We start from the raw sequence: 72,089 nt of genomic DNA, 5'->3' as shown, positions 1-72,089 counted from the left end.
TAATTGATCTGTCAGGCAAAGATGCAGGACCCCATATGTACCTTCAGATGTTACCTGAAATGCGTGGGTAATATGTGTCAACTGTGAAACTGTTCCTACCGCTTAAGGCAGGAATGCAAGACAAACCCACAAGAGTACCTTGAGGTCTCACAGGGTCCAGTACACTGATGAAGATTTCAGCTGATGAAATATGAACGACTTCCATGAGCCTGGCCTTCAATGTAATGTCTCCGTTAGCAACATAGTAGATTCAGCAGACTGGCATGATGAGTCTGCCTTCTCTAGTTTCCACTTCAGAGAAGTCAATCTTGTTAGGTTAGTAGTAGCTGCACAGACAGTAACTGTTCTCCACTCATGAGAGAACAACCTTCAAGCCATACATGAATTTTCCACCTTTGCTGGATTTGTATCAGAAACTTTTGATGGCAAGACAATTATCCCACTGGGTTCTCCCTTGCACGAGTATAAACAAATTGTCTCAGGTTGTGCTAAACCTAATGTTAGGAGAAGTTGATTGTTTTGGCAGAGCTGTGATGCTTCTACTGGGTGATACAGTTAGAGAGAGGTAGGATGCTTCTACTGGGTGATACAGTTAGAGAGAGGTAGGATGCTTTTACTGTGTGATACAGATAGAGAGAGGTAGGATGCTTCTACTGGATGATACAGTTAGAGAGAGGTAGGATGCTTCTACTGGGTGATACAGTTAGAGAGAGGTAGGATGCTTCTACTGGGTGATACAGTTAGAGAGAGGTAGGATGCTTCTACTGGTTGATACAGTTAGAGAGAGGTAGGATGCTTCTACTGGGTGATACAGTTAGAGAGAGGTAGGATGCTTCTACTGGGTGATACAGTTCGAGAGGTAGGATGCTTCTACTGGATGATATGGTTAGAGAGAGGTAGGATGCTTTTACTGGGTGATACATTTAGAGAGAGGTAGGATGCTTCTACTGGGTGATACAGTTAGAGAGAGGTAGGATGCTTCTACTGGGTGATGCAGTTAGAGAGAGGTAGGATGCTTCTACTGGTTGATACAGTTAGAGAGAGGTAGGATGCTTCTACTGGTTGATACAGTTAGAGAGAGGGAGGATGCTTCTACTGGGTAATACAGTTAGAGAGAGGTACCTGCCCTATTCCCAGAGGTGTTTTTTTCTTCTTCAGATTCAAAAGTGTTTTGAGGTCCCAAGGGGGAAGGGTTAGAAAAGTAATTGCACTTGGCCATTATTGTGACAACTGAAATTTTTTTAAGTTGACATCAACATTTTCATTCAGTGCTGTGACGTGTAATACCATCTGTTCTTCAGCATGTCTTTTGATGTACACTCAGACAAATTGGGTTATTCTACTTTTGTGTACTTTTGCTATGCAAATTAGCTAAATGGACTCTCCCAGGGGAGAATTTGACACGACAGTTGACCCTAGCTGTTGTTATCCAATAAGTAATCTGTAAAAGGTGGTTGTTTATCTCTGACCACCTTAACTTTTAATTGTCTCATATCAGCTGTATGTCCTGAGGTTAGGTATAGCTGAGCTTTGAGCGTTTACTGTTTACACATGCTATAGAAGACAATGATTAAGGTATATATTGCAGTGGTCAAGAAATATAGGGTCTTCTTTGTTGTTGAAGAAACTTTGGGGCTAAGATTTATGAAAATCGTGTTTTTTCACATTACTAACGTGTGTGTGTGTGTGAGGGGGTGTAAGGTGTCATAAATCACATTACTAACGTGTGTTTGTGTGTGAGGGGGTGTAAGGTGTCATAAATCACATTACTAACGTGTGTGTGTGTGTGTGTGAGGGGGTGTAAGGTGTCATAAATCACATTACTAACGTGTGTGTGTGTGAGGGGGTGTAAGGTGTCATAAATCACATTACTAACGTGTGTGTGTGTGTGTGAGGGGGTGTAAGGTGTCATAAATCACATTACTAACGTGTGTGTGTGTGTGAGGGGGTGTAAGGTGTCACAAATCACATTACTAATGTGTGTGTGTGTGTGTGAGGGGGTGTAAGGTGTCATAAATCACATTACTAACGTGTGTGTGTGTGTGTGAGGGGTGTATGGTGTCATAAATCACATTACTAACATGTGTGTGTGTGTGAGGGGGTGTAAGGTGTCATAAATCACATTACTAACGTGTGTGTGTGTGTGTGAGGGGGTGTAAGGTGTCATAAATCACATTACTAACGTGTGTGTGTGTGTGTGAGGGGGTGTAAGGTGTCATAAATCACATTACTAACGTGTGTGTGTGTGTGTGAGGGGGTGTAAGGTGTCATAAATCACATTACTAACGTGTGTGTGTGTGTGAGGGGGTGTAAGGTGTCATAAATCACATTACTAATGTGTGTGTGTGTGTGAGGGGGTGTAAGGTGTCATAAATCACATCACTAACGTGTGTGTGTTGTGAGGGGGTGTAAGGTGTCATAAATCACATTACTAACGTGTCTGTGTGTGTGTGAGGGGGTGTAAGGTGTCATAAATCACATTACTAACGTGTGTGTGTGTGTGAGGGGGTGTAAGGTGTCATAAATCACATTACTAATGTGTGTGTGTGTGTGTGTGAGGGGGTGTAAGGTGTCATAAATCTTGTTATTTATGTGACACATTGTGTTATGGCAGATATGCAACACACTTATGCCATGCTTGTCATTTTCTCGAAGACTCCAGACTCAAAATTGTAAATTATACATTCCAACAGTATTTTGTATCAGCAGAATAATAATATCTTAGATAAATTTTGAGGTTGACGGTTTCAACATTCTGTTGGATAAAGTCAGGAGATGGGGTTTTGAGTCTGATTGAATCCGATGAATTTACGTGATTAAAATGAGCTTACAGTATAGTATTGACATTTTGTAAACAAACAAAAGTTCCCCTTTTTGTTGAGACTGCATTTAACTAGAAAGTTAAAAACTTGCACATTGACTGTGAAGAGATGGAAAAGACAATCAGACACTCGGATGATCAATATGATGAGCTTCGTCCAAGTCTTACTCGATAATACAGAATTATCAGAGTAACAGTACTCTTTTTTTATAATTGCTGACAAGCAAGATACAAGTAGATGTGAATAACAGTACTCTTTATTGAAATTACAGAAAAGCAAGGTACAAGTAGAAATGAATAACAGTACTCATTGTAATTACAGACAAGGAAGGTACAAGTAGAAATGAATAACAGTACTCTTTATTGTAATTACAGATAAGCAAGGTACAAGTAGAAATGAATAACAGTACTCTTTATTGTAATTACAGACAAGCAAGGTACAAGTAGAAGTGCAAATCCGATGCCACTGCTATTGCATAAAGACATTTTGAAAGACTATCCTGCTGATGCTACATTGCCTCGGAATATACACAGACAGAAGCAGCAGAAAAAGAAAGTCTGGTCCCTGTTTGGAGGCAAAAAGTCTAAGACATGAAATATTGCCATTTTCTTTGAGAATGCGGACAAACCCAACAGGATCACTCTGTGAATGGAAGTGCTAGTTCAGACCAGAAGGTGTGAGTGTGGTCCTATTTAAGATGATGTGTCACAAAGGGAAACAACTTGCTGTAAAGGGCAGTGATGGAATTGTGAATGAAGATTTTATTGGTTAGTCATGTGTTCTTATAGTCATATGTTGTGTATTACAGCAATGATGTCTAAGGAAGACTTGGATGGAATGCATCATTCATCTGATCATAGTTAACAGTGCACAGAGAATAATAGTCTTGCTTGGTGTGTAGTTATGACCTCCATGATTGAGACATTATCAACTTAGTTTGAAGACAAAATCACCATGTATAAGGTGCCATGCAATCAGTACCATTATTGTTGTTAGCTCCAAGTATTTAAGCATTACCTCCCTTGGATATTGATGACGGCCTAAATAAAATAGATTTAGAAGCTTATACAGTTGGCTGGTATAAGGTTTGGACAAATTTAACATGTATTAGCTTGTGAATAAATAAACAGTTAAATAAAATTATATTGTTTGCTGGCTGATCAAGTATGCTGGCATACACTATATTCAAACTATGTACATTGAGACTATAATCTTTCAAGTCAAATTATAATTATTGCGCTTACATGATTCTTAAGTGTTAATCAAATGCTAATTATATATCAAAATTTTACTTGGTTAGCATTACCAAGTTTCTTCTATACAGGTCATATAAACTGGGTCAGCAAAGTATACAGTTTAATTATAAGTACTGGACTGGGTTTCACGTTAAATGAACTGGATCATAACTTACAAGTACTACCAATTCTTGTTTAAGACATTGATGTTAGAGAGTGTTCAATAACAAAAGAAATATAAAATATTTTGGTGGGATGGATACATCAGTTGAATAATATCTGATACTGTGCAGCATCATTCATTTTGTAAAAGTACAGTCGGAAATCTTCAATTAAGGATGTGGTGTCTCTGGATATGTGTGGACTTGGGGGAAAATGGAGGAGTATGTTTTATGCAAGTGTACTTGGGGAAAGTATATAGTCTTTATGTGTTGCATATGTGTTAAATTTGTTGTGCATTTTATTTGTTCCTGTATGTGTAATTGTCAAGTCATGGTGATTATTTTTGTTGGCAAATTTTACCATTGTTTCGATGCTCATGAAGATGTATATATAAAATTTTGAGATAGCTCTTTTAAGCAAAAATAAGTATGAGTGTATAAATGGTATACTTTTATTTTGTTCAGTCATTAAACATAGATAAATGAATGTGTTTAACATTTATACCATGGAAGACAGTCAATAGTCTACCAGGTGGAATACTTTGACCTTGATTCTCAGTTTTAGAGACTTGTTAACTGTTTGACAGTGAACCAATCCGAAAATCTTGTATTACACACATGCCATCAAATATGAAGACCAGAATAATAGGCAAGTTCCATTTCTACTTTACAATTGAGGAGGGAATAATTTTTACAAATTATATTGCAGAGACCCTTCAGCTCTTTTGTGTAACATTTTTCTTTCATTTTTGTTATGCCTATCTTGGCAAGATCTTGACATAGTAATTACTTTGGTGACCTTGACTGTCCATACCTGTATGTACATTCATCCATCTGTACACATGTCCACACCTTTTTTGATGAAGGTCAGTGTTAATGTTTTCGGAGTATGTTTAACAGTTTTACTATCTAGCTAATTAAAGGTGGACTTAACAATAAATGAGGTCTCTTGTAATTAAATTTGGTTGTTGCAGTATGATTTTTGGTTTGGTATCCTTTGGAATTCTGAATAACCTGGGTTTACTGTATATTCATTGATAATCTAACTATATGAAGGAAGCTCTCGTTGACAGGTGTTAATTTATGTTGAGGTTAGATATTAAACAAAGGCAAGACACTCATCAGTGTTGGCTTTGTTAAGCACTAGTGATTTCCATGGAAGTGTCAGGCATGTCAGTTGTTGATGTAAATCAGAAATATACCATATATACCCCTGTATAAGTCAGATCCTATTGAATAGAAAATAGACCCTGATCTGTGGTCACATAATGCACTGGCAAATCAGGGTTTATTTGTTTGTTCTGCAGGCAAACTGCAAGGACACAGATCTGCAGGCACGTGTCTGCCCAGCTTATAGTGGTATTCAGCATGTCATTGTATGCATTGTTGGCTGCAGTTTATCAAAATACATTGAGAAATTGGAGGGCAAGATGGTTTATCTTAAGATCTGAGTATTCACCTTCGATAAATTCATCCAGTACTGTGGAGAACATTATGCAATCACCAACGTGACTTTGTTGGACCAAATTAAAAAAAGTAGGACCAGATATCGAACCATAGAACTTTTAACCCCTGCAAATTCCCAACAGTGTTGGCACTTAATATTTCTTGTCGAAGATGATAATCCTCAGGAATGCGACAGTTTTTTTTATGGTATAATTGTCTTGGATCAGGACTAGGGTGACCTTATTTTTCATTTAGATGACCATTTTCCCATTGTAAGATATAATCATACATATTATCATAACAGAACTTTTAAAAAAACCAACATGTTGCACAGGTCCAATTTTCAAAGAATATTTTTTGTTTGTGTATTAAAATCAAGATGTCTGATTTGAGCTCAGAAAAGTTATTTATAGGGCTTCAATCACTTACGTTGCAATTTTTATGTTGTACAATTAAGTAATTTTACTGTTTGACTTTATTACAGTATTTGTATACATTCAAGTTAATATACAGGTGATTTTTGGCTCTACCAGAGGAGCTGATATCGTGGTCTATTTTCTGTTCTGTCATCCATATATTAGTACAAGTTTGTTATCATTACTCCTTCTAAATTTCTGGGAGCATTACCAGAAATCAACACATTCATCCCAAGGTCTAGTTGGTCCTTAAGTAAAAATGGTGCTGCTTGGAGGTCCAACACTTTTTAAAGCTGCCATTAGTCATCCTGTTATCACTAATCTACTTAAATGGATAGTCATTTATACAGTGTGTCACATTTTCATTTCCACTTTGTAGCTTCAAAAAGCCATGTTGCATAGAGATCCAGAAGATTCTTGTGTTAAATCAATTTCATGATGTCCGTGAACAAAAACCCCATATTTTGTAAAATATTACAAAAAAATATTACCCTTGTTATGTCTGAATTTTTGACGATTTTTTTCAATAAACTGTTGCTGTAGCAGTACTAACAGAACTTAACTACTACTGCTGTTACTCTGACTACTACTACTACTACTGCTGTGGCTGGTGGTACATGTACCAATTGTCAGTTGCTGCAAGTAATTTTATAATGAAAAAAATTATGAAGTGATATCGTTGTTATACATTATGCAGTTTTCAACATTTTACATGTAATATTGCTATGGCCATTCTTACTTATTATGTAAGGTGTTATGGATGATATCCCATATTGTGGGCTGGACATTTATTAAATTAGTAATTTTTTATTCTCACCTGGCTCCAAGCAAACGAGTAATTATGCCTTTGTAATTCAGAAGAACTTTGTTTCAGGATATAGTAGAATAGGTAGAAAGAGCATGCTGTAAAGTTTGGAAGATAGTTTACATTGGCGAATGTAAAAAAATGTAAGGGTTGGTATGCATTTGTGTGGATTATGCTTGGTTGAATATCTGTCCCCAAGTGAGAATCACTGCGTATGACATATGGGAAAAAGAACCCTTTTACTACTTGTGCACAGAATGAAAGCTGAATGACTCTTAAAAATTTATCCAATTTATACAGGCTGAAGATGTACATTTTTTCTTATCAAATAAAGGAGTTATCCTGTTGATTGCCAATTGTGCATTTTGAGAACAGAATATTGACCTGGCAAACAAGAACTATACAGTTGGTGAAATGTTTGCATCAAAATAAATTATGAAAGATAAAATAATCTGCAGAATGATTTCAGTGCTGGCAAACAAAAATTCTAACTGGTGAGAAAATAATCATTTGGTGAAATTAGTGGCAAATTTTATAACACTGCCAGGCCTACCCCAGAAGTTCTTACAGAAAAGTGTATGTTGGCATGCAGATGTTTAAATATGGTACAGTTCTTGAGATCACTAATGTTTTTATGCAGCTGGAAACTTCCACAATCAGTTTGTGGCAGTTTGTGAATCAATGAAAATTTTCAATGTTTGGTATACTTTTTGTTAACTTTATCTTTCACATGACTCTTATTGCAGTTTCTAAAGTTCAATATACATTTTTCTTATTTGTTTTTTCAATAGAGGCAGAATTTGCAGCCATTATCATTTTACAAGGAATCTCTGTGAGAGTTCGTAGCATTTTGATATTTAGGTAAAATACGATGACATATCATTGACGTTATAATGTAACAGCCACTTAATTTTGATGCTTAGGTAAAATACGATGTCATATCGTTGACGTTATAATATAACGGCCACTTAATTTTGAGCTGAGCAGTGAATGTTAATATTTTAAACGTGAACAAATTCTTAACCAGAACAAACATAAAACAGCTTTTAGTGCCTTTACTATTTGCTCTATATATTCCTGTATAAGTCGGACTCAATTGCAAACATAGACCTTGGTCTGCTGTGGCATAATGCACTGGCATTCCAAGGTCTATTTAGTTTGTTATACTAATTAGTATTAGTAAGCTGCATAGACCCAGATCTGCAGGTGTATTATGCAGCAGCAAATCTGGGTCTACGGTCTTTGCTGTTGATTTAATTATGAGCTCAAGTTTCATTCGCCCCCAATTTACAGAAAAAATGCATCGTCATCCACAGTGATGTAGCTGCAGTTGCTCTGTTGGTACAGTGTCGCATTCATAATCCAAGGGTTGTGGGTTTGATGCTTGCCCAGATCACTTGGTTTGGATGCCTCAATGTGTCCACTGGAACAGCACTTAGCTCCCGTTTCCTTGGCATGATATAGCCAATAATGGGTTGAAAGTGCCATAAAAAAATCCATTCAGTCAGTCACTTAATTATCCACAATGGGGATATACATGTAGGAGAAATTATGCCAATGAAAATGACAATGCTGAAGAGCAAATGTCAGGTAGTCTGCTTATATGCTTATATCAGACTCAGATAGTTGGCTTATATGCTTATATCAGATGTCAGATAGTTGGCTCTTATGGTTTTATCAGATGTCAGATAGTTAGCTTATTTGCTTATATCAGATGTCATATAGTTGGCTTATATGCTTATATCAGATGTCAGATAGTTGGCTTATATGCTTATATCAGATGTCAGATAGTTGGCTTATATGCTTATATCAGATGTCAGATAGTTGGCTTATATGCTTATATCAGATGTCAGATAGTTGGCTTATATGCTTATATCAGCTGTCAGATAGTTGGCTTATATGCTTATATCAGATGTCAGATAGTTAGCTTATTTGCTTATATCAGATGTCATATAGTTGGCTTATATGCTTATATCAGATGTCAGATAGTTGGCTTATATGCTTATATCAGATGTCAGATAGTTGGCTTATATGCTTATTTCAGATGTCAGATAGTTGGCTTATATGCTTATATCAGATGTCAGATAGTTGGCTTATATGCTTATATCAGATGTCAGATAGTTGGCTTATATGCTTATATCAGATGTCAGATAGTTGGCTTATATGCTTATATCAGATGTCAGATAGTTGGCTCTTATGGTTTTATCAGATGTCAGATAGTTAGCTTATTTGCTTATATCAGATGTCATATAGTTGGCTTATATGCTTATATCAGATTCAGATAGTTGGCTTTTATGCTTATATCAGCTGTCAGATTGTTGGCTTATATGCTTATATCAGATGTCAGATAGTTGGCTTATATGCTTATATCAGATTCAGATAGTTGGCTTTTATGCTTATATCAGCGGTCAGATTGTTGGCTTATATGCTTATATCAGATGTCAGATAGTTGGCTTATATGCTTATATCAGATGTCAGATAGTTGACTCTTATGGTTTTATCAGATGTCAGATAGTTAGCTTATTTGCTTATATCAGATGTCATATAGTTGGCTTATATGCTTATATCAGATTCAGATAGTTGGCTTTTATGCTTATATCAGCTGTCAGATTGTTGGCTTATATGCTTATATCAGATGTCAGATAGTTGGCTTATATGCTTATATCAGATTCAGATAGTTGGCTTTTATGCTTATATCAGCTGTCAGATTGTTGGCTTATATGCTTATATCAGATGTCAGATAGTTGGCTCTTATGGTTTTATCAGATGTCAGATAGTTAGCTTATTTGCTTATATCAGATGTCATATAGTTGGCTTATATGCTTATATCAGATTCAGATAGTTGGCTTTTATGCTTATATCAGCTGTCAGATTGTTGGCTTATATGCTTATATCAGATGTCAGATAGTTGGCTTATATGCTTATATCAGATTCAGATAGTTGGCTTTTATGCTTATATCAGCTGTCAGATTGTTGGCTTATATGCTTATATCAGATGTCAGATAGTTGGCTTATAAACTTATATCAGATGTCAGATAGTTGGCTCTTATGGTTTTATCAGATGTCAGATAGTTGGCTTATATGCTTATATCAGATGTTAGATAGTTGGCTTTTATGCTTTTATTAGATGTCATATAGTTGGCTTATATGCTTTTATCAGATGTCAGATAGTTGGCTTATATCAGATGTCAGATAGCTGACTTTTATGCTCGTATCAAATAATACAGAATAGATCTGATGATCTCATTTTCAGTCTGCTGTGTTAAAGACAACTTGCATTTATGTCATTAATTGTGATGATGTATTGTAATAATGTGTATAGATATGTGGCATTGATTTTATATGCAATGTTTCACATTAATATTATATACACCTATGTTACATAGATTTTGTCTTTTTCCATAAGAAAGGTGTGCCAAACTCTCTAAAACTATTTATCAAGGGTATACTTGCTCAGTGAACCAATACTACCTTTACACTAGCAGACCTGGTCTCTGCATGTTATATTGGCAATTAGCAATACTGTACAGTTTTAGTTTTCATTTTACCAGTTTCTTGTATAAATGGATGCAGAAAATCAATCTTTCATAAAGAAGAAAATTAATCAGACAAATTAATTTCAGTGTCAGTCTCATTGTCCATCTTTTATACATTTTGAATAGAAAATATAAGCTGTCATATGTGGGTGACATATTAGCAGTTAAGGTACAAAATAACCAAGAGTGTTTTTTCCTTAAATGCTCTACCAAAAATAATCTTTAAAGTTCCTTTTATCAAGAAAAACGTTGTATATTTTAAGACAGTATCATAGATATAGTAAATAAAGTTACTTATTATTCAAGTCCGCCTTCAAACAACATATACCCTAATCTGCTGTTGCATACTACACTGGCACATCACGGTCTATGTTGTACATTCTGCTGATTCCTTCTAACAAACTGGGGGCCCCGAGTGGCCGAGTGGTCTAAAGCGCTCACTGTTACGGATCACTGCCATCTCACCTCTGTCTGCGTGAGTTCGAGTCTCAGGCTCGGCTAACGTGGGTACGTGAGAAGGCCTGCCAGTAGCTTCTCGTGGGTTGGTGGTTCTTCCCGGGGTTTTCCAGGGTTCTTCCTTCACCAATTATACTGGCCGCCATGTATAGCCTATCTTGTGCTGAAAAATGGCGTTAAACCATACAACAACAACAACAACAACTAACTGCATAGACTTGGATCTACTTTTTGCATTATGTGATGGCAGATCTGGGTCTGGGAAAAGGGTATGTTGAGGCCATTTCTGTTTTTTCTATGTATTACATTGTTCCATGTATGATCCTGTGCAGTATATCCACCTTGAACCGTAAAAATTCCAGTGTTAAGCCATCCAGTTTTATACTTGAAGAACCTGCAGAAAAGTTTTTCTTAGGATAACTACAATTTACATTTTGATATGTAGGGAAATTTCTGCATACCACCTTTACCCAAAGCCCATGGACACTTAGAATTTTTGCAGACCTTAGGTTTTCACTCTGAACAAATTTTCTATGCTCGTTAAATTTTTGTACAGACCTGCTTGTTAATTTTATTCTTCATCTTAAGTTGCTGTTTACATGAATACACAGAATGGTATTTTGCTTCCAAAGCAGCACCAGTATTTAAAAAAATAAAACCAAATAGATATATGCATCTTTTAAAGACTTTCAGAAGCCTCCATTTAATAATTAGCAAATATAGTTTACACTTGTCTCGCTTGGAAAAATGCCTGAACCTTGCAATCTCTTCAATTTTTATATCATCATTTCCATGTTAATACTTTTTGATAGATACGATAAAGAGAAATTTCTATGAGTTGAATAAGAAGATCCTTTTTTTTGACATACCATCCACGTTGACAAACCATAACATTTTTTGCTAAAAAGAATAAATATTTTTAAAAAGTGGTATGCATTAAATTTAATTCGCAGTATTATTTAATTAAACATGAAAAATATTTTGAATCTGTCCAGTGCAAACCATGTCATGACTATTTGATTTTGGTGGTCGGTTCCATGTAAGTTATGTTTCTGATGCTCAGTTTTATTGTAAAATGTCATATAACATGTACACATTAACCCTATTATCTAAAAGATATAATTAATCACACGAATAAAAGAATCTTAGTGCATTGCTGAATTTGTGTAACATTTAATCTTTACAGCCACCTGACAGTTATCCTGTTTGTTGTTGTTGTTGTTGTGGGGTTTAACGCCATTTTTCAGCACGATAGGCTATACATGGCGGCCAGTATTAATGGTGGAGGAAGAACCCGGAAAAACCCGGAAAGAACCACCGACCCACGAGAAGCTACTGGCAAGCTTTCTCACATGCCCACATTGGCTGAATCTTAGACTCGAACCGCCGCAGACAGAGGTGAGATGGCAGTGATCCGTAACGAAGAGCGCTTTAGACCACTCGGCCACTCGGGGCCCCTATCCTGTTGGAAATCCCACACTAATTGGTCAAGTTAATATATTTCTTTCAATTTAGGTGAATGTTAGGTTTGGCATATTTATAATTAAAAGATGTTTCATCAAAAGAAAGAGACTGGCGGACAATGATGTTTTTGTTGACCTTACTCAATGTCATCCAATCCACCGAGACGTCAGCATATTTGCATTGTAATAATAACAAGACACTGCCATGATTCACACACCTCATTTAGACATAACATACTATAATACAGACACCTTATGTTGACAACACATACCATAATACACACACCTCATGTTGACAATATGCCATAATACACACGCCTTGTGCTGACAACACTGGCCATAATACACACCTCATGTCAACTAGTCATGCTGCTTTTTATTTTTGGCTCATTACAACCCAATCACAGATTGGCAAATTTTTCAGCCTGTATAATAATGGCATATCACGTCACATCTTGTTATACTAGGGGCCATTAAAGTGGAAATTTGAATAAAGAAGTAGTAGCCCTGGGATTTTTGAAGACTAGTTTCTGTCATATGTGGATTAAGCTGTATAATCTTGTACACATTGAGATGGTAATACATGGCATACAGGACAACTGTGTAATCTTGTACACATTGAGATGGTCATACATGGCATACATGACAGCTGTGTAATCTTGTACACATTGAGATGGTCATACATGGCATACATGACAGCTGTGTAATCTTGTACACATTGAGATGGTCATACGTGGCATACATGTCAGCTGTGTAATCTTGTACACATTGCCATGTTCATACATGGCATACAGGATAGCTGTGTAATCTTGTACATGTTGAGATGGTCATACATGGCATACATGACAACTGTGTAATCTTTTACACATTGAGATGGTCATACATGGCATACATGACAACTGTGTAATCTTTTACACATTGAGATGGTCATACATGGCATACATGACAACTGTGTAATCTTTTACACATTGAGATGGTCATACATGGCATACATGACAGCTGTGTAATCTTGTACACATTGAGATGGCCATACATGGCATACATAATAGTTGAACTTGAACATAATTGATACTGACAAACAGCTGTATTAATGTAGGTATTTTCTTGCTTGGAAACACCTATATAAAAAAATGTTAACATCAATTTATATATATATGATTCTGACATATCTACGTTGGACATGTAATCATTACATGGCCAACTCTAGTAACAAAAGTAGGGGTCAATCATACCTCACTCCCATGCCAACCCTAATTTTTCAGACAGTTTTGGTTGGAATCATTTCTTTGTCCAGGTTTATGGACATTAAAAAAGGTGATTATATTTTGCCGTTTAAAGACATAGGTAATTGATGAGGACCCTAATTGATGACTTTGTTTCTGTCCTCTGGATTTCAACAACATAACTCAACTCTTGAATTTAAATCTTTTCAGATAAAATTATATCTGGCTTTTGTTGGACCAAGGAGGTGTTCTAAATCAAGACTTGATCTTTATAACATGCCTGGTTTTGAATTAAGAAAATTTTACCCTATGGAAATCATTTGCATTAAATATGTAATTGCAGAGTTGCACCCAGCTAAAAACGCTTTAAACATGTGAATTTCTTGTTCTCTGTAAATATAAAATCTTCCCATAAAGAGTATACCTCACCAATTTGAAAATAGTGTTGCTCTGGTTGCCTCACCAGTTTGAAAGTAGTGTTGCTCTGGTTGCCTCAGCCAAGGTGAACATCGTGTTACTCTATTCCAATTATGCATCCATCAGTCCATCACATGTCAGTAGTGTTTTGCATCCTGGTCATTTCAGGTAATATAGTTGGACATACGTTTTCATTGAACACATTTCTAGTCCTTTGAAGAACTGCAGAGAGCTATACAGATTTTGTTTCATTAACAACAGAATTTGTCATTGTACCTGTTTGATGCCTTTGTTTGGTCTTGAAATGTATTGGTCTGTGTTTATGATTATCCTAAAAGTTGTAGATACTGTTTAAATAATTATTTATTATTCTGTTTCAATTTGAGTTATTTCATACAATTTATGGTGCAAAGCACTGTGTTTCTTATTGGCATGGCATTTTGTAATTATGACTACATTCAAATATCATGTTTTGCTATGTAATATTAAGCAGTTAATTCACTTTTGTACTAATCTAGAATACATTTTATCACTTAAAGGTTTTATTTGAAAGACAAAGTCATGCAAAATGACCTTGAAAATTGATCTGAAAGAAAGAGTTTGTTTTGGAATAGATTTGTACAATCCTTTAGGGCTTTTTAATCATTGGCTGAAACCCTTTCTGATTCTCTACCTACTACTTTACTTGTACTCCTGCTGGAAAAATAAAGAAAACTGCACCTCAGTTTAATTTAATTAATGGAATCACTGAGGAAGGTGGGTCAAGATATAGTATGAACTGTATCCCATTTATTTGTCATGTATGAACTGAGTATGCACATTATGTCAGGATAAACTCGGATATTTTATATTTTGAAAAATTATGGAATTTGTAACTAATTGTTTGTCTTCCTGAAAGGTATGAAAGTCTGATTGGAGTAAGTGTTTTCATATTATTCCAAGATTTGACTAAATTGATTATCATATATATATATATATATATATATATATATATATATATATATATATATATATATATATATATATATATATATATATATACTTGCTCATAAGACAAGTCGAACTGCAAACTTCACAGAACCAGATATATTGTCCCATAATTCACCAGCAGATCTGGGTCTTTGCCATTTGTTTGGAGTAATCAGTAGAATAAACAAAATAGAACCTAATCTGCAGGCTCATTATGCTATGGCAGATCTGATGAATGACAACTTGTACACAACCATGAGATGTTTTAAGTATTTTCTGCATTTCTTCAAACAATTTGAACATTTTTGCAGTCTGTGTCTAATTAACATTTTCTCAGTCTTACCTCTAAACCCAGTCCCCAAATTTGGGGTCTTGATAGTTTGTCAAACTTTGAATGCCTGTTCAACAATGGTACATGACTTTTAAAATGAAAGTATACCTCCAGACTGCAGCAAATCCAGCCTTTTTATTGTCATGTTTTTGGTGTAATTTTTTGCCTGTCATGTTGTATTGCTCTTAAAAGTGGGACAGATGTATTTTAAATGCTTTTTTTGATTGCAATTCTAAAAAAAACAGTATGCAAAAATTGTAGTCTGTGTTATGTTTTCTTGTGTGCTGTTAGTTTTTCAATCTTTTTTCTGTCTTTTTTAAAAATATAAAACTTGGCCAGATTTGATGCTTATCTCATCACTGGTGTACTGGAGGGTATATTTTGTTCTGCCAGGCTTAGTGTACATGAAGGTACATTTTGTTGTCAGACTGTACATGAAGGTACATTTTGTTGTCAGACATGGTATACATGAAGGTACATTTTTTGTTAGCCTTGGTGCATGACTGCTAGTGTCAGTTACGTCACATGGTTCATATAGAAACATTGTTTTCTAAAATTAGAACAAAGTTGTTGATGCAACAATACGTCAAAGAAAGCTTACATCACATGCATATTTTTTCAACAAAGTTTTTGCCTAGTCAAAAATAATTTTCTTCCAATTATGTTGATTAATGTTTTTATATTGTAACATATTTCTGCATTACTTTTTTTTACCCATAATTTTTAATTATAAATATTTTCCAGTGATGTATTTGAAAGATTTGGTGTAAATATTTGTGTCACTCATAGCATTACATGTATCAAAATTATACATAATCTTTACATGCTTCATGTGTCATACAAAAAGTATATGCATAACATTATTTCATGCATTTGATCATAGCACTTTTTCATCTAGAAATTCAGTACAAGATTAATGAAATGCCATAGTACAATATCTATTTACTAAAATACTGCTGATGATGTGATAGAAGTAAAAATCTTCAAACATTTAGTACATTTGTGTTTTCATTCATCCCATCAACAGTTACATGTATATGTATTTAATTATATTGCTAAACATGTTGCAATATTTATAGCATTATTCTAAATCAATCTACTTGACTTTTTTCTAAAAAAAAATTACTTACACCTTTAAATACAACACCCAATCACATTAATATTAGGGATATAAGCCTACTACCTCCCAATCCAACCCGATGTAAATATTACCCTCACCCCCCCCCGTTATATAGACAAGGGCAATAACTCTTGACAATTATTTCCCTTGCCTTTGCCAGGTGTCCCCAGTTTTTAAAGCTTGTCAGTTTTGTTGCATGAATTTCCCACTTGAATATTCCAAGCCTATTTCAAAGAAAATTATCAGCAGCAACAGTCTAATTATTCAGTTATTCTGTAATTTGATCATTACTACACAGGTTGTATGTGTTTATTTTTATATTTTCTCCAAATTTTGGATGAATTTCTCAGATACAGACTTAGTCCTTTAAGAATCATTATACAAAAATGGCGACCACCATATTCTTAAACATGTGTAAATGTCAATCACAACTTAGCACGCCAGTGTGTAATAGTTTCCTTAGTAACGTTTGATAATAGCATATTATTTACATGCTGTATTGTTATTTATGCAATTGTGTGTTTATTTTTGGGTCGTTTCAATCATAATGGTGGCCAAATGTACAAGTATAAGAAGTGCAAGGCTAGAGAAGACACTCATGAGACGTTCCTAGTTTGCACTAAATGCACTTTGTCTCTGTCATATCGCTTGTGTGAGTTAATGACCCCGCCAGGGAAGCGACAGACCAAATTGCTCGGGTTGTCAATAGAGCGATACATTACTCCATGACGAATGTGTTGATCAGACGTGACGCCTGCCTGTGTTCCACGTCTTTTAAGCCGCACCCATGTCTGGCTTTCAGGACGAACTCGTTTGGGTCCCCTTAACTCTTTGGAGGAAAGATTGAAGAAGTTACGAGGCAGGCAGCACTCCAACTTGCTGCACAACCATCTCCGGCTTTTTGGAACAATCCGTCAAAGCCATAAGGGATCTTTACTGTCGAGTACTCGATATAGATTCCAACCCAATACCAGAAGACAGCCGCCTAATTATGTTAGGAGACTGAGTTACTATGGATGCAAAACATCAAGTTTCACCACCTTTAAGCCTTCAAGTGCCAAACGTTGACGTGTTTAACACACTGCCTGTGGCCATGCTAACGGTGGGTTGCCGTCTCATAGACTTCACTCTCACCTGATGACCCTCTTTCCCCAGAACGGTTGGATGATTCAGGTCGTTTTAGAAGGGTTTCGATTTTCATGTATCCAACCCTCCCCTATCCTCTTCACCCTTTCTTATGCAAGTACCGTTAGACCGGGTGAAATATACCTTTTTACAGTGGGACATACGGTCGCTCATCGCCAAACAGCCGGTGGAGATTGTGCAAAAACCACAATTTCAGGGGTCTTATTCGCTGCTTTTTCTTATCCAGAAGGCGAATGGGAAGTTGAGACCGATAATCGATCTGAGTCCCCTCAACCAATTCATTCTACCGCTAAAAATTCAAGATGGAGATGGAGAGGATTAGATTTATCTCGAATATGTCCTAAGTCTCGATCTAACCGACGTTTATTTTCATGCCCCTATCCACTTAGCGTCACAAAAATTACTTCGGTGTTCTTCTCGCGACATGGTTTATCCAAGTACTAGCCTTTGGCCTAAATATCAATCCTTGATCTTTTACCAAGATTATGGATTGAGTCGTCACCCTGTTTCAGTCGACTTTATCTACAACGACGGCAGCCTACTTGGACGACACCCTCCAAAAATATATGGGAAGTTCGATTCTGTTGCAAGGCGGAAATAATCGACTTTCAATTTTACATCACATCGGCTTTCCGATCTTGATCCATCCCAGTTGTTTGTCCAAATGAGGATTTAATTTCTCATCAATCGCGATCGGGTACGGCCAACCCGGATTGAGTACGGTTCCAATAAAATTTCAGCGAGACAATTCTTACCAGTCCTCGGATTATTCAGTGTTGCAGTGGACTTATTTACGCTCGGCCGTCCTTTTATGCGCCGCTTACAGATGGCATTGCTAGCTCTAGAGAAACCCCTAGCGGAAATGACAGTATGTGCTGATGCCATTGAATACAATTGGTATTCCCATCAGTTGCCAGACTTCGCTTCGATCGTCGACATGTGGGACTCAGCGGATCGATCTCTCCACATCAACCTTCTAGAAGTGAAGTTTGTCATCAATGTTGTCAGAACTGCAAAATGATTCTGATATCCCTCTTATATAGGACAAATCCTGTGTCACATATCTACTTGATCTAGCGAAAGATATACCCAGGGAGATTCCGGGACGGCCGAAACTTCTCAAGCAGCCACGGTCGCAAGTGTACCACTCTTCCCGGACCGTCTTTTCCTTCAGTCATGGCTCTTATCCGGAAAGCTTTGCGGAACAAACAATTTCAACTTTCTATTGTGGAGAGAATCTTGCGAGCAAAAAGGCCTTCCATTCTGAAGGCTTACAAGGAAAAATTGCTTGCGCTTAGGGAATGATGCCAGATAAATGAAATCGTCCCATTGAGTGCCTCAATTCCCTGACTGGCAAACCTTTTTCTGGTTCTTCGAGGAGACAAAGTTGGCTCCAATAATTATCAAAGGCTACTTCTCCATGATCTCTACACATTCAGATATCAGGGCAGGCACGATATCAGTCATTTTAAAAACCTCTCGGATTTATAGCTAATTTTTATTGTAGTGAGCTAAATCACTGACCCTATTTCCAAATAGAATCTGTCCTGGGTTCTTACATGACTCAATTCCAACACTTTGAGCCTTTCGCACGTACCAAACTGAAGCTACTCTCATACAAAAAATATTTCCTAATAGCCTTAGCCACAGCATGCAGGGCGAACTAATTACATGCCTTTTCAGTGGACCTGAATTATCTTCAGTTCAAATCAGATGGCCCGGTGGACCTCTTTGCGCAACACGCTTTGTAGCCAGAACTAGGTTACCGTCAGTGGGCAATCAGAGAGTTGTCAAGAGCTAGCTTTCCTCCTCATGCAAGTCGAAGCAGCCGCCATGCAAGTACTGCTTGGAACGCACCTTGGCAAGTGTCACGCGGAAACGACTCTTTCATTCCGTGAAAGCTGGAAAGCCAAGATATCATTCCAAAAGCCATATTTCGCGGCTGAGGTGGATTATACATGCGATCTCTGCGAAGCTATCGCTTAGCGTTCGAATGCAACGTTTCGATCTAATACTTTTTGGAAGTGATTGGAGGTATGCGCACTCTTCCTTCTCGAGCTATATCTCAGAGATTTAGCTTCGCTGAGACAAATTCTGGGTCAGGTGGGTCTTGTGACGGCGGCCCATATGACCACCAGACCAAGTTAAGAGTAAACACAGTCACTTAGCTTCGCTGGATTCGCAGTCTTGCTTATCAGTGATCAGAACTTTTTATCGTTCACAAGGGGAATCCAGCCATAATTCTCTAGAACGATACCCAAGGTAGATGTCGGATGCTCAGCATTCCCTTCTCGTATTAACTATTCTCCTAACGTTCATGTGATCGGGGAACGTATTTGAAGGAAAGAGCAAATTTTGTTAGTAAATTATGTTTCGCATAGAATACATACCCAGTCAAAGTAGCTAAAAATCCTCTTAACTACCCCACCATGCGAACATCCATGTTCACATATCGTTATGCTTAAAAAATAACGGTAGCAAGGGGAGGTAATAGACAAGAGTTATTGTTGTTTGTTTATTTGAAATGGGCGGAAAAGATGACTTTTCCTATTTTTGTTAGGGCTGGATTCGTGGGGTAGTAGGCTTATATCCCTAACGCAGATGTGATGGGGTAAGAATTTTCGGAGAAAAATAATTATATATTAATGGTTCTTGATAGATCTGTCCGCAGCTTTATAAACTATCATTGGTTATGTCTTCTTCAATTTATGACTGTAATCAGTAAGATAGAACTTAAGTTATTCAGGCGTTTAGTGTTTGTACGCTTGTGTGGAGAAATGTACTCTGGATGCAGGATTTAAAGTCTTAAGTTATTCAGAGATTTAGTGTTTGCACACTTGTAAGGGGAACATTTTATTGATGGAAGATTTAACAAATTGAGTTATTCAGGCAGTAGCGCTATAATGGTGATTTTGGACCGTGGTTACCGATATAGTTTACGGTCGTCTGTCTCCCTTAACTTTGTGCTTAATACTACAATAAATCACGTTTATATGAATTGATCAAGCGGTATGTAATCCGTGAAAGTTGCCAATATGCAGCAATGGAAGATGGCAAAGTCAATTGGATAGAATGTTGTGACCTTAATCATTGACCGACGCAATCACTATTATCATACTACTCATGGTACACATCTTTGATATTGTCACGTGACAAATGAAACGCTTATTTTGGTACTTAAATACTTTTTGTTTTAAATTAAATTACTTGACTCTTTCTGTCTGTTAATGCATCCCCTTACCCCTCACTCTGTATCTGTCCTCATAGTATGTGGTTTTCCATTCCCGTCAACAATAGCCACCGCGTATAGTTTGCTGATCGTACTAAGACTACTTTGTGCTGGCGCGAGATGGTCAGATTAAACACGTATTCGTGACTGTAATCATATCTCGCTTGTCAGAGTAAATTTTATCAAATCAGAGCCTCCTGTTGTAGCCACATGTTTCTTTACGCACACGGTTCGAAAGATGGAGAAACCGTTGTATCTGCCGTGACAACATCTCATCGCACAATGTGCAGCAGGTTGCCGGAAAAAGCTTATAGTTTTACTGCGGAAATTGTAACCGTACTAAAACTTTATTCCTGTACTGGTTCAGTTCCAAAACTCTACATTTGACAAAAACGTTAATATCCCGAATATTAAAAGAAGATATGATTGCTCATATAATCTAGAAAATAGTATGTACTGGTGGATGTCTTCTCAGATTTTTATTTAGGGTAATGAAATGCTGGATAAGGCGGCAAAAAATTCCCTGCAGTCACCCGCTTTCGAATAGAAGATTCCATGTACTAATTTCAAATATTTTAATCGGAAGGTTTCATATGCTTGGCATAATATGTGGAGTGAAAACTCAACAATCTTCGAAACATCTAATCTCATGTAGAACAGAAACGAGATGGTACTGAGGCGATCTAGTGTAGGACATGCCTATCCGACTTCTGCATACATTCTAAAGGGCGAAACCCAACCAGAGTGCATACCCTGCCTGTGTCTACAGACAGTGGAACCAATTATTGTCGTATGTAGGAACTTCTACGCTGTGAGGCAGAAGTTTACTTTTTATTTAAGTCAATTCATTCATGGAAGTAAATGATGTACCGCCAGAGGTAATATTGGACTTTTTAAGGGAATGCGGTTTTGATCCCACATTTTGAAACTATATTTTAAGGATGTCATATTTTTTCCCTAAGCTTTTATTTTATAAACATCTTACCGAATTTTATCATCTTTACCTTTTATCTTTTATTTTATAAACATTATATAGAATTTTATCATCTTTACCTTTTATCTTTTATTTTATAAATATTATACAGAATTTTATCATCTTTACCTATATAGAGTTGACCGATTTTTAATATATTTACCTTGTATATGTTATGTTTTATCATATAGTATTTTATGCGAACGTTTATTTAGAGGGGTTTATCGTCCTGTAGGTTTCATGCATTTCCTTTTATTTTACCTTCAACGAACTTTACTGTTCATTAGCATCATAAAGCCATTTTGTGCTGACGTACCTTTCTTCTGTAATATATTCGGAAATGCATTCACGAGAATAAGCCCCTTTGTGCTAACCTTATGAGCTTTCAGAAGTACACTGTTTGCAATAATAATTAGATTTTGAGGTTAAAAATGTAGCACTTACAAAACTAAAATTTTGGGTCAAATTTCATTCGTTAATTTTCTTAAGAACGCGATCAAATTGATTTTCAATTGAACTACATGTCATTATATACTTTGAAGTGCTAAAATGGACAAGGATTTTTTTGGAAAGAATAGCGCTTATTTTAAATTCAATAACACTCATTTAATATATAAATTGACAGACGGTACGATACATTGGTTCGACCGTACCAAGAACTGGAAGTGATTTTTTAAACAGATTATAATTTTTAACTTTTATAACTTTTCTATATTGTTTAATGTCTCAGTCATTTTGGAATATACAGGATTGTCATTTACAAATATAATGCTTCTTATGCCAGGCAATACAAATTTAAAGAATTAATGTCTATTTTTTTTTTACATATGCCGAGAAATTTTTGGGTTTATTTTTATGCAAATAATGAGTATTTCTCGTGCTTTTTCCAGACAAGTAAGGGGCCATCCATTTAGTACGTACGCATGGAAGGAGGAGGAGGAGGAGGTGGGTAACCCAAATGCATTAGCTTTCATATGGGGGGTCTACTGATAATGTACTTACGCATAGAAAACGGAGGTGGGGTTGGGTGGGGTGAAACCTCGATAATAATTTGTCTAATAAGTAACCTGTTCGACTGGGTTCAGTCGGCGTTTGAATTTTAACGGACACTTGACAAACTGTTTAAAGTTATGCAGCTTGTTTCTCTGATGCAACCAGACATTCAACGTCGGTGGACTATTTGTTTTGTTAAACACATATATATTATTAATCCTTTATGGATTAAATATAGGCCGTTCAATAGAATTCGAGGGGTGGGGGCGCGTCAAGCATACGTACGCAGGTGGGAAGTGTAAAAATGTACGCTTGTGTACAGTGAGGGGGAGGGGTCAAGCTTTGCCAGATTTATGCTTACGTACTAAATGGATGGCCCCAAAGCCTTTCAATTTAAATAATGCTGTTGCTCAATACGAACTCATCGAAACTACAGGCTAAAGTTCAGGTTTTGATACGAGTCGAATACAGGAATATAACTAGTTCTCGTTAAAAATGGTACCAAACAAAATTGAACTGAATCTTCATCAGGCAAGTCGCACAAAATGTTTTTATTTTGCCGACTACCTCTTGGGCACACATGAATCAAAGTTCTACTAAACTTCATGAGGTAAAGGGACAGGGGCTGAATTAAGACTACTAAATAAGGAACGTGTTTATGAAGTATGGGCGACTAATAACAGCGTCTCAAAACTGACCTAAATGTCAAATTCAATCGAGGTGAAAAGCACGGACGGACTCCTGAAGTTACACAAAATGATCTCAGTACAGCAACAGGCTATTGGACACAAACTGATCTCATTAGAGGAAGAGACTTTCTACACAAACGGGTCTCATTATAGCAACAGGCTATCGGACGTTATCGGACACAAGCTGGTTTCATTACAGTAGGAGGGTTTCAGACACATCACCTGATCTCATTACAGCAACTGGCTATCGAACAAAAACTTGTCTCTTTATAGCAACCGGCTATCGAACAAAAGCTTGTCTCATTACAGCATCAGGATATCAGGCTCACGAACTATCGTTATTTAGAACACTATTGCAGTTCACATAGCGGAGTGCCTCAACAAACAAACATCAGGTAACATCTGGATTCTTATAACCGCTTTTGTGGAGGCTGTACCTTTGAAGCAGTGATCGTTGTTTGGGGTTAACGGTAGAGGGGCAGTTATGAAGGGTATAGCTCAAAATCTGTAAGACGTACAACAAAAGGATACTGAGTGCACATGCCATTTTTATCTCCATTTACTCTAAAAATATCGTTAATTTTCCAAAGCTCACTAGTTGAAAATGAAAGCTTACTGCACTGTAGTGTAGTTTGGCTGGTATAGTGTCCGAGATCTCGCCAGACAATTATGTTGGGGAACAGTTCATCTGGAGAAGGTAATAATAGATTTAGTATTTCACGTGTCATTTTATGACATTGGTGCGTGGTAATAGTGTCCGCTGAAACAGATGATGACCATAGCCATGTATATTACACCTGTTCCAAGGGTAAATCATGTATGCAGTCCTAAACAAACTCTGTAGATAACCAACAGGAACTTGAGAATTAACCATGTGATATATTTATTTTCCATAATTGATACATATATACAATAACACTGAATGACGTCATGGCATGGTGTAAGACAAGAGCATACTGATGCAATCATCGGGCTATATTTTGTCATTATGCCGTTTTTTGTTGTTGTTTTATCGCATAAATGCTTTGTTTCTGGTTATGTAGTAAATATTATCTTACATTTGAACTCATTCCAAATAAAATTTATGAAACCGTCGAATAATATCAATCTCTTTCTAGACTCACTAAAGATACAAGTTATTCTAACAATTTCTTAAATTTCATTTCAAATTCTCAGTGGTTTATATTATCGTGTACAGTGCGTGCTCAGCCATTTAACAACGTCATCATCAGCAACGTGCATAGGTGCAGTCCCCCGGGGAACTTTTTAGTGGACAGTTGTTCACAATGTGTGACATGGTCTGAAGAGCTCCACAGCAACAGGAAGAGTTAGCGGCCTGGTCCGATCGGACAAGGTTGACTGCACAATTACCTTGTCCTGTCCGAAAGCGATTCAGCGAGGTCCACAGATGACGTCGAAAGTTGAAGCTATGAGGGTAGACAGATGGCTCAGCTACAAGGGAGTGGTTTACAACATCTTTTGAAGACCACTCAACCCTCCATGCTAAAATAGCTGTCATATCCTTCTGCAACGGACCTAACCAGATTGGGCATCTCGAAGTCAAACGGACTGCTGGATGTGAGGTGATGACCATGTGCATTGGAAGTTTCTCAATGGCATAGACCTTAGCCAACATTTTTGTGGTTGCTTCCTGTCGACGCAGATGTGTGCAAACCGAATTCAGGAGTGAATCCCGGTTACGTGCCACTATCAAGTGCGCACTGGTGTAAGAGTCTCTGTGGACGTAATGAGTGGATATTGTACGAGTGTAGCGTTGCAAACATAACGCTGATTTGTAAACGTCAGATCAGTTTCGTCCAATGACAGATATAATTTCCAAAATGATTTGTTTGTAAATAATTACACATGGCTTCACATTATCACATGAAGATTTAACCCATTAAAAAAATAATTAAAACATAAAAAATAAATTAAAATATAAAACCACATTTTTTTTATTGAATTTCGAACAGTTTCCCGTGTACAAATGCAAAAGCTATGTTCACACAAGGCACATATGTATTATTTTATATTGTGATCAAAACTGACAATCTACGGTGCATATTTTGGCTCCTGGAGATAAGCAAGTACGTTGCCAGACTTATCAAGCTTGAAAACCGTACTAACGGGAGATCAAACCACTCGGTGACATTTAGTACCCTTTTGGTCATGTTAGCAACCTGCACCTAAAACTTATCTGCAGACAACTATATAACCGCGGTTTCAAAAGTGGGAGCAAATTCGTGCAATAGTGACGATCACTTTCACAGGCATAGGTGAATTTCATCATGACCATGTTGTCCCTTTACGTGTTGGCGTCATTGTGCACGGCGGCATATGGAGAAAACCGTAAGTCTCGCCTCCCTTCTTTTAACTAAAGTAAAAAATTCAGAGATAATGGAATAATAATAATTATATTCCGATGTCATGCTTAAAAATATTCTGCATTGTTGCTTGTTTTTTTTTTTAAATTTTGTTTTGCTTTCTTTTTCGTTTCCAAGACTGCCAAAGGTTTTAGATGCCTGTATTACGCTAATATCTTTGCATGATTCATATCAGTAAAGGTTGTGGACATTACTATTATTTCAAACGTTATTGGCAAATTGAGAAAAAAATGGGATTGTTTATCTCGTGCAGGCTTAACATGTTTCCTCAATTTAGGTTCCATGTTTTCCTCAGTTTGAGTTCCCTTTTGCAAATAACCCAGACAGCAATGTAAATAGGTCTTCCTGAAATTTTAGAAAACTAGTGTACTATGTTTCTTCCGGACAGAGTAAAAATGTCATCTACTATTTGTTTATCTTGAACTTAGGACTTTTCATGTAATAATAATACTGTATTTGTAAGTTATGTTATCCTCCAAAATGTTGACCACCCTTAGAAACAAATTGCACGTGAGTTGGAATCTTAAAAAGTGCACAGCGAGACCTGCATAATCAAGCTACCTTTTAGACTGTCCAAACCTGGACGTAATACAAAGAAGTTCAGTATCGGCTCATAAGTGAGCAGCCACGTAACATGACATTCTTTACGCAATATTGATTTTAAAAAAAACCAAGTACCAGTACCATAGAAACTAATATGAAAATTATATTTATAATTTGTAGTATTTGGTAATTATCTATTGCTTTTATGATAGACTATAGAAGGGGCGCAAAGATGATTATTATTGGGTGTCAGGGTTGGTGGCAAACATGTAGTGGTCAGCTATTCAATTTTACGGATGTTGTTGTTAACGGCTTTAACGACATTTTTCGGCACAAGATAGGCTATACACTGCGACCAGAATAAAGGGTGGAGGAAGAACCCAGGAAAACCCCGGAAAGAACCACCGAACCACGAGAAGCTACCGGCAAGCTTTCCTTACATAACCACGTTGGCCGAACCCGAGACTCGAACCCACGTAGGGGTGAGACGGCAGTGATTCGTAACGGTGAGCATTTTAGGCCACTCGGCCACTCGGGGCCCCTTACGGATGTACGCCTAAGGATATTTGGAGGTGAAATCCGGAGTGGGTGGGGTGGAGGCAAGTACCCTCCCCCCGCCCCTCTGTGCGAGTGCCCATGGACTGTAGTCCCTTATGTATAGGATCGTATTATTGTCTTATATTAACCTGAGCCACTGTCAAACATCGTTGATCAAAGTGATCGCCTTTAGTTTTAATTTCGACCAGCCTCTTTTGTAAGTTTTGTTGTAATTGTTTTTAGTACATCTGCAGTGATGCTTATATCTGGTGACTGTGATGGCCATTGTAATCTGTGTCATTATTGTACAGTAGCTATCGTAACCAAACTGCCACGTAGACTTAGAGAGTTCTGTGTGCTGTAATGATGGATATATATTGCCACAACCATTGAATGACGCAATGTATAACCAACCTTGGTAATTGATCTATCTACATCCTTTTACTATATCTGGTATTATTAACGGTACTCTTATATGGAATGCATTATTATACTGTGTCTTGAAATGATTGTTATCTATGAAGATGATTGTCTTATAAAAGTGACTGTCTTGTAAAGGTGGCTGTCTTATAAAGGAGACTGTTATGTTAGTGGTGGTTAGAGACGGTTTGTCTGAAAGAGTCTTTCAATAGTTTCAACTGAGGATCAACACACTAATGTTTATTTCGCAATTATTTTAAAATTAGGCAAAATAGTAAAGTGTTGACTATTTTGAGACAAAGTGATATTGTAGAGGTTTTGTAACGTAACTTTTGTATTTGCTTTAGTCGCAAATCAGTGTCTGTTGCCTTTATTTTACAAAGTAAATTATTTTGCTAGAAATCTCTAACAATATTTAAAAGGTCTTAAAAAATCTTATTAAAATAAAGATTAAAGGAACTTTGTGTCTGCCTGTAAAGGGTTTCATGGGATCATTGGGAAATTGGTTTGACCTGGTGACGGGGATGGGGCACACGGACCGGGGTGGATAAAGATATTTGATTTTAAAGATACATATATGCGGCCCATTTATTCACATTTTTGACCGCTCCGGTGGCCTAGTGGTTAGAGCGTCTGCCTCGGAAGTGGGAGGTCGTGGGTTCGATCCCCGGACGAATCATACCAAAGACTTACAAAAAATGGTACTAACAGCTGCCTCACTTGGCGCTCAGCATTAAGAGGTTAGTGTTAGGACTAGTCGGCCTGGTGTCAGGATAATGTGACTGGGTGGGACATCATGCTACATGTCTGCGGCATGATGCCCCAGTGCTAGACATCACTATAAACTGCAGACATCGTAGCGATATGACTCAAAACTTGTTAAAAGCTACGTTAAAAATAATAATCACACACCCACTCATTTTTGTAGGTTTGTCTTTTGTGGGCTTTTTATCAAGGTTTAGTTATTTAATCTGGACCTATTTCACTCAAAACATTCGTTGAATGTTTATTTTCTTAATTTGTACCTATATTATTATTATTATTATTATTATTATTATTACACTATTATTACTATTATTATTATCCGTGCATTTTTATTTCTATACAAAAATTACAAAATGTTAGTAAGTTTGCTCGAGTTTTCTTTCCTGCTATTAACGTGTCTTCCATAAGAATATTATTAAAGATGGTAAATCATTAAGTTAACTTAAGAATATTATTAAAGATGGTAAATCATTAAGTTAACATTAAAAATATTATTAAAGATGGTAAATCATTAAGTTAACATTAAAAATATTATTAAAGATGGTAAATCATTAAGTTAACATTAAGAATATTATTAAAGATGGTAAATCATTAAGTTAACATTAAGAATATTATTAAAGATGGTAAATCATTAAGTTAACATTAAGAATATTATTAAAGATGGTAAATCATTAAGTTAACATTAAGAATATTATTAAAGATGGTAAATCATTAAGTTAACATTAAGAATATTATTAAAGATGGTAAATCATTAAGTTAACATTAAGAATATTATTAAAGATGGTAAATCATTAAGTTAACATTAAGAATATTATTAAAGATGGTAAATCATTAAGTTAACATTAAAAATATTATTAAAGATGGTAAATCATTAAGTTAACATTAAGAATATTATTAAAGATGGTAAATTATTAAGTTAACATTAAAAATATTATTAAAGATGGTAAATTATTAAGTTAACATTAAGAATATTATTAAAGATGGTAAATTATTAAGTTAACATTAAGAATATTATTAAAGATGGTAAATTATTAAGTTAACATTAAGAATATTATTAAAGATGGTAAATTATTAAGTTAACATTAAGAATATTATTAAAGATGGTAAATTATTAAGTTAACATTAAGAATATTATTAAAGATGGTAAATTATTAAGTTAACATTACTCCCTAATCTGTTCGAGGGATGAAACAGGAATCGCATGAGAAGGAAAAGACCATGTTAAATTATTACAACTACTTCTAGATCTCAGCAATGTCATATTATATCATAAATGTTGTTACGCCAAACGACTACATCCACTGGGATAATGCTGTTTCTCTCTTAGCAGATTTGTATCATATCACGACAACATATACTGGGATAAGGGTGACTTTTTAAAAAATTTTTTTTTACCATGACAGATATTTTTACATCGAATTGCAAAGAAAGTTGTAAAGTTGTATCGCAACCTTGGAATTAACTTTATGAGATGGTCAAGTGTGGAACTCTTTAGATAATATGATTTAAATTTTTAACCCTCTTTCTAAAATGTGATACACAGTGTACAATGCCACCAGACATGTTGACCTTTGCATGAATGGTATCCTGTCCTTATCAACAGAACATATGTCGTCTCAAGTACACGTGGTGAATGGTATCAGTAAAAGAGAGAGAGAGGGGGGGGGGGGTTCTTTAAACCAATTGAGTGGTTGTGATTTTGACATTCAAATATGCAGTGCATACGTTTGATACGACAGTTGTTTCATATGAAACCAGACAAGGTAGGCACGGCTTGTAAATGAAATAAACCGTCTTATCAAAACAATACTTTTTTCATCAAAGGAACACGTGTTGAGAAGAAACGTAAAGCAAGCGTGACTGCAATACAATTCTTGAGCCCTTTCCATGTTTAGAATGAGCATACTATAATTTACACCCTGGACAATTTTAAATTAAATTCGGTTTTAATTAATTTCCTCGGCAATATTGATATTGTTCACAAGGTTAGATGAAAAGGTGTATTCCAGCTGATAATATGCCATATTTCAGTAAAGGTTACTTATTCCGGTGCCCAGTAATACTAATCCTATCACTGAAATATTGGTAATTTTAAGCGTGGAAACATCCTTTGAACCTTCCGTAATATATCTGAAAATGAACATATTAAATAAGTGATGCCAAAAATTTGTTTAATATAAAATTTCTTATTGTCTGTTTGCTAGAAAATGTTTTAAGTTTCCGTTATATGTAACAGAACATAAACTTTGCTTTTCTTCGTAATTTTCTCAACGTAGGTATCGATAGATGAATCAACATCTTGACATAACGATATTTCACACCTTGCCTGTGACGATCATTTTTCAAATTATTGTACAACAAAAACAACAACAACAACAACAGCAATAGCAACAATTCTGTATAGGCTTTTAAGTAGCGTAGATTTAAGAACTTAGAGATCAAAGTTCATAACCATTCATTAAAATACTGATATTATGAGCTTGAATGCATAGCTGGTTTAAATTTGGTTACAGTATGTTTCATCGCAAACTGTGGCAACATATACCGTCAATCTGGAGTGATTTTGTACTGAATTGAGAATGAATTACTGGGGCGATATGCACGCCTGTCTGTACCAGTGCCTTTGAGGCATTTTCTTGGCGATGTGTACATGACTGAGATTATATAGGGGCTGGTCCGTGAGGGCAAGGCTAAGGGTGCCGTAATCCGATGACCTGAGTTCGAACCTCTGTTGAGTACGAATTAAAATGTCTCTAACTGTATGACAGTATAACTGATTCGTATCTAAAAATTATGTTAATGTTATCAAGCATTCCCATTTTAGGTCCAAGGATAGCACTTATCCGCTCTGTTTGGTATATACTTGTATTCTTTCTTTCTTTCTTTCTCTCTCTCACCTCTCACTCTCTCTCTTTATCTTCGTGTGTGTGTTTGTATATATATATATATATATATATATATATATATATATATATATATACACACACACACACACACGTATTTGTTCTCCAATGCCCAAATGGTATGATCAACAAAATACTTCTTGCAGCGATATTATATGTGATCTCCATTTGTCACTTTAAAAGAAAATATTTGCAATTGGTTTATTCTTTAGTGTATGTCTGCACGTTGTGAATTATGCATGCATTGATTTAACCTGTGGGATCTATCGTGAACCAGACAAGCAGTCAAGGCAGACGCTACGTGTACATTTATGTGAGACACCATCCTTTGGTTATCGTACATATGGGTCGGTGCATGAGTTGGATCTATTCTCTTATCTTTGTGCACCTAGTGACCAATACATGTATTACTGGAGATATCCAACGCTTCGGTCCACAAAGATTATTGAGTCAACAAGTAGCCTTCTCAAAATAGTAGTATTATAAAATGCAACTTTATGCTTGCATAATACAGAAATGTGTCCGCACCCTATGTACAATTTTAATTAGGAATCTAATGGTTTATTGTGTATTGCGTTGTTGCAATATCATTCAAATACACTAATTGTTATAACAATCTTAAATGTCAAGAAGTATAAGCAGGTACTGTTAGAACTTAAACATTTTTGACTTGAACTAATCTTTGAATATATATATATATATATATATATATATATATATATATATATATATATATATATATATATATATATATATATATATATGCGTGTGTGTGTGTGTGTTATGTACGTTTTAAAATCGATACCACTAGATGTATACATTTTTAATTAAAAGGAAACGCTGTGACATACAATTACACATACTTGCATTTCCAATGCAGTTAAGATTGACTACAATCATCTGTGTATCGACGGAATGAAGAAACTCAGCACAGCCCTGTCCGGTGTGTCCGCTCGCTGCAAAATGTAGTTCTCAACCTTTTGCGAGTAATCACAATCTCCTTTGCAACTTGATAAATTGTGTCTTTTAGTTTTCGAACTTTTATTTTCATTCAAATTGACTGAAAAAATATAAGACACAATTATAATTTAAACAAGAAACATGGTTTAAATTAAGAAAGTAGAGCACAGAAGCACAGTATAGCTAAGTTCTTAAACATTTAACGCGCTGGCTTTCATATATCCTCTAGCATATTGAAACGAGTTGGAAATATAAACCAACCGAAATGAGGAAGCAGCAAGAGATAATGAAAACATTTAAATTTATTTAACGTTCAACTAAGTCATTATTATGTTTTAATTGATAGTACTACCAGACATACACTTGTTTCTATCCTCAATTTCCAATTTTCCCCTTTCCGTCGCTTCGTGTGACTACATTTTGCCATCACGAGAGAGAGAGAGAGAGAGAGAGAGAGGGGTTTTTTTTTGTGAAAAAATCTGCGCCATGTTAATTTAATTTATAAGACGGGGGATTATCAATGGTTTTATCGTTATTTCATTCCCACGCTAATGATTATATTTATAATCAGTTGAAATTCATCACAGATTTAGAGAATATAGAAGCAACAGAATACCCTTGAAACACAACCTATTGTTGAAACAATATTTTATATATACGTATTAATGTGCCAAGGCTGATCACAATTCAATATACCAATAGTATTGACTTTTCAAATTGCTTTATACCAACGCTTTAAAAACGTCGCTGTTTTTAATATATAAATTTAAAATACACTTTTAAAAATTAACTTTTAATGAAAACATTCAACGTGATGTTAATAGAGAAACTGGCTACCAAGTGATAAAGATAAATAATTAAAAAAAACAGTAAAAGTTGAAAAAAGTACTGCGGGACAACAACTTCGATTAGTGTTTTCGGGAGTTTCGAGTTTTCTGAGGCAGCATATTTGATGATGCACTTCATAAGACTGAAGAAGTTAGTGGAGAGAGGCCGAGTATTAGAATTAATGCTGTTTGAGTTACTTAAGTTTTATTGTTGTTGTTGTATATATAATGGAGCCATTTACATTTTTACCGTACTTCAAAAATGTGTTTATCCTAGCATTCATTTTAGTTTATAATGATTTTAACTTCCTTTCCACCATTCAAAACGTGGTTCCGGTATTGTGAGTAGGAAATTACTTTATATTTTAAGTCATTTTACTGATCAAAATAAGTTGTTTTCTTTGTCTTCCATATTAACTTGTGTTCAAAACAAACTGGATTGCCCAAGTTACACCGATCGTCCATCTCCATTTTGTTATATTTCTCTCTTCTTTCCATCCTTTAGTTGTTTTACAGTGATATATATGGACAGACGAAGGAGTCCATGCTATTTATTTAAAAAGTAGGTGAATATACACATGCACAGATGGATAGGGATGGACAGACAGACAAATAGATAGGGAGATAGCTTGATAGATAGGTAGGTATATAGAGACTTGTATACAAGTGTACGTTATTTTCCAATTGCAGCATGTGAAGATATACTTCCTAATTGCCAGAATTTAGCTGACAAGTACTGCAAAGCACCATATGATAAATTAGCCGCTGATGTATGTGCAAGGAGATGTCAACTATGTCCAGGTAAGAAAAGACCACAGGGAGATGTCAACTAAACCCAGGTAAGAAAACACAGCAAGGAGATGTCAACTATGCTTAATTAAGGAAACACTGCAAGGAGATGTCAACTAAGCCCAGGTAAGAAAACACCCCAAGGAGATGTTGTTAACTATGCTTAATTAAGGAAACACTGCAAGGAGATGTCAGCTATGTCCAGGTAAGAAAACACCCCAAGGAAATGTTGTTAACTATCCTTAATTAAGAAAACATTGCAAGGAGATGTCAACTATGTCCAGGTAAGAAAAGACCACAGGGAGATATCAACTAAGCCCAGGTAAGAAAACACATCAAGGAGATGTCAACTATGCTTAATTAAGGAAACACTGCAAGGAGATGTCAACTAAGCCCAGGTAAGAAAACACCGTAAGGAGATGTCAAATATGCTTAATTAAGGAAACACTGCAAGGAGATCTCAAGTGTGCCCAGGTAATAAAACACCGCAAGGAGATGTCATGTATGCTCTATTAATAAGACACCGCAAGGAAATTTCAAGTATGCTCTGGTAATAAAACACCGCAAGGAGATCTCAAGTATGCTCTGGTAATAAAACACAGCAAGGAAACCTCAAGTATGCTCTGGTAATAAAACACTGCAAGGAGATTTCAAGTATGCTCTGGTAATAAAACACCGCAAGGAGATGTCAAGTATGCTCTGGTAACAAAACACTGCAAGGAGATGTGAAATATGCTCTATTAATAAAACACAGCAAGGAGATTTCAAGTATGATCTGGTAATAAAACACAACAAGGAGATTTCAAGTATGTTGTATGTATAAAACACAGCAAGGAGATGTCAAATATGCTCTGGTAATAAAGCACAACAAGGAGATTTCAAGTATGCTCTGGTAATAAAACACAACAAGGAGATTTCAAGTATGCTCTGGTAATAAAACACAACAAGGAGATTTCAAGTAGGCTCTGGTAATAAAACACAACAAGGAGATGTCAAGTATGCTCTGGTAATAAAACACCGCAAGGAGATGTCAAGTATGCTCTGGCAATAAAACACCGCAAGGAGATTTCAAGTATGTTCTGGTAATAAAACACCGCATCGTATACCCATTCAGTTGCAAGAACATTTAGGATCGACACACATATTATAAAATATCCTCAGAGATGTTTTTATTTACAGGCGTCGCTTTGACATGTTAAAAAGAGGATAATTCAACACACACACACACACACACACACATTGCAAAAGTGAAGAGTTCTTTTTACTTTAAAGGAAATATTGGATAAGAAAAATAATCTGCGATGGGATTTGCACCTAGACAAGGAAATCCCAGTCACGGGATTACATTATGCCTCCTCACGTGGCAAATCTCGTGGGGAGACATATAACTTTGACTGGGATTTCCTTGTCTAGGTGCATACACCAGCATAGATTCTATTATTCTTGGCCAAAATATTTCCAAGTTTCTAGTTTTCAAGGCTTGAACTAAAACTAAGCAGAGAATTTGTTTTTTTTACTGATCTTTAGCACTTCATTGCGTAAAGGTATCATAATGTTTTGTTTACATGGTTATGTTTTTCGTTGATTATCTAAGCATGTGATTGAATTCTTCACTTTTGTCCCATTTTTACGATGTATCACTTCAGTAGGTCATTTTCGTCGTGGAACTGTGTAGAGGAGCCAAAGAAGGGTTCCGATTATAGCACCATAATTACTTCTGAATAAAATGTTGTGACAGTTGGACACTGCTCCATTTTGACAATTTGGTATTTAGCATCGTATATATTTTCTGCTAATACAGTTATTTGTATCCAAGTTATGGAACAATTAATATTTTAATTTATGTGCGTCTTTCTTCAAAATCTAATAGACTGTGGCATGTATGTAAGAACTTTTGTACTCTAAAGTAATAAAACTGGCGCACAATGAGATGTGTTTACTTCATATATGGAAGCTTCTGTATATATGAAAATCCTGTAATTTCATTGCCGTCTGCATCTACTGGAGATAAAGAAAGACAAAAATCTGTGGAGATAATTCGTAGAGCGTAGAATCAGTTCCTACCATAAAGACAATCACAAATACAAGAATACTTTAAATTTTCCCTCTTCTTTTATGTGTTTCCGAAGAAAGCTCAGGCCGGATTGAGAAAAGAGCACACGGTCAACCAGGCTGGCTAGACCATTGCTGGGATATGGCGTCAAACCATCTCCAGGATCCCTTTTGTTCCTTACTGACAAGTGAGTAGTAGTTAGCTTTTTCCAAATGTACAGTACGAACATTATTGATAAAATCAACCAAGATAATCGTAGTACGATTCAAAACATATTACAGGCTTGTTCCAGTATTTTCCATGTATGCTATAAGCTGAGGGTATTTATTTATTTGTGCCCGGTTTGTAAGCTTGTGTTTGGACTTTGGTCAGGATCGTATATTATATTTATATGTAACTCACATAAAGGTTTTAATATTGCTGAAGCTTTGCTCTCTCTCTCTCTCTCTCTCTCTCTCTCTCTCTCTCTCTCTCTCTCTCTATATATATATATATATATATATATATATATATATATAAACATCACTTGTCTTTTTTGTTCACAGCTCCAGTGCCGACCACCACATCCACACGTAAGTAAAGCAGGTCATTAGTTTTGAACGATTCACCTTCTGTGGAACATTTAATTTGAACGAAACAGCGTGTACATAATATCTACACTAACGTCAGTCTGCCATACATATATTTATATATCGAAGTAAAGAAAATTATTTTCTTTTGTTTTCTTTTATATGATTGTTGTCATCTCTGCAAGAGAGAAGGAGAGTTGTCTTTGATAGGTATACATAACTCTAATATCTTTTTTTAAAGAAAACAGTTTTATTTAGACGGTTATACTAAAATGGCTGCATTTATTCCTCTGGGCGAATACAATATTTAATTTTGTGACAATATTAAATATAACATTTAAAGCCCTATGCACGTTTACACGACATATTCGTTTTAACTCATGCTGTCGAATTTTCCTTTTCCTTTTCAGAACCGACTACTATCCCAACGACGCCGAGTAAGACAATGTTGCATTTATATTCAATAATTTTATTATATTATTTAATAAATAATATTTGCGATGATTTTTAATAACTGAAAAACACAGAAACGTGTATGTAGTATATTTACATTTATAACTTTTCTACGTTTGTGTATTTCCAAATATTTGATATTTTTTAAAGAACGTACGCGAGGTCAATTCCATTTGATTTTAAAACTATGGAGCAAATTTTTTCCGTTTCATTTTTATAAATATCCAAGGTTTTGAAATGTCATTGTTAAAAGAATAAAAAACGTTAAGACATGCAAACGTTCTTTAATGCCAAGTCAAAACACTTACGACGTCATAGAGTCAACTACATTTAAATTGCTGCATATAAGCAATGTCAAACCGAGTAGTTTTGTAAAGAAATAATCATTTAACGGCTTATTTGAAACTTCAAATAAATACATATTAGTACATCGAAATAGGTGGAATGTTTCTTTCAAAATTATTACAAGCATAGAACATGTAGAAGTCTACTGAGAACGACTAAATTGAATACATTTGTACATGCATTTTGTTCTGTTATAAAAAGCTGCGTAAACAATCGCTGATCCTTTGCTGCCATTAAAGTACATCATACATGTTTACAAACATGTCCCATGCAAAACCGAATCTTGAGATTTAAGTGTGAACCGTCCCGATATTATATCCTTTTTGTATGACGAAATTTTGCTATAGAATGGGGAGAAAGGCGGACGTATACCATGAAGGTCATAGTTGATACACAGAAATTTCACGGATAGAGGATTCAAGCTGCTTGTCCAAGTTAATTTAAGTCTGATAGAACGAGTGTGTTACTTGTATTTACCGCCTGGATCTTCCCTTTTTTGGTCTGTTAATTTTTGAAAAATATGCCTGCTGAATGGTAAAGCCTGTCAAGTTACGTCCCCTTGTTTGGTTCAAGCACTATATGTAGCTATAGATCACGGATTTTGTAGTATAGACCTTTAGATGTTAGGCACACTTAGGAATTTAAAAACAATTTTCAGAATTATGCATACCACGGTATGTTGTTTCTATCCTTTAAAACCTATTTTTAAGAAATCAAAATATAACTGAATTAAATGACACGCAATCAATATGACCAATATGATCTAATTAAAAGACACACAATCAACAGGACCAATATGACCTAATTAAATGACAAATCAACAGGACCAATATGACCTAATTAAATGACACACAATCAACATGACCAATATGACCTAATTAAATGACACACAATCAACAGGACCAATATGACCTAATTAAATGACACACAATCAACAGGACCAATATGACCTAATTAAATGATACACAATCTACCATGCCTAAACAGCTGAATTAAATTATAATGGTATATCTGCTATTCTGAAAGTTTATGGCGTGAAACACAGAATGGAAAACCGATTCAAATTTGCCATCTATATAATAGTGATCTGTTTTGTTCTATGTACTCTCTCACGTATACAAGTTTTTGTTTTTTTGCATTCTTTTACTAGTTGTTTCTATAAGCTTTGTTACTGGGGTAAATGTTTAGTTTGATGTTGTGGTCAAGCGATTTAAATATTTCAGTTTTACCTGCTTATCTCTAATCCGTATACGAGATTGTCTTTCTTCATTCATAAGGTTAAGAATGCTTCTCCTAAAACATTATCTCAAGATAAACCGTGAGACCCACTATTTAACTATAAGTCTACCCCCCCCCCCGTTCTAAAAAACATAAAACCCATTAATGTAACCTCCTCATGAGTTTCTAAAATTGCATTTGAATACAGCAATAGTGCGTATTAAAATTTACTGAATAGAATAAACGACGAGAGACACCTGCCGCACAACACTAACCAGACAGCTGCCGCACAACACTGACCAAGAGTTATCCTTCAAAAGATAAGCGTTCCACGGATACTCTTTGAAAGATCTCTCGCGCCAAGGTAGTTTGCGTAGTGCTTCAAACGCCGCCGTGAACATATGTCGTACTAGCTCAGATTCTAAACTAGAAACTGTTTCAGGAGTATTTTTCGACAATACATTAATTTACACAGTGATAGTTCTGTGATAGCGACATTATTTATAAAAATTATATGATATATTTAGATCGAATAGAAGTTTAAATTGAATGATAAGTGAAAGAAGGTTTTCACAGAGAAGAGATAGAATTAGCACCTTCTGATGTAAACATAGGATATGTCGCTTTGCCATGTGTCATGGCGATAAAGAATTTAACGTGACAGGGTACAAAACATTATGGTTTAAAGCAAAATCTAACCGGTATAAAGTACATGAGTAATTACTACGATGTCACACAACATCTGAGCGTAGCTTTGAAAACGCTGACAGGTATTTTGTTACACCAGTGATTAGCTAACTATCGAATACCTGTGCTATAGTCTTGGTTTGGTCGCTGTCGAATACTTGTGCTATATCTTTGATTAGGTTGCTATAAAATACTTGTGGTATACCCATGATTAGGTCGCTATTGAATACTTGTGCTACATAGTGATTAGGTTGCTATCGAATACTAGTGCTATAACCTTGATGAGGTTGCTATCGAGTACTTGTACTATATAGTGATTAGTTCGCTATCGAATACTTGTGTTATAGCCGTGATTAGGTCGCTATTGGATACTTCTCATGTATAGTGATTAGGTCGCTCTCGAATACTTGTGCAACGGCTGATTAAGACTGCAACAAAGTAGAGCATGATTTTCAGACATCCGCAACAGCTTTTTGTTTTTATTCCTAATCAAACATTATCAATTAGGTTTGTCTTAGAGAAAAGAGGCTACCCAAATCATTTCAAGAGACTATCGAACGAGATTTGACAAAAATAGAAGTTACCGTAGATTGATTTGAAAAAGAAGAAGAATCGCTTAGAAACTACATGGGCATGTTAGAATAACGCAAACGTTTATCACAATCCAGATTAACTAGAATTTAAAGCTTTGCTCGTTGGTGTTAAGGATCTTGTTATGCCTCTAAAAGACATCTTTAGAAAATGTTACTATTTATAGCTATTTCATTAACCTCAAATGCGAAAATTATATAGGATACATGAATGACAAATGTACATCTAACAATAAGGTCGTTAATCATTCATGTGAATATTTTACCTGAAAGACATTCCTCCCAATTTCTTGCTTTACAACGTGATTGATAACTGCATTAAATTACTTGTTGAGGCGTGTGTTAAATCCTAACCTATTTAATATCATAAACATACCTTTCCTCGATTGATAAAGATGATTTCAATAAATTTAAGCTAAATCAAACAGGGTCTAATTTTCACCTCATTTAAAATTGATTCTCGATGACAATCCTGTTGTTAACGTTTGAGATCAATTCGGGTAAGGAAAAAAAATGCCGAAGAATGTACATTGTAACTGTTGCTAGAAATATTAAGAGACGAGAAGGATGACGTATACAGTGAGTTAAATATATTGGAAATGATTAACGAACTCGAGGAAAAAAATATTGTGATAAATATTGGTATAAATAGATGGAGAAATTAAATTAAATTAGAAAAGATAAAATAATTATTCACTTCCTTTAAAAAAAGATCTTACCGAGAAAGACCCCACCCCCCAGCCTCACTGCTGCAAGAATAAAGGGGATGTTAAGTATGACGGTGCTAAATACTTTTTTTTTAATGGATAAATAAAGTTTCAGATACGGGTACAAAATTTAACATTGAAATTGATTTTCTTTCTTTTTTATATTAAAAAAAGATATTAGTTTATACACAAATTCTTTTTGCATGTATTATGTATATTTACTTTAATTGTTAGTTAGTTTTTTTTATTACATGCTATTGCAATGTAACATTGTATGTTGAAGTTGATCTTGTCCAAATCTGAGTTCATTTCTGTTTGACCCAAGCTGACTTTTTATTTTTGTATTGTAAATAACTAATACATAGCTAAATTATTCACTGTATGTATGGGTTTAAAATCAGTATTATTATTAATAGAAGAGGTAAACATGTTTATGTGGGTCAAAGCTTTGGAATTTCCTAATCCAGGTTATTGTTTGGTAAACATCATGATCATTCGAGAAGGCTCTTTTCCATTAGGTCATTTTTTAAATAGAAAATGCTAATTGTGACCTGAGGTCAAGTAGAGAACTATATAATCTTGCAACTTTTGAGGACCTGGTCATGAGCGCTTTAAGGTTTTGCAGATTCAAGTTGTTTGTTGTGTCCAGTGTTGTATTTTTAGATTTCGGGCTGGAATCTTTTTCTTCAAATTATTGAATTAAAGTGATTATTTTCTCTGGAAATACAAAAGTTCTCTGATAAAAATCTTGGATGAAGACATTCACTGAAATTTTTAGTGAATTCAACCTGGCATTATATTATTGTGATCGAACAAAAGTCTGTTGACAAATCAACACTCTATAAGCTATAACAGACACGTCATCGTCTTCAGTTTTTGGATTTCTTCGGGAGTTGTACTGAGCTTTATTCAGGACTTTAAATTACTAGGATTTGTGTCTGTAATTCTTGGATTATTTTGTGATTTAATTCGCAATACCGTAAGTTTTTTTTTCTCATTTTCACTTTGTAATCTAGGAAAATAAATTACATTTGTTAAATTTTACGAAGCTTGTTGTCATTCACTCTTTTCTTTTACTTATTTTAAGAACATAGAGTCGTAACACATCATGTAGGCTTTAATGGTTGAGAGGGAAATGATGCACTATATTTTAGTGAAATGATCGAGATCTGTTAAATGAACACTTTAAACTAGCACAAAAGAAAGGTCATTTTATGTCATATGTATTAAAATGTGTGATACAAAAGACAGAAGATTGTGAGCCAGCAAATGGTATAATTGACCTAAAATATACATACTTTATAATCTTTCAGAGCCATTTTTACGGAATGAAAAACATAATACCTTTTTGAATCTGATGTTATAATGGGAAACCTTTAAGGCATGCAGAGTTCCAGGGATGCATATATACATACATATATATATATATATATATATATATATATATATATATATATATATATATATATATATATATATATATATATATATATATACAAGATTTGCTAGAAATACACGTGAAAGAGTAGGGAGTGAAATTACCTTTGTATGAGGACTTTTATGTGTACGGGGAAGTAATTTGCAACAGGCTGCAACATGTGGGGCAAACAGGACAAACATTTCAGGCACAACTATAGTAGTTTCAGCTTTACATACATTTGAAAGAGGCAGTCTCCTACATTCTGTATCATCTTTGACAGAAGAATGTGAAATTATTAAACCATTTCAGTTATAGTTCTTATTTTCAAAATCAACTCATCAGAATGAAAGATGAATGCTGGAATTTTAGACCTAAGGGAAAATATAAGCTTTTACAAATCAGTGTCTGAGAATTTTCTAACTAATCCGATGGGAATAGATAAGGTGTCTGTGTGCAAAGCACAACGACGAGATGCGTACAAGCACAACGGAGGAAACAATACAGATCGTGTAATATGGCTACAATATCTCTTGAATGTGATAGGTATCGACGCGTTTAAATTGTAATTTTAATTGACCACTTTTATTTTGTCTTGTAGGTTCACTTACATGTTTGATTGTGTCTAAGCAAACGATTTTTTGGTGTTGCTTAACCGTTTTACTTCGTTTTTGTGATCTTTAAATAAATGAGATTGAAAAATTACGTAATTAATGGGAAAATGAATATTATTCCTTTGATGGTCGTTTCAAAGAAATTTTGTAAATCTTTTTGGCAAACTTTGGTTTCTTTTAAGAAGGAACTGATGTGTGTGGACTATTAAGTTTTGTCCCTACCCATATTATCTCTTTCTGTATTTGGTTTATTTCTTATTATAAATTAAGTTCATTCAGCAACGCACCCAAGTATTAGATTGTGAATATGCCAAGTTGTATAAAATATTTCCAACCAATAATCATTTGCCTGTAGAAAAGGGACGTTGTGAATGAATACCTAGACACAACAGGACCTGTGCATTATGTACCAGTGTAGAGTTGGTAGGGAATGTAACTACTTTCTCGAATGTAGATGTTTCGATTAACAGCGTAAGTGTAAATTGATGAAAACTACATTTCTGCTTGACCAAATATAATAAATGTATTACACTTGTCACTGTGACCACAATTATGTGTCATGTAACTTTCGCTTGAAAGTCATCTTTGGTTAAAAGAACCGTTAAAAGTGTCCCTGTCAGTCCTGTTTCTATTCTAAGCGGTTGTTATTTTATCAACATTAGAATAATTGCTTTCACTTGAATGTAGTACATAATTACCTAACCATTTTCTGAAGGAACCTGTTACTATGTGGTAATTGATTTCACTTGATTGTAGTACATAATTACCTAACCATTTTGTAAAGGAACCTGTTACTATGTGCTAATTGATTTCACTTGATTGTAGTACATAATTACTTAACCATTTTCTAAAGGAACCTGTTACTATGTGGTAATTGCTTTCACTTGATTGTAGTACATAATTACCTAACCATTTTCTAAAGGAACCTGTTACTATGTGGTAATTGATTTCACTTGATTGTAGTACATAATTACCTAACCATTTTCTAAAGGAACCTGTTACTATGTGGTAATTGCTTTCACTTGAATGTAGTACATACTTACCTAACCATTTTCTAAAGGAACCTGTTACTATGAGGAATACAACGAAACCGATATAAAGGCCACAGACTATGCGAACGAACTACTTCCCACTAACGCAACCCTCAACGAAAGCGTGCATTTGTTCGGGGACAGCAGTTATTGCAAAACGGTGTGCGAACAATCCCTGCTCAATGACGGCTATGAATGCTGGGGATTCACCTTCAATCCGACCGAACGGTGTTATATGTACTACTACGACAAACCAATCTACATCGTCCAATTTTCTCTGACAGGGGAGAGCAACAATACATCTTTATTCTTGAAAAGATGCAGTAACGGTATATATCTATAAAACTATATGGTACATGCTTAAAAATAGAATATTCATAATAAACAAACACAATAAAGCCTTTCATATGTAGTGTATTGAGCACTAGTGATTTGCTGAATCATCACTCCGCTCCATTTGCTCAGAATTACAGGTTTGGAAACGTATTTAACAACAAGATTGTAATATACACAAATTAGAAATCTAACACGAATCCTGTCTATGTACTTGATTAAATGTAGTTTCGAATATTTTTCCAACACAATAAGCTCTTTCTACATTTAAATGTAGATTTTATGATAGCGCCTCTTTAATAATTTGGAATATTGGTAGCTCGTGGCTCTTTCTGGCATTGATTACCAAACCCAAAATATGTATTTTACAAATATAAATACCAACTATTAACGTTAAGTTAAAACAAAAATATTGTTTGTTCTAATGAAATTGAAAAAAGCAGTCAATTCATGACATACTGTTTAAAGCATACATGTAAGCTACAGTTGTATGCCTTCAAAATAATTGTTCATGCACTATATGTTAAATTTGAAGACTTCACTGCCTTTCTGTTGAGCCTCAGATTTTCATTTTTAGATTTCACATAGATATAATTTGTTTTAATTCATATTTCTAAATATCGTACCAGTCACCAGTAAAGAGATTTTGTGTCCAATGTTTTCCTAAGTGCTTTATTCTACTTATTTTTACTCGTGTAAATGTGTTTTCTCCTGATGGCATGACATTTTTTGTTGAGTAAACGTTTTATTTTCTTGCGAAGTGAATATTAATGGTGCTTGAAATGTCAATAATAAAATCTAATCTACATTACATTTTCAGATCCTTCCACACCTGTTCCAAAGACCAGTAAGTTTGCTTAATGATTTTGAAGTGTTTAATTTAAAAGTAAGAACGAATATCAATGCGTGTGGATTAAGCACTTATAGGTGTTTCAGAAATGTTCATATCCTGCTTTGGAAACAATCAGTACTTAAATGTTCTAAATGTTTTCTGGTTATTTCGCATATTTTCGAAATATGACGAGAATGATAAAGAAGAAATATAATGAGAATGAAGAAGAAGAAACAAATTCATATTTTACGTACTATTCAAGATTTATTTACCCAGTTTCGTTGTGTCTTCCCCGATTCTTCATCTTTTCTTAGCTTGGTCTCTTTAGAAACTTATTAGACTCAATCTATTAAAGTCCTAACATTAATGAAAACAAATTGATATGGCAGAAAAAAATACATTGCACGGTCAGTATGTTTATAAGATGTTTTATATAAAAATATTTCATTTTCTTCTTCTTGACAAGTATCATTCATTGGACAATGTGAAAGTATGGGAAGTAAATAAATATCATAAAAATTGAAGATTTTAACGAAGGTAGCAGTTCATACCTATAAACTTCGCCATGTTTACATTTGCTCAGATATGATGATTTTACTACCAAGTATCAATTTATTTCAGATCGGAGGTCTAAATGATAACATAACATTAAAAAATTAAATGTCTAGGCCGGATGACAGGCAAACTAATATATATATATATATATATATATATATATATATATATATATATATATATATATATATATATATATATATATATATATATATATATATATATTCAAAACTTGATGATGATAATGATTATGACGACGATGAAGATAATAATTGGGATTTGTTTATCATTCTAGCTGCAATGATTACTACTACTAGTGAGTAGCAAACTTTCTGTTTCTTGTGTTGTTGTAAAACTCTCTCTCTCTCTCTCTCTCCCTGTATATATATATATATATATATATATATATATATATATATATATATATATATATATATATATATAGTGTGTTTGTGTGTGTGTATGTACAAGTGTATACAAGTATACGATTAGTCGATCAATTTTAAGGTCTTCAGGCTTACAGTCCTTATCGCATTAAAGTTTAGTAGTTGTTTTGTAGTCGATAACAGTTTGTTCATATTATCTATAACTGTCATATTATCTATAACTGTCATATTATCTATAACTGTCATATTATGTATAACTGTCATTTTTATGATACTGATAAAGCTCTTTTACTAAATGGATTTAAATATGTTAAAAGTGCCAACTCGTCTCATACTCAACGCTATATAGGATTCTAGACAAACAGACGGTTTCATAGCAAGTTCAATGCTGAAAGATTGTCCTTAATATAATTTAGACTTTACCTGTCTATTGCTCTTACAAGGTCAGCGTTGAAAGACTATGCTTTGTAAAATTTATATTTTGCCTTTCATTTTTCTTCTCCCACCTTTAACTTAAATTAATTACGAGCAAGAAAATGTATTGCTCTTGCAGATGTCAAGCACGCTCAGTGCTGATGTCGAGCATGCTCAGTGCTGTTTTATTCAGTTTTGTAGAGAGCCCTGAAATGTTTCTAATTCTTCTTTGTCCTTGCTTGTGTGGCGTGTTTTACTGTGTAAAAAAATATTCTGGACAATCTAATCAAAAGAATGTGTGTGTGTGTGTGTGTGTGTGTGTGTGTGTGTGTGTGTGTTGGATTATGCAGATATGTATGTATATATCCCATATGTAGTTATGTTAATTTGTGCTAAGATGTCAAATTCGTACGGCTGTATCTATATCTATTACTGATCTAGCAACGTGTAACATATGAATGCAAAAATAACACCACCTCCGTAATGGAAATGTGTAACATGTGAGTACAAAAATGACACTATCTCCGTAATGGAAATATGTCACGATATTTATAAAAGTAACTAAAATAATATCTTGATATATCTGATCGATGCTGATTCACTAAAAAGTAATAAATAAAAAATTAAATAGCAATCAGTTGTGATTAGACATATATAGTTATTAGACTAATTTTGTAAAAATGCAATATATATCTAATTCGAAGATAATTCTGGCATTTTATTAAGGGAAGGGGTGTTAAAATGTCACTTTTCATTTTTGTTTTCCAATAACAGTGACAAAGTTAATTCTAGCCTCCATGTCAAGAGTCATCAGTATGTTCACCTTATCAAACATCCGATGTTGACACAAATAAAATCTTTTGTTAACCGAAACGTTTGCTGCATAATACATAAGGAACTCATTGTCGTTGCATCTATAAAAAAATCAACCTGTTTTTCATGCAACTCTGGAAACGTTACATCTTCGATGCGCACTGTTGGCATGCAGCGACAACTCGCGTTGTTATATATATATATAGTCTGTTGTTTGACATATGCTGCTTTGCAGCATGTGTTTCCCCATATAAAATACGGACCTTAGCATATTGTATTATTGCAGTAATAATGTATGTATAATGTACCCAGAACTTGTGTGTATTGAATTTGCTTGCAGTTAGCTTTTAATGTTCCAATATGTACGTATGGCAAACTCGTTATATAAATTTAGACCGTTGCGTTAAACTGACACACATCCCGCCAGGTTTTATGGTATTTAACCCACCTCTGAGCTGGTCAAGTGGGGCTAAATTGGTGTACATGGTAAATTCTTGATTAAGTTGTTGTGTTTATACCATGATTATAAATATGTATCTCATCCTGCATACATACTTTAATATGGGCCACTATGATACATATTTTACGCTTTATTGCTTGTATCTGTATGTTTAAACTGAAGTTCATTTATTATATGTTGATTTATTATATGTTGTTCATCCAAAATAATGAAAATTCATGGTTGCATGCATTTCTAATTGTACCATATCCTTACAAGAAGAGAAGGTCGAATTGATCCATCGTGTTACTTTTAAAGTTTTCTGTAAACTTTCAGTTTTTATCTCATGACTAGAGATTTTTGGGTATGCCTTATATATTATATTATATGCTATCTGGAATAATTTATGTAATACATATATGCATCTGGATAAGTACCACACCCAGGCTTCACAATAGGTTACTATGACACATTTTTTACGCTTCGGTGACTTCAGTAAAAGTTTGTCTTTGAGACATTTCTCTTAGGCATTGTTCATGCTGGAAATAACGAAATTGGATCATAGTATGCCTCACAGTTAGTGCCACACTCTTACAACAAAACGGACACTATGAACTATATTTCACATTTTCCCAGCTTTGGTTACAGTTTTCCGTTTAGTACATGCCCAGATAAGCTTCATTGCATCCGTTATGATACTTCCTTACTTATAATCAGAAAACCTGATGAGAAGATACATCACTGTTTGTACTGTACCTTTACTAAAATAGCCTTTGTGATATGCATATTTCACGCTTCAGTGACATTACTGAAATCTGGTGTTAAAGTTTCGTAAACATGATTCACGAGATAAACATAAAGTTTGATGATTGGATGTATCTGTGGTAGTACCTCACTCTCTCAGCAGAAAAGGTCACTGTGACCACAATGTATGTTTTGGTTACGCGTTTGCATTTTGCCCCTGACCATATAATTGTTTGCCTATGATGCTAGCCGACCTTGGGTCGTGACATTTACGGAGGAGATGCATCTTTATAAGCGTAACACTAATACCACCAAGCAGGTCTTTGTAACCTATATGTCATGCGTTGATTTACTCCATTGCGTTTTATTTACACTTAGCTTGTTGGGTACTGTTCATGTTGTAGACATGAACATGTTACATGGATGCAAGTGTTCGCACTACACTGTTACCACCAAATATGGTCAATGTGGCCTACAATTTATGCTTTACAGACTTAGTTTAAGTTTGTTTGATTACCTTGTGACCACAGAGACTTGTTATTGCTTTAAACAGACTAGTCATAGTAGAAGTTTGCTGACTATTTCAGTTGAAAGTAGGAATAAATGCCTTTATTTATTCGTAAACTGTCTGTACTAATGACCATATATTATATGTTGTTACAGGTTACTCACAAAAAGTTTACTGTTCATTTTAAATTTGAATGAGCATGCAGTGGAGTGTATGTTTTGTATATGACGCCTCCATTTTTATTGGGTAATCGATGTGATTACATATGATTGAACAATGCTTGTAACATACAGGCTGTAACTTCAAAGTTACTCAAAGGTTCTTACTTCCCCCAGGTAAAAAATTGACGAAAACATATGGCATCATATTTTATTAAGAATAGTTTGATAAAAGGAATAAGAACTGTTCACTCTTTTGCATCAACTCATTATTCTACATCAGCTTTAAAAGTGTAGAAAAGAAGATTCTCTAATATTGAGAAGCGTCCACCCGAATGTCCATCCACCTTGTTTGGGTTACTAAAAGTGGGTGAAGTTTGTGGTGAGCAGGTCGCTTACAACCTGCGTGACTGTGACCTCTTTCCGGGAGTTATAAAATTATTTTTAAAATTGTGGCCATTCTCTAATGCACATGACATTTCACATGTTGCTACGTTACACTGAGGGTGCATCTTAGGATGGACGTGTGCCTTACACCAAAACTGAGGCACATTAACCTACTTTCCAATTTTTATTCAAAATTACGTAACATTGTCTCTGTTTTAGTCGAATTTTTATCATACAACACTACTGACATGAAACCTACAATTTATGTAGAATATTTGATAAATATTTATCACTAAAATCAACTGGGTCACTGTGAACTAATTTTTAGGGTTCAGCAGAAATTTGGTCACAGTTGTGTCCAGGTTTTTGATCGTATGCTTCTTGGAATTAAACCATTTCATTTGTCAAATCTGGGTCATCGTAAGTTCATTTCTAGGATTGTGAATAAAAACTATAAAAAAAATGATTATGTGCTCTAATTTCAACAACAAGTTGCTTTTAGCCTATTACCACAACATATACGTGTATTGTAGGTGCATCTGGCTATGAAGCCGTATAACACACCAGAACGAACTGGGTTGTTGTGGCATATCTTCTCCGGTTAATTGAAATAAAAACTGGGTTGCTGTCACACACCATTGAACACACTTAAAACTGGGTTGCTGTCACACACCATTGAACACACTTAAAGATACTGAACCACGTCACAGAAGCGAAGATTATTTGCTGCCTCCTGCTCACTAATAGCTTCAGTTGCTTTATGATTTATAAACCCTGCAGCAAGGTCAAAGGTCAACATTAGTTTTGTCTGAATTATGTTTTCTGCATTATAATTACTGCATACCATTGCTGTTAATGCCTACTAAAATATTCGTCGAGTTAAGTGATGTGGAAATATATATTATAAGACAAAACAATGAAGGAATATTTACATGTCAACAATACAGGTATACACATATGTGTAATACATAGCTCTTGTCAGTAGTAAATTATATATACATACATACATACATATATATATATATATATATATATATATATATATATATATATATATATATATATATATATATATATATAAAGTTAGATGTTAAATTCCGATTGCAAATATTTGTATACATGATGGTGAAATTTATCATCGCAGAAGAGGACAAATATTTTTATTCTATTAAAATAATTAAATTCTGCCGTTTCTTCACACGAATTTAAAACACTAAGCTAGATTGCTTATTATATCAATGACAATAAAAGTGGATGCAGGTCTAGGGTAGAGTTATGCAAAGACGGGAACTATACACTTTTTCGTTTAATCTCCTTTGCTTAACAAGTCTGTTTCCATTAGAGGCCTTTATTATATTGCTTTCCGCTGTGATACCTGACTATGGAGCCCCCCTCTCCTTCCCAGTATGCCCTGTCCATTGTATTACAATAGTTATGACCATGTATGTGGCCAGATTGTTTGAATTTATTTTTGTTTTCATTACTTCTTGACATATTGCACTTAATTTGAATACTTGGCTAATGTGAAATAAATATGACGTGATTTGACATCATTAAATACCCCGTTTTCTATTTTACTGCCCTGTTATGAGGTATCATTATTTGAACATCTCTCAATACAAGGCGCCCCCGCTTATAACGCGGACCATATTAATGACTCGCATGAGCAGCGTTCTAAAGAGGGAACACTGCATCCAATGCAAGGCAACGAATGTAAAACAACCACATAATAATGAATGTTGTTTTAGCTTAGAAGCTGAAATTTTAAAGCTGTTACATGTAAACATCTATACAGACGTACTACATATATCTATTGCTTCCACATGCTTGTCTATGACATTGAATTGCCACATTTGCTTACGCTGTGAAATAGAACTCGCTTCGGCTTCATTGCAGCTTTGCCAACAACAACAACAGTTCCACTATCAACTACAAGTAAGTGCCCAATTGCTTCTATAAAAAAACATCATGAGACACCAATTTTTGACGACAAATAAATGTATATGCCCTCAAAAATATTTGGGCACCCATGTATATTTGAGCAGAGTTGTTTGGATATCATAATTATACCCGTGATTATCAAAGGAAAAACGACGTTATGTACGCTGAACATTGAAGATAAGTAACATTTGGAATAAAACGGTTGTCTAGTTCAGGCACGGTCCAAACATTTAGTTACACACCGCATAACACAGGGACAAAATAATATATGCTTGAGGAAGGATTTAAAAAAGCGATTGCGAAACATTAATCAGCCAAGCAAGAGCAATACTTTATATTTGCACTGATATAACATCACAGTATACACACCTGCAATGAAAATTAAATACAGATGTTCGAGATGTGTTATTAATGGCTAAAATGTATCAGTACATTGGTTTCTTTAAACCATTTCTCTGATTTAGAAGCTGGGGTTGGTGGTGGAGTTGGGTTGAGTTGTGCATTTAAAATTCCATACATTAGTCGTACCGGCTTAAAAAATCAGCTGGATTTATATTCAATATATCAAACTGTCCTCAATTGCTTTTTCTCCCGATCGTCTCAGCAATATGAAGCTTTGCTTGCTTAAAATTGTTGATCTTTAGCTTAACTTGGCCAGCATGGTGCGCTGCTGTTTTAGGTTTTATACTTTCAGCGTAAATGATTATTAACATAAGGATTTTCTCATCCTCATGTTGGATAACAACAATCAACATTAAGGAAAAGAACTGCTGCTTTCCTCCCCTAAAATTCATGTAGGGTTACTGAGTCATTTTTGGACTTCTTTGGACCTTTTATTCGTTGCATGAGTTTCATCCTGTGGATTTGTTGAGCTTTTTTTTACAAAGTAAAGATATAAATAGAGTATTTCAATGGTTTAACATCAAATTTATTCGAAGAGTTGAATGTTTACCACTGATGCAGTATTGGAAATGGCAAAAAAAGAAGGGTTGTTGGATATTTGTCTGAAGGGAGTAGTACTGGATGCAAAATTTGTGCTGGATGTAGAATTATTGCTAAGTATTGAGGAGATGTGCCGGTGCTGATTTTCATTCATTTGGCTGGAGTTATAAATTGATTAGATGTTTTGTGACCAGATGTTTGCACGATTTGATTAGGAACCATTGACTACAGTAGACACAACTATTATTTGGAGTACGAACTGCATCACATAACAACAAGCATTAGATCAATTGAGCTATTTTACTGCGTAAACATGATGTGGCTGGATACGGTGTTCTCAGATTGGAGACAGGTTAACATCCAAACCCTTCTGTGAACAGAGGTGACTTAAGTTACTCCTGTAAGTTAACATTCAAATCACTCTTGTATATAGGTCGAATTCCCTGGTACATATCTACCCCACCACATTTGCCCAACACCCTTAGCCTTTAGTTTTATTTTGTTGTTATTGTTGTTTGGAGTTTAACGCTATTTTTCAATGTATGATAGGCTATACATGGCGTAACGAACCCATGTGGGTTAAACTGGCCATATTCAGACAGACGTGACCTTTCTTCTCAATTCTCACTGAGCAATGGATTAAAAAAATGGCCGTCAAAATGTTGATAGTAATATGAAACCAAAAAGTTCCAGAAGGTTGGATAAAGAAAATTTTCCCACGATCGCAGCCATATTAGTAAAGAGAATACTATCCAATAATTTCATGGACTGTTTTGGACCAATCAGAATCACATAAAGTGATATGTTAACATGTTGTCATTTCAAAAATATAAATTGCAAAACTACATATAAAGTGTAAAGACTATGTGTTAAACAAGTGTTTGTAACTGTTTTAAAAAAAATAAAGTGAATAAGAAAAATCAACTGTCTTAATGTAAGAAGTTATTTTTTTTAAAGCATATTATCCAAAGGAAGAAATGGAATTTAAAATGACGATATCACACACTACTGGATTAATGATAATCCAACATCGTAATCTGTCTTATATTTATCTTTGTAGTAACAAACATGATGTACTTCCCCATGCTTTATATCTTATTGCAATGCCATAATTTGCTATTGCTGTATATACATGTTGAATTAGCTTTGGCTATGTTGCAGCTTTGTCAACAACTACACCAATTCCAAAGACTACAACCAGTAAGTGCTCCTACATTAGGATACAATAAAATACTACATACAATTCGCCAATTAGATACATTTTACATAGGTAACAAAACTTGCGAAAAAGCTTTATTGAAGGTGAGTAACAAGCACAATATATTGATCAATGAATTGACTACTTCAAAATTGAATACAGTTAAAACGTCCTCGTATATATGAAAAGTATTTAATATAAATATGTACATTTTGTGTTGTATGCCAGATACAACATATTTAAAGCAAGTATACATAACCAGTATTGTTAAAAGCTGAAGAAGAAAGACAGTCTTCTCAGAATCAGCTCTCTTCATTTTCGAATATCAAGAGGAAAGAAAATCTCCATGCTACACCTTACTTTCATTTTTTTGTAGGAAACAAATTTTATGCTTTTTCTTTGCTGATATCATTGTCTCGCCATAGTTTGCTTACACTGTACATACATGTTGAATTGGCTTCGGATGTATTGCAGCTTTGCCAACAATTAAGACGACTCCAATGACGACTACAAGTAAGTGCTCCGTTAGTGGGAAAATAATATTACATACATTGATCGCTGAGTAGGTACAGTTATGTACGTAATCAACCGTGTCCGAAAACTTTATGAAAGGTTAGTCAAAAACACAATAGACATATTGATTAATTGATATATTAATCAGTTGATTCAAAACTGAATATGATTAAAACCTTCTCTTATACATGAAAAGTAGTTGGTATTAGTATTTAGATTTTGTTTTGTATGCTCTCGAAAACGAAAGAGAACACAAGTACAGTATATCTAAAACAAGCATCCATAGCTAGTATTGTTTAAAAATCTTGATGAAAGAACAGCTCCTTGTTTCATATGTCCACACTTTACAACATCAACTCTCTTCATATATAAATTATATTAGTTTAAGGCATGTTGTTCAAAGGAAGAAATATAATTTACAAACAATATTGGATTAACGATAAAAATAGCTTTTGCAATTCCATAGTTTCATCTTTGTAGCAACAAAAAATGTTCCCCTTTCCCAAGCTGATGTTTGTCATTGCCTCGCAATAATTTGCTAACGCTATACATACACGTGGAATTCGCTTCGGATGTATTGCAGCTTTGCCAACAATTAAGACGACTCCAAAGACGACTACAAGTAAGTGCTCCAGTAGTGGCAAAATACGATTACATACATTGCTCGTTGAGTTGGTATGTTTCTATTGGTAATCAACCATGTCAAAAACGTTATGGAAATTGAGACAGGAACACGTTTGATCATTTGATTGATTGATTACTGAAATTAATAGCTATAACTTCCTCGCATATATAAAACAGTAATGGTATCAATTTTTCGAGTTTATTTTGTATGCTGTCGAAAACATTTGGGTTGCGAATGTACAATATAGTATCCATGGCAGTTTTACTGATAAAAGATGAAAAGAAAGAAAACATCCTTGCTTCATACCTCCGTACTTTCACAATATAAACACTTTTGATGCACAAACTTTATTACTTTAAGGAATATTGTACAAAGGAACATATATAATTTACAATGACGACATCAACTATAATACTGGATTAATGATAACCAGACTTCTTACAGTACCTTTGCTTCATCTCTGTAGCAGTCAAAAATGTTTTGCTTTCCCAAGCTGATGTATGTCATTGCCTTGCCATGATTTGCTTACGCTGTACATACATGTTGAATTCGCTTCGGATGTATTGCAGCTTTGCCAACAATTAAGACGACTCCAAAGACGACTACAAGTAAGTGCTCCATTATTGGAAAAATAAGATTATATACATTGCTGTTGAGTAGATACATTTATAGAGGTAATCAGCCATGTAAAAAGATAAGAAATGTTAACTAATTGGCCCAGACATCAAGAACTTAACCCTTCTCGCATGCATCGAAAATATTTCGTACACCTATTTAGATTTTGGTTTGTATGAGCTGGAAATCCTTTCAGTTCAAACACAAGTAATACACAATACATTTAATATAAATCTGGTACATATTTTTAGGTAAATCAATCTTTGTGAAATATAATGCTTTGGGTTCATTGTAATAATGGCTTTCATAATATGAACCAGATTTGCATGAAAAGCCCTAATTATTCCACAAAATACATTCTTAACAAAAACTGATCACTATTCTCTCTACATATTGTCTTTTCTTCATATTTATGTTGCTTTTCGACTTCAATTGCTGAATTATGCTTATCAAACGGTCTGTAACGGACAAATTTCCTTTTTGCTGGTTCAGAGAAGCGACTCATCCAATGGAATATTTTAACAAAGATTGACTCGGCCAGAAAGCTATACTGTTCTCCAGTTTTATACAGTCGCTGGCATATAACCAATATCTTCATGATATTTCCATCGTCAGGTCATATATAATGTCTGATAGTTTCGGATTTTTTTTTTGTATTGAACAATAGTAATTATGAACTCTTACGTGGTTTTACTCTTCACCTTGTGACTGAAGCTTTGTTTCTTCCTGTGGATTAATTTTGTTTCAATAGCATAAGCGTGTTACTAGAAAGCATCTCTCACCAACAGTGTTTTGTCAACAGGGAAAGGTCATTTCCCCGTAAACCTGTTTTATTTGAAGACATCGTTAACGCTTACTGGCCAACCTCTCTTTCTTCGGATATCTGACAAGCAAAGTTCAAGGATAAGTGACAAAGTAGTTTTATGGATTTTGAGAAGACTTAAAATATGGAAATAAAACACAATGAACCGACGGAGTTGTCTGAATAATCCTAATATGCTGAGATAATAGCATGACATTTTATCGGTAGCTTTATATATATATATATATATATATATATATATATATATATATATATATATATATATATATATATATATATATATATATATTGCATCTGAGGATTATATAACGCAAATTAAATTTTAAACAATCTAAAACACAATGATAAATTGTGACAAAATGTGATTTAGAACATCTAGTTATCTATTGCACTGTCTCAGAGAGTCACGGTATAACAAAGTTCATCAATCTCTCTGACATTATGTCGTTGCCGCACATGTTGACGTCCAACTAATCAGAGAGCGTGTTACAATGGCGGATGCATTATATTAGTTATTATTTTGCTTTCGGTTTTATTGATATATTCCTTTGTGTTTTCATTTCACAGCTATTGCGACTACCACGCAGCGTAAGTACATCCACTTACTATCTTTGCTTTGTATTCTCAGAGTAGAAATTCTTGGTTAGTGTTGTGATCGTGTTAAGTAACACACAGTAACTTTGGAGCTACAACACATGTATATAAACTCACAAAAGAGCAGTCATATTCTACAAAACAAAAAGGTATATTTTGTTCTAAACTAGAAACCTCTCATGGCAGTTTTGAAGTATAGCTAGCTATTTGGACCAACAATTCACATATTTCTTCCTAGCATAGTCTCCCGTGGAGACGTCATATGGTTCCAAATTAGTAAATAAACAGGTCCTGAAACGCTGGTGAAGAAAGAAAGAAAAAAAAATTCAATTCACGGAGATTATTTTGTTGTTTTTTACATAAAGAGGTTGTTGTTGTTTCATTCGAGACGAGTCAGTGTTTTTTTTTTGTTACGTATTGTTTCGTATTCAATTAAAAAGATGTGGTATTTCTTTGGGATAATCAAATGCATCAAACGCTATCGCATGTGAAGAGCGGAGTAGATCTGCAAACCGCAAAGATCTGTCCACAGTTAATGATTTTCAATCGTGTTCTTTTTTTAATTATAGGAGCTGTGATTTGGGAATGTATTGATTTTAGATTGCTCGACTAATTTCCTCCAAATTATTATTATTATTATTATTATTGACAAAACACATAATGACATATTTCGTCCCTCTTTAACATATATCAATGTACATTGAAAGTTTGTTTTACTTGCATACAATTTGTATTTCCTAATACAATTACTGCATTATATATTTCGTACGTGATTTGTAAACAAATAATATTAAAAATGAAGTATATGCTAATGCACAAATATCTTATTGACTGACAGTTTGTTTCAATCATAAGGTGAGGGAATTAAATAAAAGGGTGGGTTTTAATTTCTCAGTGCCATAAAATGAGAGAAATGTAGAGGTAAAGTATTATGTTAGTGATTGGAGACATGGTTTGAAAATAACACATCATTATGTATACTAATACATTACGGTCATATGTTTTAGGATACTGTGATTATGAAATTTACAACGATACATCCATAACTGCCACCGACTTTGGACTAGTGACACAGACAGTCAATGGTCAGAACGTAACTGTAAATGAGACAGTGAGAGTTGCAAAAGAAGAGGCCGAATGCAAAACCATCTGCGAGGCTTCTATCCTCAATGACGGCTACGAATGCTGGGCCTTTTCATTCAATTCTGTTGTAAAGTGTTACCTGTACTACTACAGCCGTCCAGTCACCATCATCAATATACCCATGATCGGAAACAAAACGGATACTATATTGTACCTGAAGCGCTGCAGCGATGGTAAGTTTCCTGTTCTTGGTTATTTGGATCTTGCGAACGAGTCGAAGTATGAGGACAAGCTATAAAGTAATTGAAGGTTATTTCAACTGTATGGTTGAAGCCAAATTGTCTATACATTGAAGACTTGTCTATACACTGAGGAATTTTCTATACATTGAGGACTTGTCTATATACTGAAGACTTGTCTATGCATTGAGCACTTGTCTATACACTGAGGAATTGTCTATACATTGAGGACTTGAATATACATTGAGGACTTTTTTATACACTGAGGACTTGTCTATACATTGAGGACTTGTCTATACACTGAGGACATTATATGTCTTGCACAAGAAGCGTTGTTTCTATTGATGTCAGCGATCACTTCTCATAAAGACTACCATAATACTTCCAACGTGTCGTCGTAATTAGACACGTACCACGCTATTATCGCTGTATATATTAGGATTAAGGATCACAAAAGTGCTCATTTCTAGTGAAATCTATAAAACTAGTCAAATAATTCTGCGATCCTTGGCGGGATGAAATTATGCGAAGAATGTCATACTTTTAAGTTGAAATGAGCACATAAATTAGACTCTATTTATTGAATGAGAAATACTTATTTTATATGACAGAATCGCAGATATGTGTAGTGAAATTACTTCAAAATACATTAGGAGGAATCAATTGTGACACCTTTCCTAACACTCTCGGCATTTTCCATCACATGCTAGGAAAAAGCCTTGCATGTGAATAATGATCATTTTAACACTGATGTTACGTTATAATAATTTTATTGACGTCACAATGCCTAGATAAGATGTTATCACCGACAGCAATCTAAGCAGCTGTTTGAGGCTACTGAAACCAAACTAATTTCTTTAACGTTTCCACTGCCAATTTGGAAGTATAACATTAAAAAAGTAAGGGTAAAAGTATTTCATTGGGTTTTGAACGTGATCGAGCGTTATTTCAACACCTATCATTTATATAAAACTCAATTTTTCGCACATCTAGTCGGATGTTCCTCCACCAAAACTTGCCAGTTTGGAAAATTTCACTGTGATTACTTCCGAGTGTTATTAAAAGACTCGAAAAATCTGGTTCACTGCAGAAAGAGACAAATATGTTTCAAATGATGGGTAGATAACACAATAGTCATGCGATAAATCAATTGCATTTTAAATCATCAGATATTCCGTTGTTGGGCAATACGATCAGTAGAAGGAACGCAAAAAATTAAATGAGTTGCCTTTTATTTATTTAATTTAAATTCATCTGACGTGTTCATTAAGGGCGTTTTTAAAGAATGTTAATAGAAAAATTCAATAAGATTATCACATGCCTTTCTACATCTAACATAATGTGCTTTTATTCTATTTTCAGATCGTGCAAGATTTGGTAAGCATATAAACACTTCTCGGGCTAACACTTCTGTTAAAATCTATCTTTTTACGCCTGTCTCTGAAACAATTATGAAACGATTGCTTGAATTGTATTTTGTTAATACCGAAATCTACTAAGGTGTTTTTCTTTTATAATGCATGCTTGGAACGTTGTCAGGGTTATGTTAGTCTATAAATATAATTCATGTTTACAGGTGGCACGACAGTTTCGACACTTCCTCCTGGTGTACCCGTCACACACTCGCCTTCCTCGTTCAACAACGGACCGGGTGGAATAAAAGTCGTTAATGGCAGTAGTTTCACAATCAGCGGTACACCTACAAATGGCTCAGGTAAGTAGGAATTGTAATGAAAATATATGCATATATACTGAATTTTCTTTATAGAAGGCATTTGGAAGTGTACATTTTTTTTTTACCTCACACTAGTATCAAATTAAAAAAGACAACAAGTGTCAAATTTGCATTTTCTTAAGTAGGTTATCACGATTAAGGTGCAGATATGGATTTTCAATACACATTGGAGAAAACAGGTTTGGCGGATGATAAAAATATCGGTCATGGTGATTAATTCTCACTTTGCAAAAAATGAATCACATGAAGTCGCGTCAAGAAAGACAACAATATTTCTTAGTATGTAAGCGGTCATACATTGCACATGAGCTCAACAAACGTCATTATTTACTGATTTCTTGGGGGGCCCCGAGTGGCCGAGTGGTCTAAAGCGCTCACCGTTACGGATCACTGCCATCTCACCTCTGTCTGCGTGGGTTCGAGTCTCGGGTTCGGCCTATGTGGGTATGTGAGAAAACTTGCCAGTAGCTTCTCGTGGGTCGTTGGTTCTTTCCGGGGTTTTTCCGGGTTCTTCCTCCACCAATAATACTGGCCGCCACGTATAACCTATCTTGTGCTGAAAAAATGGCGTTAAACCCCGTAATAACAAGAACAACAACTAATTCCTTGGTACAGTCGTTAATGTCAATAGTCATTACCTTACCTATTGCAGTATTACTATCACTCATGACAACTGCCATAACGGGAAATCGAGTGATGAATGTACAAAAATTACCCTAAGTAAACACGAGAATTAGAATTAACAAAACTAGTCTGGACATTACAGTCAGATGACTTATCAAACAGTGTATGAAACAATAAAAAACTGATAAAAGTGCAAAACATAGACTACCAATAAAGAACAAATGTACTATGCAAGTTTCATCGAAGATCTCTCACCGATGCATGTGAATCATTTTATGTGAATCATATTGGATAAATAGTTTCATTTTTCCTGATGATTAAAACTGCAAGAGAACACACACACACACACACACACACACACACACACATCTGCAAAACATCTACTGTTACATGTAAACAATAGGGAAGAGACTTGGTAATTGAAATATCTCATACAACGAGCCATACCAAACTGCCATATTGATGAATCAAGACCAATTTTCGTTTCAGTTTGTTTCTTCAATAATCAGTCCTATGCACTTGGTGTTAGATGGGCGGATGGATGCCAGTTCGAATGTGAATGCACTGACACCATCTCTAACATCGCTTCCTGCACAGATCAGTAAGTGTGGTATTAAAACACATTTATTCATTTCATGATATCTCATGGTTCATTTAAAAACTCCAATACCCATTCGTATATTCTTTACTGCAAAAAGTCTGCTAATCTAACCAGATAGTGACACAGATATAAGCATGCTATGGAAGATGTTACGGTCATTCTCAAAGCATTATACATTTTGAGAAACAAATATTTTGCATTCCTCAGATTAAAGCAATGTATTCGCACAAGGAATATATAAGGTGCTGTACATTGATTTCACTAGTCGTTGCTAAATATATTCTCAAGTACAAGGATAGCTACATACTAACATTTACACCCTCTGCACATAATAAATCTAAGGCATTGTTTCCTGACTTTGATTTATAGTTTAAGAAACAAAAATATTGCAGCTATGTGCATAGTATCAATTTCATTACGATTTGTGTAATTGTAACATGAAGATGGTGGCACTTACGTAGCGCAAGTCCTAATTTTCTAAGAATGTCAAGACGCGTTGCATACCATTATCTGGTTTTACACGTCTTCTTAAATACTGATACTCCGATATATTGTTTTTACTGGGAAGAAATTATTTGCATTACTTGTTTTGAGAATGATGGCATCTTAAGTTGTAATGGCCTCGAATTTCTTTCGTAACTCCATGCTCTCTATGACCTTACTGTTGCTGGTCTGATTAATGAGCATATTAGGTCCTTTCGAGTTACGGAGTAAACACATATTTGCAACCAGTGAGCATTTTTTAAAAAATAAATGCCATCTTTTAGTACGAAAAACACATTTAGTTTAAACCCTCGTTATGGTGACTTTCACATGCAGGTTTGGTTGAAACCATTGGAGAGAATCTACTTTTCGTACAGTGTCAATCATTTTGATAGAAATAAACGGACAAGAATAACAAAACGAAATAGAGAGGCTTGAGTCATGTATAAATTGTTGCCTAGCAAATAAATAATCAAGGAAATATATTGTTGGGTTGATAGATCGATCAGTAGTTAGGTAGATAGATACTGGAACATCATGCGTCTTTTTCACTGTTTATTGTAGATGTCCACACTACATAAATTATCCAAGCAACTGTTCGCTAATCAAAACGAGTCCGGCTGATTGCTGTTACTCTCTGAATTGCACAGACATGATCGATAATACGAATGGTAAGTCACAAGCAGCTAGAAAATAATCTTGATACCCCAAAAGTTAACCACAACGGTGACAAAAATACCACGTATACAAGCAATCAGTGCATTATTGAATTTCGTAAGAGGCCGATATAAAATATTGCTGGTTATTTATGTACAAATGTAAAATATCTATTATATAGAATGATAACATATTTGTTCTCTACAGTGACAATCAAAATATATAAGTTCAAAATCCCTCTGACAATGTTTGTAAGTCAAATGATTATCAGTGAATTAACACTGTACGTTGCTGAAATCAGTCATTAAATATTAAATTAGAATAGCATTCTTATATTTACATATTTTTTTTTTCAGGAACAGAGCAAGGTAATATTCTGTCTTGCAGCTACATACACGTAAACATTTTTGACATCTTCAAGGTTACATTAGTCTGATAGGAGTTTCTAACACAGGAATAGGTAAAATTAAACTAGTCAGATGGTAATATTAGTAAATTGTACACTGCTTTTCGTTTTTTTTTAATGTTCCATCTAAGGGCTCAGTAATGTATAATAAATTGGATACGTCCCATTGCACATAATGGGGTAATCAATTTGCCCAGGGATGTTTTAAGTGATGATGTTCCTTCTAAGGGCTCGGTAATATAAAATAGACTGGATACGTCCCATTGCATGTAATGGGGGTAACCTATTTGTACAGGGATGTGTTAAAGTGATATGTCCCATCTAAGGGCTAGGTAATGTAGAAACAGACTGGATACGTCCAACTGCATGTAATGGAACTTGTTTGCCTTGGGATGTAAGTGATGATGTTTCGTCTAAGAGCACGGCAGTGTAGAATAGATTGGATAAGTCCCATTGCATGTAATGGGGGTAACCTATTTGCCCTGGATGTGTTAAATGATGATGTTCCAGCTGAGAAGGTCCTGGAATTTTTATAAAAAAATAGGTTCATACATAAATACTTTTTATTAAAAAGGACTTTACCCTTTAATGGATACATCTATGTTTTGTGTACCTATTAATGCCTAAGCTTCTAGGCACCGCATGTCCATGTCTGTGTGTGTGTGTGTCCATGATTGTACTGATGTGCCGTGAAACCCCATTTATCCATCCACCCATACTTGTTTTATGTTGGTTTTCACAATAAAGAAATTTATAGCCTGATTCATATGATCTGTACAGACAGCGATTACGAGTAAACAAAATATCACTAATTAGTTAATTAACTAATTAGCTGTAAATATAGTGTAAAGGTGGAAAAGCTGAAAGAAGACAGATATCAGTGGATATTGAATGATCTAGGTATTTGTTTCAAGGTATTTCAACATAAAAAGCTAAACCAGGTTTTAATATCACTTTGTTAGGTTGCTCCAGATGAAGCCCAAAAACTACTAACTCTAGAACGCAGCTGCTATCAAAATAATAAGTCATGCAAATGCTCAATTAGGTGCATACTCATAGATAGGTGCACGCATACATATATAAGATCACACAGATGAGCGAATAATTTGTTGTATTTCCGATGACATGGATACATATATGACACATTCCTTTTAATTATCCTTACAATTACACGTGTTAATATTCCTAACGTTACCGTGGATAATAATACAACTGAGTTAAACCTGTGCTTGATGTATCAGACACTACCATACGTTTAAGAGACGAAATGGCAAATTAGTGAATGTGCCGGACTCACCACCGAAAGGGTGTGGGTTCGAATCCTATCATCTGACCATCATGGGTCAGTTATCGCGGTGTGATCTTGGGCAACGCACTTTTCTCCAACTGCTTCGACACTACATATCCAACTTGTGTTGCTAGGCAACAAAGCACCAAACAAAACCAAAAAATGTTTAAGCATTCCTACACTGATCTAACTGATGTTACTATGTTTTACAGGGAACTGCACAAACAAAATCGATACTTGTGATTACTATGCGAAGTCTGCATGTAGTGGTATCTATCTGCCGTGGGCCAAAGCCAACTGTGAGTTACGGTGCAACCTGTGCGATGACGGTAAGGCACAGACCACTTAGTTTATGACAGGTGGGAGGGTTTGTTTTACTCTTCAGCCAGTATATTTCGTTTCTTATTCTAGAGAAGAAACGGATATGTGAATCAACAGGTAGAGTAACTCAAATGAATATCACATAAACTAAAGTGTTATTGTTCACTTAAGGGCGGAACTTCCCCCAAAGCACCTACACCACCAAGATGAACAAATGGTCGGTGCATATTTATAGACATATTTTGTGCAAAACAATACATCTACATGGTAATTTAGAAAATGTTAATTAGGATGTTGCAGTAATTAAGATGCACTAACACGTCAAATTTCTATTTTGAAAACGCATTGCTTCGAAGAGACCCCCCCCCCCGAGAAAACCCCAAGCAAGCTGTGCAACAAAGCGTTACAACTTTATCATCTTAAACTAAGTATCCGAAAAGAGCAAAACCAACAAGTTTTGTAAAATTCGACATATATTTTATTTCCACTGAATGCAAAGTTTAAATGCAAAACGAACTAACGGTATTGTGAATTTAATAGCAAATAGTTCTAAAAGTTCTACCACAAGTCCAAATGTATAAAGTTCCAAATGAATTCCTGTGGTGATCCAAATAAATTCCAATATTGGATGTACTGATGTGCCTGTAGTCTCGAAAGTGCTTATGTGACAATGAACTTGAATGCCGCGATGTGGTAACAGTGTTTTGATGTAACTCAATACTTTAATCCAAATGGTACTTGAATGAATTCATAATAATTCCGAATTAACGATTTAGTCTAAGAACTATTAATGAGCACTTTGTAATTCCAGTGAATAATTTAAATAAATAAAACCCACAAAAATTAAAAAGTGAAGACAACAATAAGACTGATCCCAGTTCGGATGTTAAGGTAGAAAGAAATAATGTTTTAGGTAAACTACATTGATATGAAAAGACAATACACATTCATCTAGCCAGCATGTGGGTTAGTTACATTTCTAAAATATTTAAAGCTGTCACTAAGTTTAGGAGCTTCTGAGTGAAAAACTAATGTCCTAGATTCAGATTCAATAAACATGTTAAATTCCAATAATAATGGTCTGAATATTTAATCAATAATCATATAGAAATATTAGGTATGCATTATGTTGTTTACAAAATATATGTCACTAGTCTGGTAGACCATTACCTTGATTTTGGACTCCATTTTCCTTCAGTAAAAGAAAATGTACCAAGGTTAATGAATTTGTAGCTTAAAAGACCTTGCAAATTAAACACTACTTAATATGTATGCTTTGGGACGGAAAACATCATACAAACACATAGTGATAAATATCTTAAAACATGATACCTTCTAAAACAAACGTAGACTCTACGTTTCGTTTGGTAAGACATATAATTTTGTTATATATTTTAATTTTCTTAGTTTAATTATTCAAAGAATGTCTGAAATTCTACATCAAAGATAATACAAAAATGCATTTTAAACAATGACTTCCAATTATCCGAATGGAATCAAGGGCACTCTTACTTGTGATTGATTTGTCACATAAACAATACGGGTCTCTTTCAGTACACAGGTAGTATTAAGGATGCGGTTAATAACACTATTATAATTTTAACCGATTAGTGGAATTTTGTTAATAGAGGAAATAGGTTTTGCCATGTTCTAAAATCGAAATATTCTCTACATTTATACATCATAGCATAGAGACATATCTATGCCAATACGTATCAAACAAAACACTTCAGTGATATTTACCATAATTCACAGATATAGAATTCCAGATATAATTTAAATAATAACTATAACAATATTTAGTTTAACTGACTAGCAAAAATTACCCTAATTCTTTTTTAAAAATAAATGTTCAATTCATACATGAAAGGTTTTACAGCCTAATTTATTTTGTTCTCAGTCAATTGTATGCTTTAAGAAAGAAAACACTATCAACGCCCCTTTCCCTAGGAAATCCCGAAAAATATCATAATCTTGCGAGAGGTAATATAATCCTTCATCTTCACCGGTGCAGGGTAGAAAACTTTACGTCCGATACGATTCTTTGCCGAGTGTTTGAGGGGGAAAAATGACTATGAGAATTAAATTGTCTGATTAAAATACAATGCATAATGACAGATTATATTTTTCACATTCTTAAAAGAAAAATGAAGGTCGAAGTAACTTCAAATGGAGCATGCTGATAGAACTTTCAAAAATAGCAAAACCACCCATCTAAACTTTTGTACGTTAAGATGGAGCATTAACTGCCGATTGAAACTTACAATGTAAGCTTTAATAGACTTTAAAACATATAACAACGTTTACAGAACTGTGGTTTGGGCCGCTTAGGTGATGGCAGAGTACATACTCCTTGATCGTGTACTTCTGGTAACAACAATATAAACATGAACATATCCACACAGATTAAAGTCATGATATGGATTCATCTTTTATTTTAATTTATTTACCGAATATTAATGTGAATATGGATTATAAATAATTAAAAAATATAAAAACGCTGGTTTCCACTTGATATCGAACGAAAGAAGCTGCACTTGTAGCTAGATAGATCAGTGCGAAACCCCTTGTTTGTTGGACGTTAGCGTAAACCTTCGTTTTAGTACGGAAATATGTTGCAATTAATGGCTATTTTGATTATTGTGAAATAACGATCAACTGATAATGAAAATAATGGATTATTTCATACTTGTTTGCACTCTGCTTGAAGTAGAAATGATGAAAAATATTAGTCATATAATACATAATATAGATATCTTCCACCGAAGTTCTACACAGACAAACACTATCATACACTGACAAACACTACCAAACACTGACAAACACTACCATACACTGACAAACACTATCATTCAATATTTAACACTATCATACGCTAACAAACACTATCATACACTAACAAACACTACCAAACACTGACAAACACTACCATACACCGACAAACACTATCATTCAATATTTAACACTACCATACACTGACAAACACTACCATTCACTATTTAACACTATCATACACTAATAAACGCTATCATACACACGTAGGAATACGAGATGTAATTGATGCTAGCCTATTAAAATGTTAAGTTATGCTTGTGAATAAGTGAAATATATTCAATGCCTACACGAGAGCCGATGTGATATATACCTAGTCTTAAATATGGAGTACGCTTCATTGCTCTGCATAAAACTATATACCGTTTTCAAAAAAGTATGCAACAATTTGTGCTTCCATTTAACACGTAGTTCAAATGGGAAGTATCCGGTTTAATTAGTATTATATATAAACCAAAAGTTTATTTTCTATTTTTCTGTATTTACCAGGTACCAAAGAACCGTGCTATGACGCCTACTCCTTCTGTGGAAGGTTCGGACCAACTTTATGCACGGATTACTTTGGATATGCACGTCAAAACTGCAGGAAATTCTGCAATTTATGCGACTCCTAGATCGCTTCATCGCACAGCGAAATTAAGCTGACATTCGCTTCTTATCTATATCTGTATTAGAATATCAAATTAGCATCCACTTGAGCACGTGACCCGTGTGAGTGAAATAAAGAAGATGACTGTAGTCCATCATTATAATTGCACGTACTTTGCTTGTTTATAAGATTTTTCTTCCTACGTAAATCACAACACTAAGAATGTAGAGGTTACACAAAATAACATTCAGTCTTTTTAATCAAACACTGCCATAAGTATTTTAATTAGGCTTATCATACTCTGTATTTTAATTAATAAAGAAGGTTGTGGTATTGCTGACACAATGGACCTAAATAATTAATAAAGAAGATTGTGGTATTGCTGACACAGTGGACCTAAATACAGTGTGCTTTTGGGCAGGAATCTTTTTCAAAGCAAAGTTCAACTCTTTTTTTCTCTTCTTGTGTAAGATACGAAGAAACTATCTTGAGATATGACATCTATCAAGAGTTATTAAGAAAAAGTGACACTTTCTCCTCTTACAACTTTTTTGAAATTGGAGAAATTATGTGACGATCACACGGCAATGTATACACATGAAAGTAGTGAGAAAGACAGAATAAAGAAATGAAAGAATATCGTCTAAGTAATATACAAGATTTGACAAAAAACAGTATTCAATAAAACGATATAAAATGTGACATACAAGCACATAAGAGAGCATAGAATGAGCAAAGTGGTGTCAAATATTTGTTATGAAAGAATGAGAGAAAGGAAAAGAAACCAAAAATACGGGATTTAGCCACACGCCAATACATTTATTACTATTGTACAAAAAACAACTAACGATCAGACTAAATTACCACAGGAATTTCGAGGAAGAAGTCAAATGTATAACATGGAATACCTACAAGAAGATATTACAAGGAAATAGGTAAAATATTCGAGGTAGAGTATAGAAAGCAGAAAACAAAATACAAGAAAACATAAGACCTTTAACGTAAGAATTGGAGCAAACGGCTTTTAGAAACAAAATATGCTAGACAGTCATAGTTCACCTTTTCTTCCATCTCAAGGGTCCGAAATAATCCTAGAATGAAACAAGAAAGCATTTTTAAAGTGAGATCCCTGAGAAAAAGATTGTAATCGCAGAATCTTAAACGAATCATTTTGCTATACTATTCCGTTTGCGTTTCGATTAGTCATACATTCTTTAAAGCCTAAAAGGATAGACGATTAAGGAGGTTTTCATCGTTCACGTAGAAAAACAATACGAATGCCTTTGTTCCTAGAATCATTACAACTTCAAGACGATGAGTTGCCATTTTAGCCTATAAAGAGGCGGATACGTTGCTACGCGCATATAGTTTTAAGGGTATTATATTTTATCCTTACCTCTAAATCAACTAATTCCTCTGATTTGAACGTGTTTTTCCTTCAGTCAGCACTCCGCTTCAATAAGAACTCTTTGCTTAATTACGTTTCGAGACCAGAATATTGACTTTCGACCAGTTCATTTAATAAAATTTAAAAAGTTGGATTGAACTGAAAATTGTATCTTTCTTTCCTCATAATAAGTTTAAATATTTGAATTAAGCAAACTGTCTCATTTAACCAATTACATTTTGTGTTGATATCAGCTGAGGAGATTCAAAATGTTAATTGGTTAAGTCATACATTTGTTGCACAATACATTCCTTCAATATTTTGTATCAAATCGATCCAGTTAGAGATCAGATAGATCCACGTATGGTCCATTATATCCAATTTGTATTAAACATATCCAAATATTTTAGGAACAGAATACCATAAGAGTCTAAATATAAAGGCATGGGTACTTGGATTGCTCTGTGACTGCTTGCTTTTGTACACGAAAATACCGGTAAAAAAGAGGAAGAAAGAAGAGAACAACACACCAAAATCAATTATTTGGACAATTCATATGTAAGACCCTGTATAGTATTAATACAGTTATTGCTTATTGTCAGATAACTACATATTCTTGTCAATAGTCATGGCGTCTTGGAGGAAGAAATAACTCCGCTGGTAAAATGTGAAATGTACCACTCCCAACGACAATAACGATTGTCATGGAAAGGAACTCAGACATCAGTGGAACTGTATCATTTACTTTCTCAAACAGACTACATATGCATTTTCAAAGCTATTGTAGTAAATCAGATCGATGGTAGTTTTCAATACTAAAATCAAACTCTTGCGAAGACATTTACGGTACAAAAGCGACGTGTCTTATATTCAGTCACGATGTATTCTCTTTTGTTTGTTGACTGCTTCCAATGACACAATAGTGCGGTATGCTTCCTCCAGACTACTGTCTGTAACTAGTTCTTGGACATGATCTGAACTGACGCATACTCTCCTGATGTCTTGCATTACCGCTTGTAACCAATCTGTGCGTGGTCTGCATGTTTTCTTTTTTCAGTTGGGTGGCATCCATGTTACCGCCTCCTTCGCGATTGTTTCATAATCAATCCGCATTACATGCTCAGTCCATCTCAACCTTCGTTCCCTGACTACGTCATTCAGATTGGTTTGTAGTTAGCTCTATGACCATTTCGTTTGTTACCTTGCCTTTCCACGGGATATGCTCTTTACGTTTTAACCATCTGCGATGTGCTACCTACAACATCATAGAGCAAATGTTTTTCATTGGTCATACCTCAGCTCCATACAGAAGTGCTGAAAGGACCAGCTATTCTTAGAGTCTCACATACACTTTAGTCGACATGGTCGTGCTTGCCCAGATTTTACCAGCTTCCCGATTGTGGTGTTTGCTTCACATAGTTATATTGAGATCTCTTTGTCACACCCTCTTGTTTGATAGTACTGCACAGACAGCAGAACGCATCATATTCCTCCATATCTTCACCCAGAATGTATATCTTGTCTTCCTTTGTCCAGTTTCCTCAATTTTCTACTCTCATTACAATACCTCTGCATTAGTCACATTTAGTCTGTTTAGACAATAAATCTATATGGGCAAAATATGGTTCAAATGTCTTCAAGTTGCGAAAACGTAATGAGAAAGATTCATGCAAGACAAGTCGTTGATGTATTTCAGCCAATGCACAAATAATTCATTTGCTATTCATATTATATATTTTTATTTTTATTTCCAAAGAAGCCATGGCCAGATACAAAAATGTAAGAGCATGATCACTCCATCAATTTCCTTTACCAAACTGAGACAGTCCAACAACGCTAGAAAACAATTTTTATAAGCTTTATTTAAGGCATTGGAATCCGTTGAATAAATAAAACCTATCGTTATCATATTAGAGAATTGTAATATCTCACTTTGGGTTGGACTTACTATTTTATGAAATGTCAAGGGAACAAAAATGGAAAGACAAGTACTATATCATATGATACACATATCTGCATTACTGTGTAATTGCTTATAAGCAAAGTTTGTATTCACTAGTCACTTCGGTTAGTTGCAGGTGAGACTCGTCATTCTATTCTCTTCCAGAGATAGTCTGGTACACTTACATTTCTTCCAACAGATTGGGAACCATCCAGCAGATTCGTAATACAAGGGTTGCGGGTTCGATATTTGTCCAGAGCAGCCAAATTTAAAGAATGGTTAACTGAGCAGTGTACATAGATAGTACCTATGCAAACAAAACAAAAAATTGATCCAAAAGTGTCGCGTGTATGGCCAATAAAAGACATATATGTCCAGCAACAATGTCTACATCTAAAATTTAAAGGACGTGTTGGAAAAATAATATTGAAAATGTATCAGGTTACCCAAACAATTAAATATGGGTGGTGACAAAGTTTAGCAGAGCCTTAAAGTACTGAACGTGGTAGCAAAGAAGCAAACAGATAAACAATTAGGGATCCGTGAACTTGTAACTGATACATTTAGAATTCTTAAATTTAAAGTAGGGGAAACATTTAGAACTTCTATGTACAAAATAATGTTTGGAAGAAAGCCACCTTCCTGACTTCATTGAAGATATACATAATATCAGGTAAGCAAATTTAGTTCTAAAGTTTAAAAACTATAAGGTATGTAGGCGAAAATAATAATAAAATAACTTTTGGCGAAGAAAGAGATATTTTATGACAAACGTAAGTACATGTACAAAATTGAAATGATATATAAGACAAAAAAAAACAAAAAAAAAAAAAACAAACAAACCGTAAACAAGTATGTACTTGCGAAATGGAAAGTTTATGAAAAATCATTTCACAACTTTTGACCAACTGAAAGCATTGAAAGAGGAAAAAAAAAACAGTTTATAAATAACAGTATCAAGGCGCATGAAAACTTTGTCTTTAAATTATTATTAGTTTTTAGAATGCTGCTGATGCAGAATGAACCATGTAAAAGAAAATAAAAGACCCAAAACAGAACTGACGTGTGCATTACCAGAGGGTAAAAAGAAAGGACATCGAGAAACATCACTAGTTAGCAATAGTACGAGAGACAATAAAAACACGAGAAGGCGACTACAATGACTTGGCTTGGCAATCAATGAATCCATGGAAGAAATGAAAAGAGATAATATTTATAAAAATAAATTTGATTAAAAAACTTCTCAAGAGTGCTGACAATTAAATACCATGTAAAGGTCAAACAGATTGTCTATGAGATTTATATATATATATATATATATATATATATATATATATATATATAGCAAATAAGATATAATGAAAGTAAAAACTCCCATCAATCTTGATGCGGTCATGAGGACATGTTAATTCCAACAAGGTATAGACATCATGCCAGTTACACCAGCAAATGCGAATTTACCATACAAAATATTTACAATATTATATTTTTAACACAAGTATACAAACTTAAATCGCAACAAAATACCGCAAACTTTAAAAAATATCAGTAGATATGGGAGACGGTTCTTCATGATGTAAAGTAAATTCCAGTACCTCTTTCATGGTGCCTTTTTATGCACCTTTTTAAGGTTCAATTTTTCATTTGATATTTTTTAGTTAATGTGCACGTCACAAAGCCACACATTTCAAAACAAGTAACATGACGTGTGTTCAGCTCGAAAAGAAACCAACTGTCCCGCACTATTATATAATCAACTTACCTGAATAACCAATAATTACAGGCGTTAATACTGCAACGTTTCTCTATAACTCAAATAAGTCGTTGGCTAAATATTTCA

At 34.7% G+C, this 72,089-nt stretch overlaps 2 protein-coding genes across 3 annotated transcripts in view; both read left to right on the top strand.

Annotated features, from left to right (window-relative positions):
- Positions 1-16,274, top strand: part of LOC149798603 (uncharacterized) — a 270,356-nt gene extending 254,082 nt beyond the window's left edge. Inside the window, exon 18 of the mRNA XM_089957271.1 lies at positions 3,250-16,274. Coding sequence (XP_089813397.1) covers positions 3,250-3,416 — 167 coding nt within the window. The 3' untranslated portion in view covers positions 3,417-16,274. The remainder of the gene's footprint in view (positions 1-3,249) is intronic.
- A 9,348-nt stretch (positions 16,275-25,622) lies between these two features.
- LOC149798602 (uncharacterized) lies at positions 25,623-67,085 on the top strand. Of its 2 annotated transcripts, XM_089957422.1 has the most exons (18): positions 25,661-25,779; positions 33,087-33,110; positions 33,460-33,570; positions 35,688-35,798; positions 36,157-36,183; positions 36,591-36,617; positions 43,272-43,571; positions 44,396-44,422; positions 45,258-45,278; positions 56,036-56,056; positions 57,070-57,378; positions 58,747-58,761; positions 58,961-59,098; positions 60,233-60,344; positions 61,392-61,498; positions 61,841-61,852; positions 63,391-63,507; positions 66,821-67,085. In XM_089957422.1, the coding sequence occupies exons 1-18, from the start codon at positions 25,719-25,721 to the stop codon at positions 66,943-66,945; spliced, it is 1,665 nt and encodes a 554-aa protein (XP_089813548.1). In that variant the 5' UTR covers positions 25,661-25,718; the 3' UTR covers positions 66,946-67,085. The 2 variants fall into 2 exon arrangements, with proteins under 2 accessions (XP_089813549.1, XP_089813548.1); XM_089957423.1 differs by lacking the exon at positions 33,087-33,110 and having other exon boundaries at positions 25,623-25,779.
- The last annotated feature ends 5,004 nt before the right edge of the window (positions 67,086-72,089 follow it).

This window comes from Sinohyriopsis cumingii, chromosome 5 (genome assembly GCF_028554795.1).
Source record: "Sinohyriopsis cumingii isolate HCF-2022 chromosome 5, ASM2855479v2, whole genome shotgun sequence".
Taxonomy (NCBI): domain Eukaryota; kingdom Metazoa; phylum Mollusca; class Bivalvia; order Unionida; family Unionidae; genus Sinohyriopsis; species Sinohyriopsis cumingii.
This window is presented reverse-complemented; position numbering and strand designations above follow the sequence as displayed.

Bases quoted from the DNA above. Each gene is read 5' to 3' on its own strand.
- LOC149798602 (XM_089957422.1), top strand. From the start codon at position 25,719: ATGACCATGTTGTCCCTTTACGTGTTGGCGTCATTGTGCACGGCGGCA. The intron at 25,780-33,086 runs GTAAGTCTCGCC...CTTCCTTTCCAC, and splicing joins GGCGGCATATGGAGAAAACC to CATTCAAAACGTGGTTCCGG. The intron at 33,571-35,687 runs GTAAGAAAAGAC...GTGTTTCCGAAG, and splicing joins GAGATGTCAACTATGTCCAG to AAAGCTCAGGCCGGATTGAG.